At 37.1% G+C, this 72,089-nt stretch overlaps 1 pseudogene; it reads left to right on the forward strand.

Moving 5' to 3' along the window:
• Positions 1-11,904: 11,904 nt before the first annotated feature.
• LOC118934463 (DNA-directed RNA polymerase I subunit RPA49-like) lies at positions 11,905-51,520 on the forward strand (annotated as a pseudogene).
• Positions 51,521-72,089: the final 20,569 nt, after the last annotated feature.

A 72,089-nucleotide genomic window follows, 5' to 3' on the forward strand; every position in this document is an offset into this window, starting at 1 on the left:
TACAAAAGAACCACAAAGTAATTAAGAAAATGGCAGTAAAAACATATCTATCACTAAGTACTTTAAAGTAAATGGACTAAATCCACAATCAAAAGACAGAGGGTGACAGAATGGATAATGAAATAAGACATATTTCTGCACTGCCTACAAGAAACTCATTTCAGACCAAAATATATGCAAAGACTGAAAATGAAGGGATAAAGATATTACATACAAATAAGAGACAAAAAAGCAGGAGTAGCAGAATTTATACCAGACAAATTAGACTTGAAAACACAGATAGTAACAAAACATAAAGACATTATGTGATGATAAAGGAATAAGTCCATCAAGAGGATATAACAATTGTGAATAACTACGCACCCAACAAGGGGACACCAGAACATGTAAGACAAATACTAACTGACCTAAAGGGAAAATAGATAGCAATACAGTCATATTAAAGGACTTTAACATACCAGTAATAACAATGAACAGATCATTCAGACAGAAAATAAATAAGGAAAGATATGTGTTGAATGACATTAGACCAGATGGACTTAAAACATATACATAGAGAGTTCCACCCAAAAGCACCAGGATATACATTTTTCTCAACTGCACATGGAATGTTCTCCAAAACAGATTGCATATTAGGCCACGAAAAAAGCCTCAGTATGTTCAAAAAATGGAAATTGTATCAAGCAACATTTGAGATCACAGTGGCATGGAAATAGAAATCCACTATGAAGAAAAAAAACCCACAAACACATGGAAGATAAACATGTCTCAAAATAATCAATGGATTAATGAACAAATCAAAGAAGAAATCAAATAATACAGGGAGACAAATGAAAACAGAAGCACAGCAGTTCAAAATATGTGTGATGCAGTAAAAGCAGTTCTAAGAGGGATGTACACAGCAAAACAGGCCTACCTCAAGAAACAAAAACAATTCTAAATAAATTGTCTACACAGACAACTAAAGAAACTAAAGAAAAAAATGAAACCCAAAGTTAGTAGAAGAAACATAATAATCCAAGCAGAAATAAAGAAAATAGAGAGGAATATAACACTAGAAGAAAAAAATGAAACCAAGGATTGGTACTTTGGGAAGATAAACAATATAGACAAACACAAGCTAGACTTATCAAGAAAAGAAGACAGGACATGAATAAACACAATCAGAGAAAAATAAGTTATAACTGACACCACAGAAATAAAAATAACTTTTAAAGACATATGAAAATTATATGCCAATAAATTGGACAAACTAGGGGAATGGACAAAACCGAGAAACATACCATCTTCCAAGACTGAGGAAAAAAATAGAAAATCTCAACAGACCAATTACCAGTAACAAAATTGAATAGGTAATCAAAAACTCCCAACAAAATTCCATTACCAGATGGCATCACAGGAGAATTCTACCAAACATTTAAATACACCCATCCGTCTTGAAGTATTCCAAAAAACATAAGTATAGGATGCTTCCAAATTCATTCTATGAAGCTGGCATCATGCTAATAAAAAGAGAGGAAAAAAACAACTATAAATAAATGCATCCAAACTGGTAAAGAAGTAAAACTATTTATAATGGTTATATCCCCTTGGTGGATTGACCCCCTTATCATTATGTAATGTCCTTCTTTGTCTCTTGTGACTTACTTTGTTCTGAAGTCTGTTTTGTCTGATACAAGTACTACAACTCCTGCTTTTTCTCCCTATTAGTTGCATGAAATATCTTTTTCCATCCCTTCACTTTAGTCTGTGTATGTCTTTGGGTTTAAAATGGGTCTCTTGTAGGCAGCATATAGATTGGTATTGGTTTTTTTTAACAATTCAATGACTCCATGTCTTTTGATTGGTGCATTCAGACCATTTACATTTAGTGTATTTATCAATAGGTGTATACTTACTGCCATTGCAGGCTTTAGATTCATGGTTAGCAAAGGTTCAAGGTTAACTTCCTTACTATCTGAGAGTCTAACTTAATTCACTTTGTATGCTATTAGAAACACAATCTAAAAGTTCTTTTTTTTTCATCTCCTTTTTCATCCTCCTCCATTCTTTAAGTGTTAGGTATCATATTCTCTACTCTTTGTCTATCCCTTGACTGGCTTTGAGGATTGTTGATTTAATTTTGCATTTGCTTAGTAATTAACTGTTCTACTTTCTTTCCTGTGGTTTTGTAGCTTCTGGTGACAGCTATTAATCCTTAGGAACACTTCCATCTACAGCAGTCCCTCCAAAATACACTGATAGATGGTTTGGGGGAGATAAATTCTCTCAGCTTTTGCTTATCTGGAAATTGTTTAATCCCTCCTTCAAATCTAAATGATAATCTTGCCCAATAAAGTATTCTTGGTTCGAGGCCTTTCTGCTTCATTGTATTAAATATATCATGCCACTCCCTTTTGGCCTGTAAGTTTTCTGCTGAGAAGACTGATGACAGACTGATGGGCTTTCCTTTGTAGGTGATCTTATTTCTCTCTCTGGCTGCTTTTAATAGTCTGTCCTTATTCTTGATCTTTGCCATTATAATTATTATATGTGTTGATGTTGTCTTCCTTGGGTCACTTGTATTGGGAGATCTGTGCACCTCCATGGCCTGAGAGACTATCTCCTTCCCCAGATTGTGGAAGTTTTCACCAATTACCTCCTCAAAGCACTTTATATCACTTTTACTCTCTCTTCTCCTTCTTCTAGTACACCTATAATGGGAATATTGCTTAATTTGGATTGGTCACAGAGTTCTCTTAATATTCTTTCATTCCTAGAGATCCATTTTTCTCTCTGTACCTCAGCTTCTTTTATTCATCTTCTCTAATTTCTATTCCATTTACTGTCTCTTCTATTACACCTAATCTGCTTCTAATACCTCCATTGTATGTTTCATTTTATATATGGAATTTCTTAATATTTGAATCTCCATCCTAGTTTCATCCCTGAGCTCTTGAATATTTTTATGTACCTCCATGAGCATGTTTATGAGTTTTATTTTAAATTCTCTTTCAGGAATATAGTTTCATTTGGCCCTTTTTCTGGTGTTTGTGAGATGTTTGTTTGAGCCAGGTTCCTTTGACATTTCATATTTGTTGTGGTGCTCTCTAGTGCCCAGAGGCTCTAGTCTCTGGAGCTGCTCAGCCCCTGGAGTGATGATCAGGGTTACAGTTGAGCAGTGCTGCTGCCTGGGGAGAGGAAAGAACTGTTTCCTTCTTCCCGGCTGCAGTGCCTGTCTCCAGCATCAGAACCGGTGGGCTGAGCACATAGGTGTAAGCCTCTGTGTTTGCATCTGTAGATGCAGTAGGTGGACCTCCCTCTAACTGGCCTGACACCAGGACAGGGACTGCCAGTTTGTGAGCCATTGCTGGCAGGCCAGGAGGAAGTTGCAGCAGTCTACATATCACAGTGTGGGGCCTAAGAGCTCAGTAGCTATTCAGGGGGATGGAGCACCTGAAGCTCCTGAATATTCCCAACCTGCTGCACAATGCATACCCTGACAACCTTGTCCACCTATCCCTTCTCCTGTGCAGCAATCTCTGTGCAAACCCCACCCTTCAGCAGCCCTCTCACTGCTAGGAAGCCTCTCAGACTGCCCACATTTCCTTTGTCCCAGAGCAGCCATATGTGCATCCCTGTCCTCCACAAATGGCTGGAATGAGTCTCTCCAAGTCATCTGCCTGTCTTAGCTTTCCAACCCCATTAATCTCCAGAGCACCATGCAATATAGGTTTGTGTTCCCAAAGCAGATCTCCAGTACTGTGCGTTCAGCAGTCCTAGGTTTCCATCTCCTCCTGGCTCTGTTTCCCTTCCTCCCACCAGTGAGCTGGGGTAGGGGAAGGGCTTGGGTCCTGCTGGATCAATGCTTTGATATGTTACCCTGTTTCATGAGGTCTGCTTTGTTCTCCAGGTGTATGCAGTCTGGCACAGGCTTCTTTCCTGCTGCTCTTTTAGGATTAATTGTATTACCTATGTTTTCATATTATATGTGGTTTGGGGAGTTCTCTGTCTCACCTCTCACACCTCCATCTTGAATCTCCGATTTTTGTCAAATGAATTTATCTATTGATATGACGTATAATTTTTATCTTCCATTCTATTAATGTGGTGAATCACATTTATTGATTTGTGTATTTTAGGTCATCCTTGCACCCCAGGGATAAATCCCTCTTGTTTGTGGTATATAATATCTTTAATGTGCTATTTAATTTGATTTGCTAATATTCAATTAAGAATTTTTGTATGTATATTAAGCAGGATTATTGGCTTATAGTTTTCTTGTGTGCTACTTACCTGGCTTTGGTATCAGGATAATTCTGGACTCATAACATTTGGGAGTTTGAGAGCATTCCCTCCTCTTTAACTTTTTAGAATAGTTTTAGAAAGATTGGTGTTAATTCATCTTTAAGTGTTTGGTAGAATCTACCAGTGATACTATGTGGCTTTTTTGTTTTGGGAGATTTTTAATTATTGATTCAATCTTATTATTTGATCAGATATTCCATTCTTCATGATTCAGTCATGGTCAGTTGTATGTTTCTTTGAATTTATGCATTTCTTCTAGGTTGTCCAATTTATTAGTATAATTTTTATAGTAGTCTATTATGCTCTTATATATTTCTGTGGTATCAGTTCTAATGTCTCCTCTTTCATTTTTGTTTGTTTTATTCTTCAATACTTTTTTCTTAGTCTAGCTAAAGTTTTGTAAATTTTGCTTATGTACTAAAAAAGCCCTTATTCCTGTTGATATTTTCAATTATTTTTCTGACCTCTATTTAATTTATTTCCACTCTGATCTTTGTTATTTCCTTCCTTGTGTTAAGTGTGGTATGTTTAAAAATAAAAAACACATACAAAAATCCCAACCAGATACAGACTAAAGAACATGGAGATAAACCTCAGAAAAAAAGTCTTTGTTAATGGCCAGGAATTCAAAGTGCCTTTTCTATACTTTGATTTGTTCATTCATTATCCCAATAGGTATTTAGTGAAAGACTTCTATGATCCATGTAAAGTGCTATGTATTTGGGATGTACTTATTTCTACCTTCATGAAGTTTACAAACTACTGAAGAAAAAGGAGAAAGTAAATAACGACACCATCCATAAATAGAAAAGGTAAAATTGGGGATGGGGGGGTCTGAGAAGCAGAGTTTCAGCAGCTTATGCTTTTTTATAAACAGAGAAAAATAAGTTTGGCCCTGTTGTGGTATCTGAAGTACAAGCATTAGAGATTAATTTAGTGGGGGGGTCCATAAAATTTGCCAATGTTTATAATTTCTTAATTAAAATGAAAATACCCCTGGGGGAAGACATATTTCAAGTATGCAGGCTGATCCTTTAGTTCTCCTTCTATTACATATGGGTAAAGCTAGTCCTCTAGGCTCATAGAAACAGCTGCCCAAGTTGCTGTGTGCCCAAAAGAACTTCCCCAAATCACCCAATGAGCCTCGGTTAGTTCCCATTTTAAAATTCTTCAAAGCCAATAATATATAACCACATGATTTGCAAGCTATACTAATTTTTGCTAAGTTTAGTGAGAGAAACAACTGGTAATCAACATAAAAGCTCTGAAAATGTGGGTTCAATTTAACACTTTTGTATTAACCAAGTAATTTCTCTAATAACTTCATGTCTTATCTATGGCATAGTCTTCTCATATTTTTGACCAGACCTCCCCTCAAGATGAAGTTAGTTCAATTATATGTGAATCCATACCGAATTACTGTTGACTTCATTTGCATATGTTTTTCCATTTTACAACTATAATCATAAAGTGAGTATTATTATCATGGTACTCAGAAATGAATAGCTCTTTATCGGTTTAGTCTTTACTGAAATGTTCACTTATTTGAATCAACTCCTACTGTTTTATTGCTTTTCCTCACCATGCTGGTTGAAATATTACAAAACGTTCCAAAGTTTTTTGGCTTCTTCTTAATTATATTTTTCCATAAGGTCTCATTGATTGGCACACTCTTCTAACTTTGCGTGCTTAACTAAATTTATTTCTACAATCTAACTTTGATAACTTTCCCTCCTCTCACATGGTAGATTTATCTTTTGATTAATATGACCCATTCAACAGTGTCTTCTTCATTAAATGTTTCTTCCTAAAATGTAGGCTTATTTTAAGAGATTTTTATTGCTATCTCAGTATAACCAGTCACTGACATAAGCACACAATAGTTACCTACTAAATGTGACTGCCAAATTATAGTTTATCTTTAAATAATTATAGTGGGGTAGTTGATAGCTTTTTCAGAGAAAATATTTTTTAGGAACAGGCCTTAGAGCAGTAAAATATATGGGTAGGAGGGGTAAATTGGGAGGTGATGTTATTACAAGGACTAACTTTCTCAACTTCATGATTCTGCTTTGGATTGTTCCTTCCCTTCCAGGGAACATTTGGTGCCGGTTCCAAGAAAAAACAAATAAAGAATTTCTGCATTTGAATATAAACTGCCTGTTTATTAAAAATTTAAAATGGTCTGCCTTAATGTACATCCACTTTTCACTTAGTTGTTTGGAGGCTTAGAGCTAAATTAAAGTACATAAAGTGAGATAAAGTATATAACATAATGCTAACCATAAGAAATGCTCAATAAATATTAATTCCATTCAAAATCAGACTGAAATTCTAGTAACTCTCTCTCAGGGACCTAGGCAACATCTCTCCTGTTTCCTTGTGATGTCGTTCCTGGACCAGCAGCATCAAAATCACTGAATTAGATTATCTGTAGTAAAGGCCATTCTAAGGGAGAAATTCGTAGTGATAAATGGCAACCTCAATAAACAAGAAAAATTTCATATAAACAATCCAAATCTAAATCTCCAGAAGCTAGAAAAAGAAGAAGAAGCAAAGCCCAAATTTAGAAGAAGGAAAAAATAATAAAGGTTATTGCAGAAATAAATGAAATGGACACTAAAAGAAAAACAAAAAAGGAGATCTTGTTCTTTATAAAGATAAACAAAATTGACAAATATTTATCTGGACAAACATTTAGCAGATTTTTAAGAGAGGATTCAAATAACTAAAATCAGAAATTAAATGAGAGATTAGCAATGTTGGATTAAAAATGGTGATGTGAGAGGAGAGACAGAGGCTCCCTCCTAAAACTGGATACAATTAGAAAATTTGGAAAACTGTTTAACTATATACAAAAGAATGAATCTGGATCATTTTCTTATACCATACTTACAAATAAACTTGAAATGTATTAAATGCCTGAATGTAAGAACTGAAACCATAAAAGTCTTAAAAGAAAACATAGGCAGTAAATTCTTGAATATCAGTCTTAACAATATTTTTTTCTGGGCCTTAATTCTCAGGCAAGGGTAACAAAAACAAAAACAAAAAATTGGGACTATGTCGAACTAAAAACCATCAACAAAGCAAAAAGATGACATGAGAGAATATATTTGAAAACGATACATCTAATAAGGAGTTAATATACAAAATATGTAAAGACCTCACACAAATCAACACCAAAAATTAAACAATCTGATTAAAAAATGGGAAGAGGTCATAAATGGACATTTTTTCAAAAAAATACATGCAGGTGATCAAGAGATACACAAGATGCTCAACATACTGATCATCAAAGAAATGCAAATCAAAACCACAAGATATTAAATACTTAGGAACAAACCTAACCAAATAAATGAAAGACCTATACCCTGAAAACTAGAAGACACTCCTAAGAGAAGCTAAAGAGGACACTAACAAATAGAAACTCATCCCATGCTCCTGGCTAGGAAGAATTAATATAATCAAAATGGCCATCCTGCCCAAAGCAATATACAGATTTGATGCAATCCCTTTCAAATTACAAACAACATTCTTCAACGAACTGGAACAAATAGTTCAAAAATTCATATGGAAACACCAAAGACCCCGAATAGCCAAAGCAATCCTGAGACAGAAAAATAAAGTGGCGGGGATCTCACTCCCCAACTTCAAGCTCTACTACAAAACCATAGTAATGAAGACAATTTGGTACTGGCACAAGAACAGAGCCACAGACCAGTGGAACAGATTAGAGACTCCAGACATTAACCCAAACATATATGGTCAATTAATATTCAATAATGGAGCCATGGGCATACAATGGGGAAATGACAGTCTCTTCCAAAGATGGTGCTGGCAGAACTGGACAGCGACATGTACGAGAATGAAACTGGATCACTGTCTAACCCCATACACAAAAGTAAATTCAAAATGGATCAAAGACCCAAATGTAAGTCATGAAACCATAAAACTCTTAGGAAAAAACATAGGCAAAAATCTCTTGGATGTGAACATTAGTGACTTCTTCATGAACATATCTCCCCGGGCAAGGAAAACAAAAGCAAAAATGAACAAGTGGGACTATATCAAGCTGAGTACAGCAAAGGACACCATCAATAGAACAAAAAGGTACCCTACAGTTGGAAGAATATTTTCATAAATGACAGATCCTATAAAGGCTTGACATCCAAAATATATAAAGAGCTCACGCTCCTCAGCAAACAAAAAGCAAATAATCCAATTTAAAAATGGGCAGAGGAGCTGAAGAGACAGTTCTCCAAAGAAGAAATTCAGATGTCCAACAGACACATGAAAAGATGCCCCACATCGCTAGTTATCAGAGAAATGCAAATTAAAACCACAATGAGATATCACCTCACACCAGTAAGGATGGCCACCATCCAAAAGATAAACAACAACAAATGTTGGTGAGGTTGCGGAGAAAGGGGAACCCTCCTACACTGCTGGTGGGAATGTAAATTAGTTCAACCATTGTAGAAAGCAATATGGAAGTTCCTCAAAATGCTCAAAATAGACTTACCATTTGACCCAGGAATTCCACTTCTAGGAATTTACCCTAGGGATGCAGCACTCCAGTTTGAAAAAGACAGATGCACCCCTATGTTTATTGCAGCACTATTTATAATAGCCAATAATTGGAAGCAACCTAAGTGTCCATCAGGAGAGGAATGGATAAAGAAGAAGTGGTACATATACACAATGGAATATTATTCAGCCATAAGAAGAAAACAGATCCTACCATTTGCAAGAACATGGATGGAGCTACAGGGTATTATGCTCAGTGAAATAAGCCAGGTGGAGAAAGACAAATACCAAATGATTTCACTCATCTGTTGAGTATAAGAACAAAAGAAAAACTGAAGGAACAAAACAGCAGCAGAATCACAGAACCCAAGAATGGACTAACAGTTACCAAAGCAAAAGAGACTGGGGAGAATGGGAGGGTAGGGAGGGATAAGGGTGGGGAAGAAGAGAGGGGGTATTATGATTAGCATGTATAATGGGGGTGGGGGAAAGGGGAGGGCTTTGCAACACAGAGAAGACAAGTAGTGATTCTACAACATCTTAAAAAAAACTCAAGATATCTCCTCACACTTAGAATGGTTTTTATGAAAGAGATAATAAATAACAGTTGTTAGAATGTAAGAAAAGAAAATCCTTGTGCACTCTTGGTGGGAATGCTCATTTGCTGTCACCATGAAAAACTGTATGGAGGTTTCCAAAATACTAAAAGTAAAAATACTATTTTATCCAACAAGTTTACTTCTGGGCAAATGAAGTAATTTCTGAAGAAAATGAACACTAGTTTGAAAAGATATATGCACCCTTATGTTTATTGCAACATTATTTACAATAGCCAAGACATGGAAGCAACCTAAGTGCCCATCAATAAATGAGTGAATAAAGAAGATATAGTGTATATATACAATGGAATAATACTCAGTCATTAAAAAAATGAAATCTGGATATTTGTGACATGAATGGGCCTCCAGGTTATTACGCAAAGTTAAATAAGCCATAGAGGGAAACGTAAGTACTGTATGCTATTATTCACATGTGTAACCTAAAATCAAAACAAATGAAAACAAAAACTAAACAGAAACAGACTTATAAATACAAAGAATGAAATGGTGACTACCCTGGGGGGAAAAGATAAACTAGGTGAAACAGATAAAGAGATACAAACTTCTAGTTATAAAATAAATAAGTCATGGGGATTAAAAGTACATCATAGGAAATATAGTCAATAATATTGTAATAACTATGTATGGTGACATTGCAATGAGCCGTTGTGGTGATTGTTTTATAATTATATAAATGTTGAATCACTATGTTGTACACTTGAAAATAATATATTATATGTCAACTATATTTCAATAAAAAATAAAGTACACACACAATTGAATATTATTCAGCCATAACAAATTGAAATATTGACATTTGCAACAACATGGATAGATCTCAAGGGCATTATGCTAAATAGAATAAGTCAGAGGACAAATACTATAGAGTCTCACTCATACACAGAATTTAAATAACAAAAATGATCAAAAAACATACATACATAGATACACAATACAGACTGATGGTTGCCAAAGGTGAGGTGTGTGTTGTGGTAGAAATGGGTGAAGATTGTCAGAAGGTACAACCTTCCACTTATAAATTAAATAAGTCATGGTGTACTGTATAGCATGGTTACTATACTCAATAATTCTGAATTGCATATTTGAAAGTTAATGAGAGTAGGTCTTAAAAATTCTCATCACAAGAAAAAATTGTTCTTGTAACTGTGTAACATGATGGATGTTAACTAGATTTATTGCAGTGGTCATTTCAGAGTGTACATAAATTGAATCAAGACATTGTGCATCTGACACTAATATACTGTTTATGTCATCTATGACTCATTGAAAGAATAGAGAACTTGGAGAAAAGATTATTAAAAGGCTTGATAAAGTTCAAGTATATGTAATGTGAATTTTTATATTTTTTTAAATTTTGAAACATTTTTATGCACAATGTAAACTTTTACTTGAAGGGTACTTGTATTAAAGAGAGTGGGTATTATAAAAGAGAGAGAGATTTAGTGTATACCACCTCCAAAGTCCAGGATAGATTGCTGGTATCTGGGAAAAGTTCATAAAGATAAGGTAGATCAAACAAGAAAATTAATAACCTATCATTACTATACAACTAAAGCCAGAGGAAACCCACATAAAAATTAGTAAATAGGATGATTCACTGTATTCCCGCACTATCATTACCTGCTTCAGAAGCAGGTTTGTACCTATCAGTTAACCAGTCAACTGTAAATGTGTTGCATAAATGCTGCATACTGAGGCAGCCAGAGGGTAATTTTTCCTATTCCTTTTGTACAGACCATGCTAATACTTCTTTATAACAAGTCAAAAATTACAGCTCTCAGAAAATGAGAAGGTATTACCTGTTGGCCCTGTAGATCTCATTTAAAAAGTATGGTAGGAGGTGGAGCCAAGATGGCGGCATGAGTAGTTCAGTGGAAATCTCCTCCCCAAAAACATATATATTTATGAAAATATAATAAATACAACTCTCCTAAAAGAGACACCAGTGGATATAGTACAACAGCTAGGCTACATCTACATCTGCAAGAACTCAGCATCACACGAAGGGGGTAAGATACAAGCCACGGCCTGGAGGGACACGAATGCTCCCCCACCCAAGAACCCAGCAGGAAGAAAGGAGTTGGAATGGAGAGGGAGTGAAAGCCCAGGACTGCTAAACAACCAGCTCTAGAAATCCGCACCCAGAGGGCAGACACACTGTGCACAGGGAGCTGGATATTAGAGAAACAGAAAAGCAAAACCTGCGGGCAGGTCCTCACAACCAGTGCCCCTGAGACAAAGTGAGTGCTTTTTGCAAGTCTTAAAGAGACAGGGACCCAAGAGTTGGACGAAGTCATCCCAGCACACTTAGCCAGCAGCTGGGAATCCCGGGGAACTTTAGGCGCCCTAACCCCTTGGGTGGCAGTGCAGCTATGAAGCCCCTCATGGCACTAAGCAGCCTGCCAGTTGTTCCCCCAACTGATGCAAACCCCAACACACTGGCCCAGTAGTGGGAGAGTGGCAGAGCATGCCGGGGGCGGCAGTGCCAGAGGGGCCTGGGATCGGTCCACGCATGCCGGTGACTGCAGAGCCAGAGTGGCCCAGAAGAGGCCTGTGCAAGCCCACAGCAGTGGTGACCAAGCAGCCCAGTAGCGGTCCGCATACACTGGCGACCGGCGCACCAGCAGGACCCGGAGTGGCCTGTGCGTGCCAGCAGCAGCAGCACCAGAGGAGGACCGGAGAGGCCCACATGCACCTGCAGTGGCGCCAGAGGGGCCTGAGTGCAGCCCATGTGCATTGGTGAGGCAACGCCGGAGGGGTCTGGGGGCAGCCTGTGGGAGCTGTTGGCAGCAGCAGATGAGCAGCCCAGAAGCAACCACACTCCTGGAAGCCAACCAGAATCCCAGCCGGACACACAGCCACCCGAGACAGACCCAAAGGCAGTTGCCAGCACACAGCTGCCCAGCAGGGTTGTCACTATAATGAAGGAATGCACCTGGCATGCCTGCTACTCCCCACAGGGCTCTGCACTGCTCTGACAGAGACCCCGCACACAGCAGCTTAGGAGATTAACCCCGTGGCTGATCCAGGAGTACAGGCAGCAGAGAAGGGCAAGGCATCCAGCAAGCAGGAAAGGACTTTCTTCTCCCAGCTGACACACCCACAACCTGCCTGCAGCCACTGCTATCACCATGAAAAGGCAGAAAAATTTAGTTCAGTACAAAATAGTCCAGACAACCCCTGAGAGAGGATCTGCAGAGACAGACCTAACTGGTCTCCATGAAAAATAATTCAAAATAAAAATCATAAGCATGCTGACGGATCTCAGAGAAATATGCAAGAGCTAAAGGAGCAAGTACAGAGGGAGACTACAGAAATAAAACAATCTCTCAAAGGACTTAGAAGCAGAATGGATGGGATGCAAGAGACCATTAATGGAATAGAAACCAGAGAAAAGGAATGCATAGAAGCTGATGCAGAGAGAGATAAAAGGATGTCCAGAAACAAAACAGTATTAAGAGAACTATGTGACGAATTAAAGGAAAAATTATCTGCATTATAGGGGCATGAGAAGAAGAAGAGAGAGAAAAAGGAATAGAAAGTGTCTTTGAAGAAATAATTGCTGAAAACTTCCCCCAAATAGGGGAGGAAATAGTTGCTCAGACAATGGAAGCACCCAGAACTCCCAACAGAAGGGACCCAAAGAGGAGAATACCAAGATACATAAAATGGCAAAGATCAAGGAAAAGGACAGAGTATTAAAGGGAGCAAGAGAGAGAAAAAAGGTCACCTACAAAGGAAAACCCATCAGGCTATCATCAGACTTCTCAACACAAACTTTACAGGCCAGAAGAGAATGGCATGATATATTTAATGCAAAGAAAAAGAAGAGTTTTGAACCAAGGATACTGTATCCAGCACGATTATCATTTAAATATGAAGGAGGGATTAAACAATTCCCAGACAGGCAAAAGTTGAGAGAATTTGCCTCCCACAAAAAACCTCTACAGGTTATTTTAGAGGGACTGCTCAAGATGGGAGCACTCCTCAAAAGAGCACAGAACAAAACACTCAACATATGAAGAATGGAGGAGGAGGAATAAGAAAGGAGAGAAATAAAGAATCATCAGGCAGTGTTTATAATAGCTCAAAAAGCGAGTTAAGTTAGACAGTAAGATAGTAAAGAACCTAACCTTGAAACTTTGGTAAACACAAACTTAAAGCCTGCAATGGCAATAAGTACATATCTTTCAATAATCACCCTGAATGTAAATGTACTGAATGCAACAATCAAAAGACACAGAGAAATAGAATGGATGGAAAAGGAAGACCCATATATATGCTGCTTGCAAGAGACTCACCCCAAACCCAAAGACATTCACAGATTAATAGACAAGGGATGGAAAAAGATATTTCATGCAAACAAAAGGGAGAAAAAAGCAGGTGTTGCACTACAAGTATCAAACAAAATAGATTTCAAAACAAAGAAAGTAACAAGAGATAAAGAGGGACATTACATAATGATAAAGGGCTCAATCCAAAAAGAGGATATAACCGTTATAAATATGTATGCACCCAAAAGAGGATCACCAACATATGTGAAACAAATACTAACAGAATTAAAGGAGGAAATGTAATGCAAAGCATTCATTTTGGGAGACTTCAACACACCACTCTCTCCTAAGGACAGATCCACCAGACAGAAAATAAGTAAGGACACAGAGGCACTGAACAACACACTAGAACAGATGGACCTAATAGAAATGTATAGAAGTCTAAATCCAAAAGCAACAAGATACACATTCTTCTCAAGTGCACATGGAACATTCTTCAGAATAGGCTACATACAAGGCCACAAAAACAGCCTCAGTAAATTCCAAAAGACTGAAATCCTACCAACCAACATTTCAGACCACAAAGGTATACAACTAGAAATAAATTAAACAAAGAAATAAAAAAGGCTCAAAAACACATAGAGTCTTAACAACATGCTCCTAAATAATCAATGGATCAACGACCAAATTAAAATGGAGATCCAGGAATATATGGAAACAAATGACAACAACAACACAAAGCCCGAGCTTCTGTGGGACGCAGCGAAAGCAGTCTTAAGAGGAAAGTATGCAGCAATCAAGGCATACTGAAAGAAGAAGAACAGTCCAAAATGAATAGCCTAATGTCACAATTATCAAAATTGGAAAAAGAAGAACAAATGGGGCCTCAGGTCAGCAGAAGGAGGGACAAAGTAAAGATCAGAGAAGAAATAAATAAAATTGAGAAGAATAAAACAATAGAAAAAATCAATGAAACCAAGAGCTTGTCCTTTGAGAAAATAAACAAAATAGATTAGCCTTTAGCCAGACTTATTAACAGAAAAAGAGAATCATAACACATCAAAAGAATCAGAAACGAGAAAGGAAAAATCACGACGGACCCCAGAGAAATACAAAGAAATATCAGAGAATACTATGAAAATCTTTATGCTAAAAAGCTGGAAAAACTAGGAGAAATGGACAACTTCCTAGAAAATTACAATCTTCCAAGACTGACCCAGACAGAAACAGAAAATCTAAACAGACCAATTACCAGCATTGAAATTGAATCTGTAATCAAAAAACTACCCAAGAACAAAACCCCCGGGCCAGATGGATTTACCTCAGAATTTTATGAGACATACAGAGAAGACATAGCACCCATTCTCCTTAAAGTTTTCCAAAAAATAGAAGAGGAGGGAATACTCCCAAACTCATTCTATGAAGCCAGCATCACCCTAATACCAAAACCAGGCAAAAACCCCACCAAAAAAAGAAAACTACGGACTAATATCCCTGATGAATGTAGATGCAAAAATACTCAACAAAATATTAGCAAACCGAATTCAAAAATACATCAAGAGGATCATACACCATGACCAAGTGGGATTCATCCCAGGGATGCCAGGATGGTACAACATTCGAAAATCCATCAACATCATCCACCACATCAACAAAAAGAAGGACAAAATCCACATGATCATCTCCATAGATGCTGAAAAAGCATTCGACAAAATTCAACATCCATTCATGACAAACTCTCGACAAAATGGGCCTAGAGGGCAAGTACCTCAACATAATAAAGGCCATACATGATAAACCCACTGCTAACATCATACTGAACAGCGAGAGGCTGAAAGATTTCCCTCTGAGATCAGGAACAAGACAGGGATGCCCATTCTCCCCACTGTTATTCAACGTGGTACTGGAAGTCCTAGCCACAGCAATCAGACTAAACAAAGAAATACAAGGAATCCAGAATGGTGAAGAAGAAGTCAAACTGTCACTATTTGCAGATGACATGATATTATACATAAAAAAACTAAGGACTCCACTCAAAAACTAGTAAAACTAATATTGGAATTCAGCAAAGTTGCAGGATACAAAATCAACACACAGAAATCTGTAGCTTTCCTATACACTAACAATGAACTAATAGAAAGAGAAATCAGGAAACCTATTCCATTCACAAGAGCATCAAAAAGAATAAAATACCTCGGAATAAACCTAACCAAGGAAGTGAAAGAACTATACTCTGAAAACTACAAGACACTCTTAAGAGAAATTAAAGAGGACACTAAAAAATGGAAACTCATCCCATGCTCCTGGCTAGGAAGAATTAATATCATCAAAATGGCCATCCTGCCCAAAGCAATATGTAGATTCGATGCAATCCCTATCAAATTACCAACAGCATTCTTCAATGAACTGGAACAAATACTTCCAAAATTTATATGGAACCACCAAAGACACAGAATAGCCAAAGCAATTCTGAGAAGGAAGAATAAAGTGGGGGTTATCTCGCTCCCCAACTTCAAGCTCTACTACAAAGCCACAGTAATCAAGACAATTTGGTACTGGCACAAGAACAGAGCCACAGACCAGTGGAACAGAATAGAGACTCCAAACATTAACCCAAACATATATGGTCAATTAACATATGATAAAGGAGCTATGGACATTCAATGGGGAAATGACAATCTCTTCAGCAGTTGATGCTGGCAAAACTGGACAGCTACATGTAAGAAAATGAAACTGGATCACTGTCTAACCCCATACACAATAGTAAATTCAAAATGGATAAAAGACATGAATATAAGTCATGAAACCATAAAACTCTTAGAAAAAAAACATAGGGAAAAATCTCTTTGACATAAACATGAGTGACTTCTTCAGGAACATATCTCCCCAGGCAAGGGAAACAAAAGCAAAAATGAACAAAAATAATCCAATTAAAAAATGAGCAGTGGAGCTGAAAAGACAGTTCTCTAAAGAAGAAATTCAGATGGCCAACAGACACATGAAAAGATGCTCCACATCGCTTGTCATCAGAGAAATGCAAATTAAAACCACAATGAGATATCACCTCACACCAGTAAGGATCGTCATCATTGAAAAGACAAACAACAACAAATGTTGGCGAGGTTGTGGAGAATCAGGAACCCTTCTACACTGCTGGTGGGAATGTAAACTAGTTCAACCATTGTGGAAAGCAGTATGGAGGTTCCTTGAAACGTTTAAATAGAAATAACATTTGGCCCAGGAATTCCACTTCTAGAAATTTACCCTAAGAATGCAGCAGCCCAGTTTGAAAAAGACAAATGCACCCCTATGTTTATCACAGCAGTATTTACAATAGTCAAGAAATGGAAGCAACCTAAATGTGCATCAGTAGATGAATGGATGAAGAAGATGTGGTACATATACACAATGGAATATTATTCAGCCATAAGAAGAAAACAAATCCTACCATTTGCAACAACATGGATGGAGCTAGAGGGTATTATGCTCAGTGAAATAAGCCAGGCACAGAAAGAGAAGTACCAAATGATTTCACTCATATGTGGAGTATAAGAACCAAGATAAATTGAAGGAACAAAACTGCAGCAGAATCACAGAACCCACGAACGGACTTACAGTTACCAGAGGGAAAGGAACTGGGGAGGATGGGTGGCAAGGAGGGATAAGTGTGGGGAAAAAGAAAGGGAGCATTACAATTAGCATGTATAATATGGTGGGGGTTACAGGATGGGCTTTACAAAACAGAGAAGATAAGTAGTGATTTTACAGCATGTTACTATGCTGATGGAAAGTGACTGTGATAGGGTATGTGGTGGGGACTTGGTGAATGGGAGAGCCTAGTGAACATAATGTTCTTCATGTAACTGTAGATTAATAATACCAAAAAAAAGTATGGTGGTTGGGAATTGATGTAGAAAAATCCTGGTGGCTGTGCATACTGGAGATTGAATTATTTTATGTTATCCCTCTGTTATAAGTATCAAAATATCAGGAATTTGAAGTAGGAGAAGTCCTTTAAGTTCAGACAAACTGTAGTAGATGAAATGCTGATAAAATCGGGGAATTTTACTGAGTTACCTGCATTTCAACTTCATGTTCAGTTATGGATTTTAGAAGAGAATTTTGCCAACATCAGAATGGGCCAAGTTAAAAAAGGTCCATTCTGATCACTCTGTTGATAAACAAAGGAACAAAAAAAAAACAGAACAAAGTTAAGAGAACATGTTCCCAAAGGTTTAAATATAAAACAGAACTATGTTAATGATATATCACAGAAAATAGAAGAAAAATTGATGACTAGAACAAATAGATATCATTTGGTATCTGCAGCAGAATGTAGAATAACATCCAACTAAATATGTTTTAAAAGATGAAGACATTTTTTTCATATGAAATAAGATCTGAAATCTATGCAGAGTAAAAAGAATGAGATAAAATCAAAATAAGATGGAATGAAGAGAAGAATGGACTAGGGATAGAATACAAGAAACTAAAAATGCAGTAGAATTTTTAAAAATTTGAACTGAAGGCAATAAACAATTGCCATTGGTAAAAAGAAGATGAACATTCTCTCATTATTTAGAGGTATAGGATAAAGTTATAAAACAAAATGAAAGAATACAATATATATTAAAGACAATGAATGCAACAATAATCTAAACACTTTTTAAAAAGAGAATAATTTGATTATAAACAATAATCAAATAATTGAAAATTTACAGGTAATTTTAAAGCCTTGGTTTAGCTTTTTAAAAGGTTACCACATAACAAGAAAAATCAATGAAAAGGGACCTACAACTAGACAAATCAGCAAATTTTGGAAATAGGATAAAGAAAATACTATATATTCATAGATAAAATAGGATAGGTAAGAAGCATAAAACAAAAACCCAAAACCAGACTAGTGTGATGGTTCATTTTCTTTGCAAAACTTGACTGGGCCATAGGGTTCCCAGATATTTAGTTAAACATTATTTCTGAGTATGTCTGTGAGAGTGTTTCTGGAAGAGGTTAACATGTGAATGAGGGAACTGAGTAAAGCAGATTGTCTTCTGCAATGTGTGTAGGCATTTTTTAAATGCATTGAGAGTCTAAATAGAACAAAAAGGTGGAAATGAGAATTCTGTCCTGCTGCTTGATTACTGAGTTGGGACATTGGTCTTTTTTTAAAATCTCAGAATGGGACTTACACCATCAGTGCCTCTTGGTTCACAGGCCTTCAGACTTGTGCTAGAACTATACCATGGCTTTCTTGGGTCCCTAGCTTACAGATGGCAGATCATGAGACCTCAGCCTCCATAATCATATGAGCAAATTCCTTATAATAAATCTGTACAAATATACATACACACACACATATATGTATACACATATATCTTTGTATATAAAGAATATGTATACATATGTATTTTTCCATATACATAATATTTGTTTTGTTTCTCTGTAGAACTTTGATTAATACTAGTGTTCTTGAAATTATACTCATTAACAACAAATATTGGAAGATGAAACAAAATATAGTTTTGATGGTAAGAAGTTGAAACCATTGTCAGTTATACCTCAATAAAGATGTAAACTTAAGAAGAAAACCAATAATTTTATTCCCATTCCATATATAATGTGTATTGGAAACAGAAAAACATTTCCTGATATCCAGGAGCTGAGAAAAAAAAGATCATATATTCTTTAAAAATTGCTTGCACATGTATTCCAAGCATGTAAGCTAAAATTAAGAACTTATAAAAAGTGAAGTCCCAGTATGGAAGAATTTGACAGAGGTCATTGAAACCAGTTAATCATAGTTCTCTATTTTTTATTTTAATTAATTAATTAATTAAAATATATTATTTATCTGAAAAGAAACTACTTAATATTAAAACATTATAATAAAAATAATGAGGATATAACTCACCAAATTATATTAGTGAAAACTGAGAGATGGAATAACAAAGAAGAGTGAAGTTAAAGTACATAAAATTAATCACATTCATACAGGAATTATTTGCAAGTACCATTTCCTTCCTTACTTTGCTAAACAGAGAAGAGAATAAAGGATGTTTTTGAATACATTAAAGAAATTAAGAATTTAATAGAAATTTAATAAAGATTTGCAGTTTGCAAATTATGGGGGAGAGAAGGAGGTAAATAAACCTAGATAATACAGCAAGAACAAAAACAAAGAAAATTAAGGGAGCAAACATGCAGGCTTAAAAAAATCCATACAAATGTTGACAGAATTATGATCTTATATCTTATTTATGATAATAAATACAGTAAATAGAAGGAATCAATGAATGCAGGAGCTGGTTCTTTGAGAAAATAAACAAAATAGATAAACCCCTAGCCAGACTTATAAAGAAAAAAAGAGTCTACACACAAACAGAATCAGAAATGAGAAAGGAAAGATCACAATGGACACCACAGAAATACAAGGAATTATGAGAGATTACTATGAAAAATGTGGTAACAAACTGGATAACCTAGAAGAAATGGACAACTTTCTAGAAAAATACAAACTTCCAAGGCTGACCCAGGAAGAAACATAAAATCTAAACAGACAAATTAGGAGCAACAAAATTGAATTGGTAATGAACAAACTACCTAAGAACAAAATCCCTAGAACAGATGGTTTCATTGCTGAATTTTATCAAACATTTGGTGAAGACCTAATGCCCATCCTCATTAAGCTTTTCCAAAAAGTAGAAGAGGAGGCAATACTCCCAAACTCATTCTATGAGGCCAATATCACCTTAATAACAAAACCAGGCAAAAACACCACTAGAAAGAAAATTACAGACCAATATCCCTGATAACATACATACAAAAATACTCAACAAAATATTAACAAACTGAATTCAAAAATACATCAAAAAGTTCATCAATCATGATCAAGTACAATTTATTCAAGGGATGGAAGGATGCTACAACATTCGAAAATCCATCAACATCATCCACTGCACCAACAAAAGAAGGACAAACACCACATGATCACTTCCATAAATGCTGAAAAAGCATTCTACAAAATTCAACATCCATTCATGATAAAAATTCTCAACAAAATGTGTATAGAGGGCAGGTACCTCATCATAACAAAGGACATATATGACAAACCCACACGCAACATCATACTTAACAGCGAGATGCTGAAAGCTTTTCCTTTAAGATTGGGAACAAGACAAGGATTTCTGTTCTCCCCACTTTTATTCAACATAGTTCTGGAGGTCCTAGCCTCAAAAATCAGACTATACAAAGAAATAAAAGGCATCCATATTGGCAAGGAAGAAGTCAAACTGTCCCTGTTTTCAGATGACATGATATTGTACATAAAAAACCCTAAAGAATCTACTCCAAAACTACTAGATCTAACATCTGAATTCAGCAAAGTTGTGGGATACAAAATTAATACACAGAAATCTGTTGCACTCCTATACACTAATGATGAACTAGCAGAAAGAGAAATCAGGAAAATAGATTCACAATTGCATCAAAAATAATAAAATAACTAGGAATAAACCTAAACAAGGAAGTGAAAGACCTATACCCTGAAAACTACAAGACACTCTTAACAGACATTAAAGAGGACACTAATAAATGGAAATTCATCCCATGTCCCTGGCTAAGAAGAATCAATATAGTCAAAATGGATATCCAACCTAAAGCAGTCTACAGATTCAATGCAAAACCTTTCAAAATACCTACAGTTTTATTCAATGAACTAGAGCAAATGGTTCTAAAATTCATATGGAGCTATAAAAGACCCCAAAAAGCCAAAGCAATCCTGAGAAGGAAAAGTAAAGCAGGGGGAATTACACTCCCTGACTTCAAGCTGTACTACAAAGCTGCACTGAGCAAGACAATTTGGTACTGCCACAAGAACAGACCTATAGATTAGTGGAATAGACTAGAGAGCCCAGATACAAACCCAAGCATATATGGTCAATTAATATACAATAAAGGAGCCACGGATATACAATTCGGAAATGACAACCTCTTCAACAACTGGTGTTGGTAAAACTGGACAGCTACATGGAAGACAATGAAACTGGATTATTGTCTAACCCCATACACAAAAGTAAATTCAAAATGGATCAAAGACCTGAATGTAATTCATGAAACCATAAAACTCTCAGAAAAAAATATAGGCAAAAATTTCTTGGACATAAACATGAGCAACTTCTTCAAGAATATACCTCCCTGGGTAAGGGAAATAAAAGCAAAAATGAACAAGTGGACTATATCAAACTAAAAAGCTTCTATACAGCAAAGGACACTATCAGTAGAACAAAAAGATATCCTATGTTATGGGAGAATATATTCATAAATGATATGTGATAAGGGGTTAACATCCACATTATATAAAGAGCTCATTCACCTCAACAAACAAAAAGCAAATAAGCCAATTAGAAAATGGGCAGAGGAGCTGAAGACATTTCTGCAAAGAAGAAATTCAGATGGCCAACAGGCAAATGAAAAGATGCTCCACACCACTCATTATCAGAGAAATGCAAATTAAAACCACAATGAGATATCATGTCACACCAGTTAGGATGGCCAACATCCAAAAGACAAACAACAAATGTTGGTGAGGATGTTGAGAAAGGGGAAACCTCCTACACTACTGGTGGGAATGTAAATTAGTTCAACGATTGTGGAAAGCAGTATGGCGGTTCCTCAGAAAACTAAAAATAGAAATACCATTTGACCCAGGAATTCCACTCCTAGGAATTTACCCTAAGATTGCAGAAGTCCAGTTTGAAAAAGACATATGCACCCCTATGTCTATTGCAGCACCCTTTACAATAGCCAAAAAGTAGAAGCAACCTAAGTGTCCATCTGTAGATGAATGTATAAGAAAGATGTGATACATATGCACAATGGAATATTATTCAGCAATAAGAAGAATATAAATCCTACCACTTGCAACAACATGGATGGAGCTAGAGGGTATTATGCTCAGTGAAATAAGCCAGGTGGAAAAAGACAAGTGTCAAATGATTTCACTCATTTGTGGAGTATAAGAACAAAGGTAAAATGGAAGGAACAAAATAGCAGCAGCCTCACAGAACCAAAGAATGGACTAATAGTTACCAAAGAGAAAGGGACTGGGGAGGATGGGTGGGAAGGGAGGTACAAGGGATAGAATGGGGCATTATGATTAGCACACATAATGTAGCGGGGGGGGGACACAGGAAAGGCAGTATATACAGAGAAGACACGTAATGATAAAAATAAATATATAAACAAACATATAAGTACAGTATTATACTACTTATTAAAATGCACATACAAGGATCACAGGGAGATGACAGCATGAGTAGTTCAGAGGAAATCTCCACCCCAAAACAAATATATTTATGAAAATACAATAAATACAACTATTCCTAAAAGAGACACCAGTGGATGCAGTACAACAGCCACGATACATCTACATCAGTGAGAACTCAGCATCACACGAAGGGGGTAAGATACAAGCTGCGGCCAGGCGGGACCCGAACGCTCCCCCACCCCAAAACCTGGTGGGAAGAAAGGAGTCAGAATGGGGAGGGAGTGAAAGCACAGGACTGCTAAACAACCAGCTCTAGAAATCTGCACCCGGAATGCAGACACAAGGTGCACGGGATGCTGGATATTAGAGAAACGGAAAATCAAAACCTGTGGGCAGGTCCCCGCAACTGGCACCCCTGAGACAAAAGAAAAGCAAGTGCTTTCTGCAAGTCTTAAAGAAACAGGGACCCCATAGCTGGACGAAGTTGTCCAGCAGCTGGGAATACCGGGGAAACTTAGGCACCCTAAATGGAGGCAGTGCAACTCTGAAGCCCCTCATAGGACTAGGCAGCCTTCCAGTCATTCCTCCAACTGGCATGGACCCTAACACATGGGCCCAGAAGGAGGAGAGTGGGAGCACTCACCGGGGGCGGAAGCGCTAGAAGGAACTGAGAGCAGATCCATGCGCCGCAGGGCTAGCCGCAGTGGCGCCACTGAACAGCCCGGGCACAGCTCGCGTGCACCAGCAGCGTCAAGCCAGAGCCTGGTAGAAGCCTGCATGGAAAAGCCCCACCCACACCGGAAGCGGACACAGAAGGAGCAGGCGTGCTCCCAGGAACCGACCAGAATCCCAGCCCAATGCACAGCCACCTGGGCCAGACCCAAAGGCCACTGCTGCCACACAACGTCCCAGCAGGGTCACCAATAGCACGGAGGAGCGAGCCTGGCATGCCTGCAACTACCCACAGGGCTCTGTGCTGTTCTGATGGACACCCCGCCCACAGCAGCTTAGGAGATTAAACCGGTGGCTGCTCCAGGAGTGCAGGTAGCCATCACAGGCAGCAGAAAAGGGCAAGGCAATCCAGCAAGCAGGAAAGGACTTTCTTCACCCAGCTGACACACCCGCAACCTGCTTACAGCCACTGCAATCACCATGAAAAGGCAAAAATATCTGGTCCAGACCAAGATAGTTACCCCTGAGGAAGGATCTGTAGAGGTAAGGAAATCCAACAAGCAAGAAAGGACTTTCTGCTCCCAGCTGACACACCCGCAACCTGCCTACAGCCACTGCAATCACCATGAAAAGGCGAAAAATCTGGTCCAGACAAAGATACTTACCCCTGAGAAAGGATCTGTAGAGGCAGACCTAACCAGTCTCCCTGAAAAAGAATTCAAAATAAAAATCATAAACATGCTGACAGAGCTGCAGAGAAATATGCAAGAGCTAAGGGATGAAGTACAGAGGGAGATTACAGACGTCCGGAGGGAGATCACAGATGTCCGGAGGGATATTACAGAAATGAAACAAACTCTGGAAGTATTTATAAGCAGAATGGATGATATGCAAGAGGCCACAGATGGAATAGAAATCAGAGAACAGGAAGGCATAGAAGCTGACACAGAGAGAGATAAAAGGGTCTCCAGGAATGAAACAATATTAAGAGAACTGTGTGACCAATCTAAAAGGAACAATATCACCATTATAGGGGTACCAGAAGAAGAAGAGAGAGAAAAAGGGATAGAAAGTGTCTTTGAAGAAATAATTGCTGAAAACTTCCCCAAACTGGGGGAGGAAATAATTGATCAGACCACGGAAGTACACAGAACTCCGAACAGAAAGGACCCAAGGAGGAAAACACCAAGACACATAATAATTAAAATGGCAAAGATCAAGGAAAAAGACAGTTCTAAAGGCAGCTAGAGAGAAGATAAAGGTCACCTATAAAGGAAAACCCACCAGGCTATCATCAGAGTTCTCAACAGAAACCTTACAAGCCAGAAGAGAAAGGCATGATATATTTAATGCAATGAAACAGAAGGGCCTTGAACCAAGGATACTGTATCCAGCACGATTATCATTTAAATATGAAGGAGGGATTAAACAATTCCCAGACAAGCAAAAGTTGACGGAATTTGCCTTCCACAAACCATCTCTACAGGGTATCTTAGAGGAACTGCTCTACATGGGAGCACCCCTAAAAAGAGCACAGAACAAAACACCAAACATATGAAGAATGGAGGATGAGTAAAAAGAAGGGAAAGAAATAATCATCACACTGTGATTATAACAGCTCAATAAGCGAGTGAGGTCAGACAGTAAGGTAGTAAACAAGCTAACCTTGAAACTTGGTAACAACAAATCTACAGCCTGCAATGGCAATAAGTACATATCTTTCAATAATCACACTAAGTGTAAATGGACTGAATGCACCAATCAAAAGACACAGAGTAATAGAATGGATTAAAAAAAAGCAAGAACCATCTATATGCTGCTTACAAGAGACTCAGCTCAAACCCAAAGACATGCACAGATTAAAAGTCAAGGGTTGGAGAAAGATATTTCATGCAAACAACAGAGAGAAAAAAGCAGGTGTTGCAATACTAGTATCAGACAAAATAGACCTCAAAATAAAGAAAGTAAAAAGAGATAAAGAAGGACATTACATAATGATAAAGGGCTCAGTCCAACAAGAGGATATAACCATTTTAAACATATATGCACCCAATACAGGAACACCAATATATGTGAAACAAATACTAACAGAATTAAAGGAGGAAATAGAATGCAATGCATTCATTTTGGGAGACTTCAACACACCACTATCCCCAAAGGATAGATCCACCAGACAGAAAATAAGTAAAGACACAGAGGCACTGAACAACACGCTAGAACAGATGGACCTAATACACATCTACAGAACTCTACATCCAAAAGCAATAGGATACACATTCTTCTCAAGTGCACATGAAACATTCTCTAGAATAACCCACATACTAGGCCACAAAAAGAACTTCAGTAAATTCCAAAAGTTTGTAAACCTACCAACCACGTTTTCAGATCACAAAGGTATAAAACTAGAAATAAATTGTACAAAGAAAGCAAAAAGGCTCACAAACACATGGAGGCTTAACAACATGCTCCTAAATAATCAATGGATCAATGACCAAATTAAAATGGAGATCCAGCAATATATGGAAACAAATGACAACAATAACACAGAGCCCCAACTTCTGTGGGACGCAGCAATAGCAGTCTTAAGAGGAAAGTACATAGCAATCCAGGCATATTTAAAGAAGGAAGAAGAGTCCGAAATGAATAGTCTAATGTCACAATTATCTAAATTGGAAAAAGAAGAACAAATGAGGCCTAAGGTCAGCAGATGGAGGGACATAATAAAGACCAGAGAAGAAATAAATAAAATTGAGAAGAATAAAACAATAGAAAAATATCAATGAAACCAAGAGCTGGTTCTTTGAGAAGATAAACAAAATAGATAAGCCTCTAGACAGACTTAATAAGAGAAAAAGATATTCAACACACATCAACAGAATTAGAAATAAGAAAGGAAAATTCACGACGGACCCCACAGAAATACAAAGAATTATTAGAGAATAGAATGAAAACCTATATGCTAACAAGCTGGAAAACCTAGGAGAAATGGACAACTTCTTAGAAAAATACAACCTTCCAAGACTGACCCAGACAGAAACAGAAAATCTAAACAGACAAATTACCAGCATTGAAATTGAATCTGTAATCAAAAAACTTCCCAAGAACAAAACCCCCGGGCCAGATGGATTTGCCTTGGAATTTTATGAGACATACAGAGAAGACATAGCACCCATTCTCCTTAAAGTTTTCCAAAAAATAGAAGAGGAGGGAATACTCCCAAACTCATTCTATGAAGCCAGCATCACCCTAATACCAAAACCAGGCAAAAACCCCACCAAAAAAAGAAAACTACGGACTAATATCCCTGATGAATGTAGATGCAAAAATACTCAACAAAATATTAGCAAACCGAATTCAAAAATACATCAAGAGGATCATACACCATGACCAAGTGGGATTCATCCCAGGGATGCCAGGATGGTACAACATTCGAAAATCCATCAACATCATCCACCACATCAACAAAAAGGACAAAAACCATATGATCATCTCCATAGATGCTGAAAAAGCATTCGACAAAATTCAACATCCATTCATGACAAACTCTCGACAAAATGGGCCTAGAGGGCAAGTACCTCAACATAATAAAGGCCATACATGATAAACCCACTGCTAACATCATACTGAACAGCAAGAGGCTGAAAGCTTTCCCTCTGAGATCGGGAACAAGACAGGGATGCCCATTCTCCCCACTGAATTCAATATGGTACTGGCGGTCCTAGCCACAGCAATCAGACTAAACAAAGAAATACAAGGAATCCAGACTGGTAAAGAAGAAGTCATAATGTCACTATTTGCAGATGACATGATATTGTACATAAAAAGCCATAATGTCTCCACTGCAATACTACTAGAACTAATATTGGAATTCAGCAAAGTAGCTGAATACAAAATTAACACACAGAAATCTGTAGCTTTCCTATACACTAACAATGAACTAATAGAAAGAGAAATCAGGAAAACAATTCCAGTCACAATAGCATCATAAAGAATAAAATACTTAGGAATAAACCTAACCAAGGAAGTGAAAGACCTATACCCTGAAAACTACAAGACACTCTTAAGAGAAATTAAAGAGGTCACTAACAAATGGAAACTCATCCCATGCTCCTGGCTAGGAAGAATTAATATCGTCATAATGCACATCCTTCCCAAAGCAATATACAGATTCGATGCAATACATATCGAATTACCAACAGCATTCTTCAATGAACTGGAAAAAATAGTTCAAAAATTCATATGGAACCGTCAAAGGCCCCGAATAGCCAACGCAATCCTGAGAAGGAAGAACAAAGTGGGGAGGATCTTGCTCTCCAACTTCAAGCTCTACTACAAAGCCACAGTAATCAAGACAATTTGGTACTGGCACAAGAACAGAGCTACAGACCAGTGGAAGAGAATAGAGACTCCAGACATTAACCCAATCATATATAGCCAATTAATATTTTATAAAGGAGCCATGGACGTACAATGGGGAAATGACAGTCTCTTCAACAGATGGTGCTGGCAAAACTGTACAGCTACATGTAAGAGAATGAAACTGGTTCACTGTCTAACCCCATACACAAAAGGAAACTCCAAATGGATCAAAGACCTGAATGTAAGTCATAAAACCATAAAACTCTTAGAAAAAACATAGGCAATAATCTCATGGACATAAACATGAGTGACCTCATCTTGAACATATCTCCCTGGGAAAGGGAAACAAATGGAAAAATGAACAAATGGGACTATATCAAGCTGAAAAGCTTCTGTACAGCAAAGGACACCATCAATAGAACAAAAGGTATCTTACAGTATGGGAGAAAACATTCGTAAATGACAGATCCGATAAAGTGTTGACATCCAAAATATATAAAGAGCTAACACACCTCAACAAACAAAAAGCAAATAATCCAATTAAAAAATAGGCAGAAGAGCTGAATAGACAGTTCTCTAAAGAAGAAATTCAGATGGCCAACAGACACATGAAAAGATTGAAAAGATGCTCCACATCACTTGTCATCAGTTAAATGCAAATTAAAACCACAATGAGATATCATCTCACACCAGTAAGGATGGCTACCATCAGAAAGACAAACAACAACAAATGTTGGCGGGGTTGTGGAGAAAGGGGAACCCTCCTACACTGCTGGTGGGAATGTAAATTAGTTCAACTATTGTGGAAAGCAGTATGGAGGTTACTCAAAATGCTCAAAATAGAAATACCTTTTGACCCAGGAATTCCACTTCTAGGAATTTACCCCAAGAATCCAGCACTCCAGTTTTAGAAAGACAGATGCACTGCTATGTTTATCGGTGCACTATTTACAGTAGCCAAGATATGGAAGCAACCTAAATGTCCATCAGTATATGAATGGATAAAGAAGATGTGGTACATATACACAATGGAATATTACTCAGCCATAATCAAAAAATAAATCCTACCATTCGCAACAACATGGATGGAGCTAGAGGGTATTATGCTCAGTGAAATAAGCCAGGTGGAAAAAGAGAAGTACCAAATGATTTCACTCTTATGTGGAGTATAAGAACAAAAGAAAACTGAAGTCAAAAAACAGCAGCAGAAGCACATAACCCAAGAATGGACTAATAGTTACCAAAGGGAAAGGGACTGGGGAGGATGGGTGGGAAGGGAGCGATAAGGGCAGGAAAAAAAGAATAGGGGCATTAAGATTAGCATGTATAGTGTTGGTGGGGCACGGGGAGGGCTGTGCAACACAGAGAAGACAAGTAGTGATTTTACAGCATCTTACTATGTTGATGGACAGTGACTGTGAATGGGGATGTGGGGGGGACTTGGTGAAGGGGGAGCCTAGTAAACATAATGTCCTTCATGCAATTGTAGATTAATGATACCAAAATAAAATTTTAAAAAAATCTCTTAGAAAAAGCATAGGCAAAAATCTCATGGACATCAACATGAGTGACTTCTCCATGAATATATCTGCCCGGGCAAGGGAAACAAAGGCAAAAATGAACAAGTGGGACTATGTCAAGCTAAAAAGCTTCTGTACAGCAAAGGACACCATCAATAGAACAAAAAGGTATCCTACAGTATGGGAGTCCATATTCATAAATGAAAGATCCGTTAAAGGATTGACATCCAAAATATATAAAGAGCTCACATGCCTCAACAAACAAAAAGCAAATAATCCAATTAAAAAATGGGCAGAGGAGCTGAATAGACAGTTCTCTAAAGAAGAAATCCAGATGGCCAACAGGCACATGAAAAGATTGAAAAGATGCTCCACATCGCTTGTCATCAGAGAAATGCAAATTAAAACCACAATGAGATATCACCTCACACCAGTAAGGATCGTCATCATTGAAAAGACAAACAACAAATGTTGGCGAGGTTGTGGAGAATCAGGAACCCTCCTACACTGCTGGTGGGAATGTAAACTAGTTCAACCATTGTGGAAAGCAGTATGGATGTTCCTCAGAATGCTCAAAATAGAAATACCATTTGACCTAGGAATTCCACTTCTAGGAATTTACCCTAAAAATGCAGCACTCCAGTTTGAAAAAGACAGATGAACCCCTATGTTTATCGCTGCACTGTTTACAATAGCCAAGATATGGAAGCAACCTAAATGTCCATCAGTAGATGAATGAATAAAGAAGATGTGGTACATATACACAATGGAATATTACGCAGCCATAAGAAAAAAACAGGTCCTACCATTCTCAACAACATGGATGGAGCTAAAGGGTATTATCCTCAGTGAAATAAGCCAAGCAGAGAAGGATATGTACCAAATGATTTCACTCATATGTGGAGTATAAGAACAAAGGAAAACTGAAGGAACGAAACAGCAGCAGAATCACAGAACCCAAGAATGGACTAATAGTTACCAAATGGAAAGGGACTGGGGATGATGGGTGGGAAGGGAGGGATAAGGGTGGGGAAAAAGAAAGAGGGCATTATGATTAGCATGTATAGTGCGTGGGGGGCACGGGGAGGGCTGCGCAACACAGAGAAGACAAGTAGTGATTTTACAGTATCTTACTATGCAAATGGACAGTGACTGTGAAGGGGTATGTGGGGGGGACTTGGTGGAGGGGGAACCTAGTAAATATATTGTTCTTTCTGTAATTGTAGATTAATGATACCAAAATAAAAATAAAAATAAATAAATTAAATAAATAAATAAATAAATAAATAAAATGTACATACATTCCAATTAGGCTAAAAATCAAAATCCAATTCTAAAATACTCATGAGAAACATAAGTAAACAAATGACACAAAAAGGTTCATCTCTGAAGGATTCACAAAGATTTAGTGGGCATTGAAAATAAAAACAAAATTGAAATAGCAAAATTAACTTCATATAAACTACAATACAAGATAAAAAGCATCATATAAAGAAAATTTGTTTTTCTTTTTATTAAAAGTGTAATCCAATATGAAAGTTCAATAATTGTGACCCTTTCTGTCCTGAGAAGCAAAGCAACAACATATATATAGGAGAAAATTGTTAGAGAGGGAAGGAGATCTGGCAGCATCACAATTGGCATAATTCATCTACTCTGTCTTAGAGAGATCAAAATAACAAAAATATGGAGACAGAAAAGGTTTATTATGTAGTTGGAGATTTGCATTAACAGATATATGAATTGATTTTCCATTCTAGAAATAGGGAATGCTGGGTTTTTTTAGAAGTTCCATTAAACATTTATGCAATTGATCTTTTCTTAAGCACAACAAAAATTCACCTAGTACAAGAAAGGAGAAATTGTACAGGCTATGCTCTCTGGCAACAAAGTATTAAAAAGTTTAAATAGGAAAGAAAAAATCTCAACCTGTTTAAAATACAAAAGCATACATAAGTAATGCTTGGGGAAAAGTAATCAAAAATAGAACACAATGGAAAAGAGAGCAGAACACAACATAGCTGACAGCAATTCTCCATCCTAGCTGCACAAGATAATCACAGGGAAATATTTGTGTGTTTGTTTTGTTTTCATTACTAAAGATGCTGGAGCCTTTCTCATGGGAATTATTTTTTAACAGGCATGAGTTTAGTGTCCATTCCCTAGTTTCTTATAGAAAAACAAAACTTCATGTGTGTTCATGATAGATTGCTATGAAAGTAGTAATCTGAGGCAAATTCATAAATTCAATGTGTTTACTAAATTAGCTAACACTAAACTATGAAAGTTAGGAGAACAAAAACAAAAACCTAAGAAAATGAGAGGAACAAAAAAGATAAAAATGATTTAAAAATTAAAGTGTAGAATTAAAAAGCTAGATGTGAAAAACTATATCCAAAATATTGATACAAAATAGAGTATATGAAGTGAGTAAAAAAATTGTTAATGAGCAAAAAAATAAAACAGCAAACACAAATATAGTAAAACTAATGTCTTCAAATGCATGATTCATAAAATGATAGTAATAATCTTATTAATCAATAGTAATAAAGCTCCAGTGGAATTTTGGGGGACAAAATCCACTTGGAAAATGATTAGATGAGATAAATTAATTAAAAAATTGTGGATCAAATATATGGATTTATCCCCTTCTCTCTGCTCATACCCAGTAAAATAAAAACATAGAGATAAAAATATGATTCCACAAGGACAAAGAGAATAGGAGAGGTGAACAGAAGTCAAGAGATTTTAAATATATTTTTGGAAGATGGGAAGAAAATGAACATTGGTAACTGACTTAGCAGAACTGAGGAATTTAGAATTTAAGTGCTTTCAGAAAGAGTTAGCACTTAAAAGTGATCTATTCACCATGAAGTACCCCTGAGAACCCAGCACCTGAAAACACCAGACACCTCAGAATAAGGAGTAGTTAAGACTTTGGAAAGAGGAGGCCATTCTCTGGAGCCTGTGCTTTAGAAGGCCCCACTTCTCTTCCACCTTCCCCTCTTTCTCAAACACATGCACACAAATGTATTAATAACAATATGAATGTCTCAGTCATATGGGATCTGGCACTCATTACCACAGCATGGCTTGTAGATACAAACTTTCATTTTAGTGAAAAACACTACTTAGGCTCCAGGGAAACTCCTTATCTCTTGCCTCATATACTTACAATAAAATGGCTATTGTTTTTAAACATGAAAGTTTTGGGGTTGCACTTCTGCAGATATCTGAAGCAAACAGTGATTCAAAGTGAAGGAGAGATTTGAAGAGTGAAAGAATATTCATTATAAAATAAATTATTTTGCAATATCAAATAATTCATACTACACAAGTTTGTATAAATCTAGATGTAAAATGTGTGTGAAGTGTGATACTTGTTACACTGATCATAGATGGTCACAAACACTAAGATTTCAAATGCTTTTGTAAAAGTACGGCAGTAGGTTGCAAAAATAGAGGAAAAAATCATCCCCTCCTTTTTTCTACACCTCTTTGCCATGTAAAATTGAGACTCTTCTCACTCTGACTGTCAGACTCTGCACTCTCTTTGGTTAATTTAAAATCAACAAACTTGACAGACTTGAAACTGAGACAGATGTGGAAATGCTTATGCATTGGAATTTGTTCTCTTGCTGCTCTTGGAATCCTTTGAAGACAAAATGAACAAGCCCAAGCTAACTAGATGAAGATAACAGACCATGTGATGCAGTTATTCAGCTATCCCCAGATAAGGTAAACAAGTTATTCACAGCTAATCTTCCAGCTGACTCCATATACATGAGCACGTTAGGCTGATATCAGATGAGCCAGGTCCAGGCCAGGAGACCCACTTGGTAAAATTATGAGCTAAACTTTGGGGTTGTCTGCATATTTAATAAGATTCCAAGAAATTTAAAAATAAATGCTGGTGTAAATGCCCCCAAATTATGGCTTGCTGGCTCAGATAGCACCCAGTTCATGATTGACAGCTCAGACTGCATGGTAACTTGGTGGCCAAGGCAAAGCATTCATTCTTTACTAAGGCCCAGCAACTGTTTCTTAAAGGAGAGTATTTATCTGCAGATGAGAGCAAGGCTTTGCTGCAAAATCCTAAGGGTATACACTGTAATTCGATGAATCTATAGGGGTGTGCCAAAGGCTCCACACAGTATTCCTATCTTTCACCAATACAACAAAGAACCATTGGGTTTGCATGGTCATATGGCCCAAGTGGTAGAGCAGCTTGCATAGTAGCCTGGATCTATTGTACAGTCCTCTCTTGTTCTTCATCCCACTCAAAATTAGTAGCTTTTTGGATCACTCAGTAAATAGTCCAGTGTAACACACCCAAATGAAGACTGTATTTCCTCCCAAATCCAAAGAGGCCTACTGGGTATTGTGCCTCTTTTTTTGCAGATGCAAAAACTTATTCTTAAAGAATACCATGACATGCTGCTCACTGCTGGGCCCCTAGAAACTTTGCTGAGGTACAAGGTACATGAATTTTTGTTAGATTATTTCCTACATGCTTACATGTTAGTGTATCACCAGCATATAAGTTTAGAGTAGTAGTTCCTTCATGCTCACTCAGTCCAATCAGCATAATGTCATCAATAAAATGGACCAGTGTGATACCTTGTAGAAGGAAAAGGTGATCAAGATCCTTGAAAACTAAATTATGACATAGGGCTGGATAATTAATATACCCTAGAATATGACAGTGATGGTGTGTTGCTAGCCTGGCTCAAAAGCAAACTGCTTCTGGTGTTATTTTATTAACAGGCCTGGAGAAAAAATAATTTTGCAGATAAGTAGTTGCATACCAGGTGCCAGGGAGAAGTTAATTTGTTCAAGCAATGAAATAACATCTGGTATGGCAGCTGTAATAATTGGAGTCATCACCTAAGTTATTTATATTAATCTACTGTCATTCTCCAATATCCATATGTCTTCACAAGCAAAATAGGTGAGCTGAATGTAGTGTGGTGAGAATCACCACCCCTGAAAATGTTAAGCCCTTGATGTTTACACTAATCTGTAAAATCTCTCCAGAAACGTAGTATTGTTTTTGGTTTACTTTTTGTCCAGGTAGACACAGTTCTTGTGGCTTCAAATTTGCCTCTCCTACCATAATAACCCTCACTGCACAAGCCAGGGAACCAACGTGGTATTTTGTCAGTTGCTGAGAATATTGCAATTATGCAATTCAGAATATGGAAAATAACTGTACAATGCGTTTGGGGACCCACTGGGCCCACTATGAGACAGACCTAAGGTAAAACTCCATGGATCTCCTGCACCTGATTTCCATAAGCCTCTTCTCTGACTGGAAGAACACAGTGACATTTTGGGTTTCCTGGAACTGGTGTCAAGACAAAGACATTGTCCAATAGTACCCAAAAACCTGATTATTTCATTTTCTCAAATGCATAGTTACCCTGGTTAAAAGGCCATAGATCCCTTTGGGGAAGGTTGGGAGAAAATTTAACAGTAGAAATTTTTAACAGTGTATAGGAGGGAATCTTTCATCAGGCGGACCTGGGTTTCCCTTCATTTTAGGCATCATGGGTCTGTAAACTACCTCAAGTTTGGTAATTAGGATTTAGGGACATGACTGTGTTTTTATGGTTCAGGTTAGACTTATGCTTACTTGACCTATATCTTGCCTGCTTATACAAATCAGGTAAGAATTTAGTAGGGTTCCTTTCTATTTCACATATGATCAATAGCCAATACCATAGGTCTGCATAAATCAGACTATTCTGGTTGCTTCTTTGATGCTGTTGTCAATTATGGTAACCACATCCACCTTTCCATTGTTGGTACGGTACCATCCCTTGACCCCTGCCACCCTGAGATATAAAATTATTCTGATTATATTTAGGTTTTGCAAGTCAGTGACCATTGTTCCCACTGATCACAGAGTTCTTCAAGGAAGCTGATGCTTCCCTGCAAATTTATTCACAGTCATAGTAAAAGTTCTGTGTTCTAGGTTTAAATTATAAATTCACTGTAAAATTCTAATTTCTCCAAGTCTTTGAATCCCTTACTCTAAAGTAAACTAAGACATATTCAGCATTTTTAGCTTACTCATTGTGGGCCAACTACTTTTGTCCATGTTTCAGCCAACCAACCAACCAATTAGGGACTTTTTAATTCCTCAAGCTGCAACATAAAATATCTCCTTAGCTGGGCCCATATCAACATATTTGGCCTGATCCAACTTTGTTGTTTTCTGTATGCCTTCTCATTTACTCCCTTACTGCCTTCTTGGAGTTTAGTTGATTTTTAATAGTAACATGTTCAGTTTCCCTTCTCATTTCCTTTTTTGTATATTCTATAGATATTTTATTTGTGGTTGTCATGAAAATTGCATAAAACATCCTAAAGTTACAATGATCTACTTAAAACTGACAACTTAAATTATATACAAAAGCTACTTCTTAACAGCTATGTTGCCCCCCACTTCATGTTACTAATATCACAAATTACCACTTTATGTACTGTGTATCTAGTAACATTAATTTATAGGTATTTTATGCTTTTGTCTCTTAAATCCTATAAAAGAGTTAAAAGTAGTGTTATGAATGAAAAGTACAATAATGTAGGTTTTTATATTTGTTCATATATTTACCTTTACTGGAGAACCTTATATTTTCATATGGTATTCAGTTACTGTCTAGCATCCTTTTCTTTCAACTTGAAGGACTCCCTTTAGCATTTATTTAGAGTAGTTATAGTGGTAATGAACTCCCTCAGTGTTTGTTAATCTTCAGATGTCTATATTTCTCATCATTTTTGAAGTACAGTTTTGCTGCCTATAATATTCTTGTTTGAGAGGTTTGTTTTTCTTCCAGTACTTCAAATATATTATCCTGATACCTATAGTCTGCAAGGTTTCTGCTGATAGTCTTATATAGCCTTACTTGTACGCTATCAAGATTCTCTCTTTCACTTTCAAATGTATCATTATAAAGTATCTGAATGTGGATCTCTTTAGGTTTTCCTTATTTGGAGGTTTTTGAGCTTCTTGTATTTGTATAACAAATTTGAAATGTTAATGGCCATTATATTTTCAAATAAAGTCTTAGCCCCTTTCTTTCCATGTTCTCCTTCTAGAATTCCCATAGTGCATATGTTCATACACTTGTTGGAATCATATAAGTCCTTTGGGTTCCTTTCATTTTACTTCATTTTTTCCCTTTTGCTCCCGAAATTCAATCATTTCAAAACACTTGTCTTCAAGTTTGCAGATTCTTTCTTCTGCCTATTTGCATATGCTATTGATCCTCTCTAGCGAATTTTTCAATTCAGTTATTATAACTTTTATCTAAATAATTTATTTTTCCAGATTTATTAAGATACAATGGACATACAATATTGTGTAAGTCTAAGGTATACATGTTGATTTGATACATTTATATATTACAAAATGATTATCATGTAGCATTAACTAACACATCAACATGTGTAATTATCATATAGCTTTTGAGGTGAAAACACTTAAGGCATAGTCTCTTAACAACTTTCAAGTATCTAATACATTTTTGTTGACTATAATCACAATGCTGTGCTTTAGATCTTCAGAACATATTCATCTTCCAACTGGAAGTTTGTAGCCTTTGACCAATATCTCTCCATTTCTCTCACCCCCATGACCCAGGTAACCACCATGCTACTCTGTTTCTGAGTTCCACTTTTTCAGATTCCATGTACAAGTGAAATCATACACTATTTGTCTTTTTTCTGTCTGTCTTATTTCACTAAGCATATACCCTTGAGATCCATTCATACTGTTGCAAATAGGATTTGATTCTTTCTAGTGGCTGAATAATATATGAATTATATGAGTATATAATATATATTAAACATTTATCTATTGACTGATACTTAGGTTGTTTTCATATTTTGACCATTGATTATTGTGAATAAAGTTGAAATCAGGAAGGGTGATGGCCACAGTTTTGCTCTTCTATTGCAGGATCACTTTGGCTACTCAGGGCCTTTTGTGGTACCATATAAATTTTAGATTATATTTCTATTCCAATGAGAAATGCCATTGGAATTTTGATAGGGTTTGCGTTGAATTTATAATGTCTGGGCAGTATGGACATTTTAACAATATTAATTCTTCTGTTCCATGAACATGGAATAGCTTTCCATTGTGTCTTCTTCAATTTAGTTTGTCAAAGCCTTGTAGTTTTTAACATACTGATTTTTCACATCCTTGATTAAGTTTATTCCTAAATACTTTTGATGCTATTGTGAGTGGGATTTTCTTTGTTTTTCAAACACTTTGCTGTTAGTGTGTAGAAATACAACTGATTTCCATATGTTGATTTTTGTATCCTGCAAGTTTAGGGAATCCATTGATTAGTTCTAACATTCTTGTGGATTCTTTTGGATTTCCTACGTGTAAAATAGGCAAACAAAGACAAATTTACATGTTTTCAATCTGCATGCCTTTTATTTCCTTGCCTCATTTACTTACTCTGCTAAGACTTTTAGTGCCATGTTGAATAGACGTGTTGAGAGTGGACACCTTGATTGTCCCTGATCTTTGAGGAAAATCTTATAACCTTTCGCCATTGCATATGATATTAACTGTGGGTTTGTCATATATGGACTTTGTTATGTTAAGGCATTTTCCTACTTTACTCGATTTATTGAGTTTTTATCATGAAAGGATGTTTAATTTTGTCAAATACTTTTTATGCTTTCATTGAGATGGTCATATGACATTTACTCTTACTCTGTTAATGTGATGTATCACATTTATTGATCTGTACATATTAAACCATCCTTGCATCCTAGGGAAAAACCCAATTAATCCTGATGTGTGATCATTTAATGTGCTGTCATATTCAATTTGCTAATATTTTGTTGAAAATTTTTGCTTGTGTTCATCAGGGATATTGACCTGTAATTTTTTTTTTTTGTAGTGTCTTTTTCAGCCTTTGGCAATGGAGTAATGATGGCCTTGTTAAGTGAATTTGTGATTGTTCACTCATCTTCAGTTTTTGGAAGAGTTTAAGAAATATTGGTGTTAATTTTTGAAATATTTGGTAGAATTCACCACTGGAAATATCTGATCCCGGGATTTTCTTTGTTGGGAGGTTTATGACTACTGATTCAATCTACTTATTTTCATTCGTCTATACATCATCTGTTTTGTCATGATTCTGACTTCCTAAATTATGTTTCTAGGAATTTGTCCATTTAGTCAAGGTTATCCAATTTGTTGGAATGTAATTGTTCATATTAATCCCTTAATATTCTTTGTATTCTATGATATCTGTTGTAATGTCTCCCCTTTTCTGATTTTGCGTCCTCTTTTTCTCATACATAATCTAGCTAAGTGTTTGTTAATTTTGTTTGTATTTTCATAAAACCAGCTCTTAGTTTTGTTGGTATTTTCTATTATGTTTTCATTTCTATTTCATTTATTTCTGCTCTGAATTTTGTTACTTTTTTTCCTTCTGTTAACTTTGGGCTTAGTTTTTAATGTTTTTTCACTTCCTTGAGGCATAAAGTTAAGGTTGGTTATTTGAGATCTCTGTTTTTTCTTAATTAGACATTTATTGATATAAACTTCCCTCCTAGAACTGCTTTAGTAGCATCACATGTGTTTTCATATGTTGGTTTCCACTTTTCATATGTTTCTAGATTTTTAAAATTTCTTTTCTGATATAGTGATTGTTTATGACTATGTTTTTTGAATTTCCACATATCTAGCTTTCCTGCTGTTATTGATTTCTAGTTTCATGCCATTGGGGTCAGAAAAGACACTTGGTATGATTTCAGTCCTCATAAATTTGTTAAGACTTATTTTGTGGTCTACTATATAATCTAATTTGGAGAATGGTATATACATGTTTGAGAATGTGTATTCTACTGCTGTTGAATGGAATGTTCTATCATGTCTGTTAGTTCTATTTAGTCTAAAGTATGATTCAAGTCCAATGTTTCCATGTTGATTTTATGTCTGGATGATTTATATATTGTTGAGTATGGGGTTCCTTTGCAGGTTACAATTTTCTCTTTCTGCTTTTAGGATTTTCTCATTGTCTTGGATCTTTTTTTTTTTCCTTTGAATATTTCTTTTTTTTTTTTTTTTTTTAATAATTATTTTTTTATTGAAGGGTAGTTGACGCACAGTATTACATTACATTAGTTTCAAGTGTACAACACAGTGGTAGAACATTTATATACATAATTCGAGGTTCCAGCTATCACCCTACCAAGCTGTTACATTATCTTGACTATATTCCTTATGCTATATGACAGTTTATTATATGTATCTTAGAGGAGATAATTTTTATTGAAATTATGAGGTGACATTAGCTTCATGAACTTGGATGTAGAAATCTCACCCAAGGTTTGGGAAGTTCTCAGCCATTATTTAAATATAATTTCTACCTACTCCTCATCTCTTTTACTTCTTGACTTCCAATATTTCACACATTGGTTCTTTTGATGATGTGTCATAGATCATGCAGCCTGTCTTCACTCTTTTTTATTCTCTTCTTCTTTGTCCTCTAACTGGGTAATTTAAAAATTCCTATCTTCTACATCACAGATTTATTCTTCTGTTTGACCTATTCTGCCCTTGATGCTCTCTGTTGCGTTTTGTTTTTTAATTTCATTCATTGAATTATTCAACTACAGTATTTTTGTTTGGTTATGGTTATTTATTATTTGTAACCCTTTGTTAAACATCCAAAATTTTCATGTACTGTTTTCTTGATTTCTTTTAGCTTTTTTAATTTTCTTAGAAGAGCCATTTTGAATTTGTTATCACATAGATTATAGATCTCCATGACTGGTTAGATTATTGAAGATTATTGTAACATTTTGATGATGACACGTTTACTTAATTTTTCCTAATCCTTCAAGATTTGCATTTACGTCTTTGCATTTGAAGAAGCAGTCACATTCTCCTATTTTTACTAGCTGCCTTTGTGGAGTAACACCTTCTGTTAGTCCTGCTACAGATTCTGATGCTTTCTCAGACCTTGTATGGATACAACTACTCCTTGATTCTTGCTCCTTTTTGTGGAAAAATTAAGCTTGTATATCTTCTCTCAAACCTACAATACAACAGGCCAATCAGTATTCTCTATTTCTAGAATGGAAAATCAATTCATATATCTGTTAATGCAGCTTTTCGAAGTACATAATAAAACTTTTCTGTCTCCATTTTTTTGTTATTTTGATCTAAGACTGAGTAGATGAATTATGCCAATTGTGATGCTGCCAGATTTCCTTCCTTCTCTAACAATTTTCTCCTATATATATGTTGCTGCTTTGCTACTCAAGACAGAAAGAGTCACAACTATTATAATTTCATTTTAGATCACACTTTTAATAAAAAGAAAAATTAATTATCTTTATGTAATACTTTTGTTTTCTCAAAGGTGGTGCTACAGCTCAAGTTTGTGTTTTCTACATGACCTGCAGATCCTGGCCTGCTTTCTGTGTGAAACTTGCTCTTTCCATTGCCCTCAGTTGTGTACTCAAAAAGCCAATTCAGAGTTAGCATGTGTGAGTGAAGCACATGGGGAATTGGGGTTTCCCAAGGCCAGGTTTGGAAGGATCTGTAGATTAGGCTTTCCCACTGTTTCATGAACAGTCTTCCTGATGGAGTCCACTATGCAGTGAGCAGGAACTGTGTCTCCTTAATGACTTCTGGGAATCTTATCCACCAACCTCCTTTCTCTTCCTGGTCATGAAGATTCTAATTTGGTATTGCAGATGCTGAAAGAAATAAACGAGTTCTTTGGTAGTGCTCTGAACAGGTGTTGAAGCCAAATACTCAATTACTTGTTCTCCCTTTCTCTTGTGGAAAAATTATGAACCAAGAAGGTTTTACTTATGCTAAGCTATGTCACCTAAGGGGAGGAGTGAGTTGGTCAAAGTCAAATTCTTTCTCTTATTCACTCCAGTTAGTCCAAACTCATATTTTTTGATTCACCAGCATAGTAGAACTTCTCATCTTGAAGCCTGCACTTCCACAAATGCTCTTTTGTCCATGGGTGACTGCCCAAATCTGTGTTCTCCAGGTGCATCCAGAACATGGGTTCTTACAAAACTACTCTGCTCCAAATATTGTTGTATAGTTGGTGTTTTCCAGGGAGAACAAAGTATTGGGGTTTCTTAGTCAATCATCTTGCTGACATCACTCCTGTCATTTCATTTTTTAGGGACCTTCCTTTAGTCATTCTTTAAAGTTTAAACAATAAATTGTCTTAGTATTCCTTAGTTTGAGATTGTCTTTATTTCCCCTTTATCCTGAGAATATTTTCACTTAACAGTTCTTTACTTTGTGATTGAAAAATATTTTGCCACATCCTTTTGGTCTCCATTTTAAGATAAGAAATTCACTCTCATCTGAATTGTTTCTCCACTATACATTATGTGTTGTTTCTCTGTGGCTACTTTCAGAAATTTTTCCTCATTTTTAGCTTTCAGAAGCTTGATTATGATGTAAATTGGTATGGATTTACTTTTATTTGTCCTTTTTAGTGTTATTTAGCTTCTTGAATTTGTGTGTTACATATTTCACCATATTTGGGAAGTTTTCAGCCATTATTTATTTGTATATCTTCCAGTACCCCCCCCACTGCCGTCTCCTCTCCATCTGGAACACTGATGACACAAATGTATCATCAACCCTTTTACTATAGTCCTATGGGTACTATTCTGTTCACTTTTTAAATATATTTCTCTGTTTCTCAGATTTAATAAATTTGTATACAATCAAGTAAGGTTTTTTTAAAACAGTGACCTTAAAGGAAAATTAACCAAATTTGTTAAATCTCCATTCTATTATTTATACAATCCAGCGAGGTTTTTCTAAAATATCAGTTAATATATTATATTGTTCAGTTCTATGATTTCCATTGGGTTCCTATTTTTGAATTGAAATTATTTGCTGAAATTTTCTATATTTAATATATTTCAAGAAAATTTGCTTCCTGAAATATTTTTTAATGATGGCTGCTTTAAAGTTCTTGTCAGATGATTCAACATCTAATTAATCTCCTTTTCGGAATCTGTTGAATGTCTTTTCTCATTCAAGTTATAGTTTTCTGGATGTGGTTTCACCAGTCTTTTTTTATTATATCCTAGACATTTCAAATGTTCTATCATAAAACCTTGGATCCTATTTAATCTTCTTTTTCATCAGCCTGTCCCCTTGTTGATATGTAGCATGTTGGAGAAATGGAGATGTACATACAGTCTCTTTTGTCACCACCCTGGCAAAAGTCTAGCACTAGTTCATACTACCTCGTTTCAGATGAGTGGAGTGTAAGCTCAGCTTCCTATTGGCTCTGCTAATGCCTCCCTAGTGAAAGTGTGGCACTGACTTGCACCATCTTGTTGACTCTAGGTGGCATTGTAGGGTCAGATTCCCACTGGGCTCCACTGCCACCAGAGGAGGGAAAGAATCAGTTGCCAATTAGCCTGCCTCCCGTCTCATTCGATCCTTAATGATACCAAACAGGGGTGGAGTATTCTCTTCTCACTGGGTTTCATTGACATCTAGGTGGGGTAATGGTGACTAAATTCACCTCAAATTACCTCTTTAAGACTCCTTGATCCTGTTTGTAGATAGAGATTCAGTTTACCACTGGACCTAACTGACACTACTCTGGAAGGAAGATCAGCACCTGCCAGGGAATGGAAGATCAGATTTCTACTTAGTCCTGTTGAAACTGCCAGGTGAGGGTAAAAATTTTCCACTAGTGTTTGACTGGAGTTGTGTGGAAACTGTCAAAAGTATTTTATGTACACTAAACCACCCTTTTCTGAGTTCTTAGATTATAGGCAGTAAGCTTTCCTTGGATCCCATTTAATCTGTGTTTGTTGATGTTTCTGGGTTGCAAATTTCTCCAATGCTTCATTTAGGATATATGGGGTACAAAAATAAAGCTACTGTGTCTCACCTTTATGCTTTTCATCAAATTCCAAGGTCCTTAGTCAGTACACCTTCATAGTTGCACTTTTCAGAGTCATCATGTGCTTTTTCATTGTGTTATAATAAGTATTTTTTTCTGGTTTTCAAAGCAGGAACTGGAAGGAATGGAGTTTCTTCATCTTAGCTGGAGGTGTAAGGCCTTACTTTATTCTTAATAGGATTAAAATCGTACTAAAAATTTTAGAGAAAATGATTTTTATAATTCAAAGAAACTGAATACCAAATATGCAACAAAATACCATTCAATATAACATAAAGAAATTAGAAGTGAGTTTAAAATGATTTTATGACTATGAGAGAAAAGTCAGGTGCAAGTAATTTGAGAATAATTTAAATAGAGGCTTTTTTTCACCACTATAAATCAAAGTATTTTTCAACTGGAAAGTGACTTTAGTAAACTAAGTAATACAGTGCTTTTTAAAGTTTCTTTATAATGCACTGGCATTGAAATTTGTGAAGGAAGACTAACTTAAAAACTATATGGATGTTGTTTTTTGAGGTGATGAAATTATGATATGTGGTATACATATATACATACACATGCAATCTCCATTTGTTAGAATAACATAAAAATAAAAATTCATTTCTGAGTTTTAGCATACTTTGAGAATTTTATTGACAGTTCCAATTTTTGTACTATAATGACTCAAGAAAACTTCCTGATTTAGCATTATCAGTAAACACAAATTATGTAAATATCTTGAGTAAAATAACATACTTACTGATTTGCTGAAATGAAGACAAAATATTTTAAAGAAATGTAATCATTTTTAAATTATATATATTTTTTATTCCTCTAAATATCATCGTCTAGTAGTAGGACACCCAGAAATGCTCAAAATAATCCTTTCCTATACATGGAAAACATAACTATATGTATAATTTTGAACTTTATTATTATTATGGCATATTTGTGATGGGGAGATAAACAATTTTTTGAGAGTTAGCTTGATATGTAGTATTGAAAAATTGAGATTATGGGTCTTGATTTGTACTCTTCTTCCTATCCATGCAAATATTAAGGGCATACCTGAGTTGGAGAAGGTATGCAACTGAAAGCAAGAGGGCTGTTTGCAAGTGGCTATATATGGATTTTCTTGCTTTCCCTACAAAACTATTCCCATTACCATCACTACCATCACTAACATGCATACCTACACACCCAAGGGGATTGGAGATATATAGTCTGCAGAATATGATAAACAATTGCAGGCTCAGAGATCACAGACACAGATCAAGAATAAGACCTAGTGCTAAAAATAGGGAAATTAAGTGAAACCATGCATACTGAATTTATTTTCTGTTACCTTGTCCTGTACTGAAAATACCAACAGCTAGGAATATATCTCATCAGTTAGACTAGAAAATTATTGTCTAAATATACTGAATTAGTCCATAGAAAGGCTATCAAACACTGACTTTGAGAGTTCCCCAACAAAAAGACTTACTTTTTCTTTTGCCTGATGGTCCTGCAGTTAAGCACGTTACAACACAAGGGCTGCTCCCACATTTATGGAAGTTCTAGGTAGCATATTAGTAACTATCTTTTAAATATGAATAAAGAGGAAATGTTCACATGCTATTTAGAGAAAGCATTAATTCCAATTAAAGTCCAAACTAACAATGATATAAACACACAATGCAGGTTGGAAAACGTAACTAAAAATATACCTCCAGAAAAGTTAATTAATATCCTCAAAGAAGATCTACTTTATCCCATAAAGCAAGAGAGTTCTATGAAAAAGAAACAATCATAACAAGAAAAAGCTCATGTAAATTAACATATACTTAAATGAAATATTCAAAAGTTTTGGAATATAAATCTGAGGCTATGTCCCAGCATTTCAATCTAAAGGAGAGATTAATGAAAATAGGAGAGGAAATATAAGGAAATGAAAAAACAAGAGATTCTAATATATGACTAATATGAATTTCAGAAAGAAAGAACAGAAAAAATTGAGGCAAATGAATTATCAATCTATAAGATAATATTTCCATGAACTCAAGGAAATGTCTGCAAATATGAAAGGGCCTACTGAGTGCCCAACAGAGTGTGTGTAAAAGAACCCATACAGATGCATATCTTCATCAAACTTTAGTGTACTTGAGATAAAGAAAAGATTACAAAACTTGCAGATAGGAAAGATAGACTAAATACAAATAAACAGACATCAAACCTGCCTTGGATTTCTCAACAGCAACATGGAGATCTTAAATATGCAGAAAAACCTTAAAAAATCTGAGTAAGTTCCTTTTTCATCTTAAAGGTCTAAACCCAGAAAAAGTGTTAATAAATGTGAAGGTAGACCAAAAACATTTTCAGACATGCAAAGTTTGAAAATTTTGCCATTTTTGCACACTTTCTTCAGAAATTATTGAAGGATATGTTTAAGCATAAGAATATAAAATGTTGAAACAAAATGTGTTCAAATAAGTAAGAGGAATATAAAATCAAGAAGGCCTGATTACAAAGGGCAATTACAATCTGATCTCAAATCAGTGGAGAAAAGATGGACAATTAAATAAATGCATCAAGATAATTGGATAACTGGAAAACCATATGCAAGAAAGATAACATTGGAACCATCTTTTTGACTATGCAACAAGATAATTTCCAAATGAATCTGAAATTAAAATTTTTTTAAACATTTAAATAATGAAAGGAAAAATAATTCTTCTATAACCATACCATATAAACCATTCCTAGTCATTATTCATAGTAAAGAAATATGAGAAGAAAATATTGATATATTCATTCAGTTACATAAAAGTTTAAAATAAATTTATCCATCATAAATAATTTATGCAACATAAAAAAATTAATTAAAAACTGGGGAAAGTATTTAAAATTAATATCACATTCAAATAAGTGAATATTCCTGGGGGGGTCAATAATACACAATGGGGAAAGGATAATTTCTTTAGTAAGTGGTGATGGAAAAACTGAGTATCCACATGCAAAAGTCTGAAATTGGATTCTTTTCTTACACCACACAGAAAAGTTAATTCAAAATGGATTTAAAGACTTAAAGGTAGACCTGAAACTATAAAACTCCTTGAAGAAAACATGGAGAAAAGTTTCTAGATATTGGTCTTGGTAATGTGCCAATAATTCCACTTCTAGGAATTTACCCAAAGGAAACAAAATCCCTGATTCAAAAAGATATATGCACCCCTGTGTTTATCGACACATTATTTACAATGGCCATGTTTTGGAAGCAACCTAAGTGCCCATCATAAATGAATGGCTAAAGATATGGTACATATGTACAATGGAATATTATTCAGCCATAAAAATAGGAAATCTTACTATTTGTGACCACATGGATGGACCTGGAAAACATTAGGCTAAGGGAAATAACTCAGTCATAGGAAAAATTCTGCATGATTCCTCTTATTTGAGGGATCTCAAAGAGTCAAACATATAGAAGTAGGCAAAAGAATTGTGGTTACCAGAAGATGGTGAAAGTGGGATAAGGTATTTGTTCAATGAGCATAAAGTAGCAATTTTTCAAGATGAGTACTTTCCAGAGATTTGCTCTACAACATAATGCCTATAGTTAATAATAAAACATTGTGCACTTAAACATTTCTTAAGAGGGTAGATAGATCTCATGTGTTCTCACCAAAACATGAACAAAGTTTTGAAGGAAACTTTTGGAGGTGATGGATATGTTTATTACCTTGATTGTGGTAATGGTACCATGAATATATACATATGTCCAAAGTCACCAAATTATATAAGTTAATTACACACAGTTTTTTGTGTACCAGTTGTATCTCAATAAAGCAACAGAAAAAAACCTATACCTGTTAGGTTTCTATATGTCACACTCATATAAGCTTACTTGACCCAGTGTGATCCATCAGGGTTTTGCAACAGCTCTTTCCAATTAAACATTGCATTTCAATAGTTACATTGCTTTGCATTCAGCAATCAGTGGAGAGAAGCAGACCCTGACCCATCAGGATATTCTCAGTTATCCATGAGTTCACAGTGTTAAACCTTTGAATCAAGCTGGACTGTAGCAGACAAATTCACCCTTTGACCTCCACTAACCTCATAACCTACATTATCAATTATTATTATTTTAAAGAAAAGACATGGCAGACTTGTGAGAGACCTATTGGGAAAATCTTTTATTTATTTTGAAATATAGTTGATATACAGTATTATATTGGTTTCAAGTACACAACATATTGATTCAAAAGTTATATACATTTTTGAATCCTCACCTCAACTAATGTAGCTTCTGTCAACATAGAAAAATGTTACAGAACTATTGACTATATTCTCGATGTTGTACTTTCATCCTTGTGACTAATTTATGATTGATATTTTGTGCCTTTTTATCTCCTTCACTTATTTCATGTACCTACCCCAACCCCTCCCACATGGTAACCACCAGTCACTTCTCAGTGTCTATGAGTCTACTGCTGCTTTGTTCATTTTCTTTTGTTTCGTTTTTAGATTCCACATATAGTGAAATCATATGGTGTTTATCTTTCTCCACCTGCTATGGGTGGAATTATGTCTCCTCCAAAAATTCATGTTGAAATTCTAACTTCTTGTCTCTTGAATGTGAAAAAACTTGGAAATAGGGCCTTTAGGAGGTAATCAAGTTAAAATGAGATCATTAGGGTAGGCCCTAATCCAATATGATTGGTATCCTTATAAGAAGAAAAAATTTGGATACAGACATATATAGAGGGAAGTCAATATGGAGGCACGAGCAGAAGACTCCATATATAAGACAAGGAGAGAGGCTGGGAACAGGTCCTTCCATCATAGCCCTTAGAAAAAACCAATCAATCAGACAATCTTAGACATCTAGGCTCCAGAATTGTGATATAAAAAATTACTATTGTTTAAGCCAAAAATAATCCATAATTAATAAAAGTTTCTGAAAATATAGAAGAAAAAGACCAACAAACTTGTTGAAATGGGATAGAGATATGATCAGACATCAAAGAAGAAATTTAGGTGAGAAGATCAGAGGGACATGTCAGAGTAGGAGGGTCTTGAGATCACCTCCTCCCACAAACACACTGAGGCTGCAATTACATGTAATGCAACTCACTCTGAAAATGACTTAAAGACTGGCAAAACAGATCTTACACAGATAATGACATAAATAGAAAGCCACATTGAGAAAGGTAAAAGGGACAGAGATGCAGTTCAAACCCACCCCTCTGTGCAGCAACCCACAAATGGTAGGGATTGAGGCTCAGGGGAGCAAGGGTCCTAGAGTCCTGAACCTGGAAAACAAGCCTCCATAATACAGGCCTTGAAAATACATGAGGCTTATCTGCAGGAGAGCTGAAGGGCTATATAGGAAATGAAGAATTTGCTTTTAAAGAGCCAGTGTGCTATATCAATTTTTCTAAGACACAACACAGAAACAGCAGTTTGTAAAGTACACCTCGGTTATATGTGAAGGAGATTCCTTGACTTTTAGGGTCTATTGATTTATTGACTTAATTTAGGATGAGAGCAGCAGGGATCTCCAGAAGCTTTCTCCAGGAGCAGAAGTGCTGGCAGGCGTCATTTTTCTTAACTTTCTTCAGTCTAGTTGGCAGAATGCTTGGAGGAACCGGTTCTGACACTCTCCATCTACCATTCTCACACAATTTGCCCTGCCTAGGTATTCCCCTGCAGACTCACCCTACCGATCCCACCACAACAGGTGCTGCTCCAAAGTAACTCTGACCCTGCCCCACCCAATGAGAAGCCTCAGTTGGGACTGGCATTCCCTCAGGGTGACTACTGCTGCATCATATCCAGAAGGCAGCCCTAGCCAGGACTAGCACCCTGCAGCATGACTTCTGCCCCAGAGAGTGCAGGAGCTAGCCCCACCCATCATCACACCTACAGTAGAAACACCCAGGCCACTCAGGTAGCCACACCAGGAGCCTTCCCTCTCTTCCAGTGCACCCAAAGGAGTCATAGCCAATCATTGCAGAGAGCCAGGCTGAGGGACAGACCTTCCCAACAGCACACCTGCAGTGACTACAGCTGAACCTTTTAGCCAACCACAACAGGAGCAGGCCCTTAATATCAGTATGATCACAGCAGTCATGGCCCAGCCACAACAGGAGGGTGCAAGGGAACAATGCTGGAGTGCCTGGTTCTGGTTACCAGGGAGATTTCACTACGTGGTATCACAGGATGCAGATGACATAAGGCCACTACTTTCAAGACCAGGAGACAAAGCTAACCTATCTCATATAGAAAGAAAAAGAGAGTCAGAAAAAATTAAGAGGAAGAGGAATATGTACCAAATGGAAACAATACAAAAAAACAGAAAAAAACCCTAACTGAAATGGAGATAAGCAATCTATCTGATAAAGAGTTCAAAATAATGGTCTTAAAGATAATCACTGACTATAGAAAAGAGTAGGTAACCTCAGCGACAACAAAGACATAGAAAATATAAAAAAGAATGAAGACCAAAGAATACAATAACTTTAATGAAAAATACATTAGGGGGAATCAAAAGTAGCAGAGAGGATGCAAAAGATTGGATCAGTGCTCTTCAAGATGGGATAGTAGAAAACAAGCAAGCTAAACAGCAAAAGGAAAAAAGAATTTTAAAAGTGAGGAGAGTGATTTAAGTTAAAGGCCTGGCAGCCCAATGGGCCAGATGACAGGCTGGTGTTGTTGAGTGAAAGGTGGCAGTACTGTGGGAAGCCAGATGAGAGCCAGAGAGCTGTGCTGGTCCAGTTCTTCAGTGGGAAGCTGCAAAACCAGGGAACATGTGTTTTATTCTGTACAAGAGCAATGACTGCAAACCCAAGGAAGAGGAGTCAGTGGATCCTGGCAGCTGAAACAGACTTTCCTATGTAAGAAGCAATTTTGGAACTGGAGCCTTCAAATGCAACACTATGTGCAGGCTCTTTGTGGGAATTTTGAATAAGACCTCTGGACAAATGGAAGATGCTGAATTGTTCAATATGCAGCTACTGTTTTCAAATGAATCATTTGAGAGTGAATCAGCACTAGAGTCAGACCAAAATTTTAGAAAAAAGATGGATTCTTTCACTGAACCAACAAGTGGGCTCTGAACTCTAGAAGAATGAACAGAATTGGCAGTGAATCTTTGAATTGTGCAGTACCTAAGCTACAAAGAATATTACTGATGCAAAGGGTGTAGCTACTCTGATCAATGATGCCATCCTCGATGACTTGCAGAATGATCCCCTTTACCTTCCTCCCTCCCATGCTGATGCAGCCAAGCTTGAAAATGTGTATAAGTTTGAAGACATTTTTTCCCTACAGTATATGGAGCTCTTCAGAGCCCATCTGAACCTTTGAGAAATGTCTAATCAGAAGAAATACTAAAGACTAGTGAGGATAACAGTCAGTGCTCCTTTGTCATCGATGTGTTGAAGTCTTTGTCTTCAAATGAGGAGAGCCAAGACCACCAGGCCCAGTGCATGTGGTTTCTGGATACCTTCATCAAATTTTGAGCACAGAAAGTGATTAAGTGGAAAAGTGCTGTGGGGCCTGGGGTTCCACAAATTATCAACATGAAACTGCTAAAGCATTTTACTTGCTTGCCCTACAACAATGGCAGTCTATGGAACTTAATTTTGAATTCTATGAAGGCAAAGATCACTGTGTATGTGATCTAATTTGCCTTGCACATAAACAACTTCCAGACTGACCTGACAATGTTGCAGAGGGACTTGAAACTCAGTGAGAAAAGGATGACTAAGATAGCAAAAGCCATGAGGCTGAAGATCTCTAAAAGAGGGTGTCTCTAGCAGCCAGCAGGGAGGAGGATCACAAATTGAGCCCTCTGTCTATCCTGTTGCCTTCAGTCCAGACCTCAGACTTCCAATCAAAGCAGAAGAGAATCATCCAGCAGTGTGCTTTCCAGACAGGTCATTCTGACCACACCCTAGCCACTACTTTTAATTTCCATTTTTACTTTTTAAATGAGAGAAAGACTTGTTTTGGCATGGGTACAAAGCCAGAAGCAAGGATCTCAGTCATGCTTGTTGTAAGCAGAAACATGAAGTGACAGCCATATTGGACTTTGTCTCTCTCCTTCGGTGTTGCTGTGATTTTAAATGGCAGATTGTTTACATGTGTGGATGTGGGATGGTGGGGCCTGGGAAAGTTGGAGTCAAAAGATCTTGCAGGCTTAGCACTGGCTCGAATCTAATGGACAAAGGTTAATAGGAGAAATGTGAAGTGCCACACTCAGGTCTGGAAGGACCAGTGGAGTACATGGTAAGAGGAAGGTACAGCTCAGCAGAGCTGAAGGGGAGGGTTCAGTCTTTATCAGGAGCTAACTATGGATCACCAGTGTAATGTAGTCACCAAACAAGGCCAGGTTAACTTGAGGCTGCTGTAACAGAGTGGAACCAAATCAGAGGAAGTGATTAAATGAACCATTTGCTCTGTCTGACCAAGTCTCATAGAGGGCAGGGGTCAGCTCTGAAAGCCACGTTTTTGAGAGTGATGAATCAGTCAGAGTTCAGCAAAGAAATAAATTGTTCTAAATATCTTAAGAAAGGAATTTAAGACATGGAAAAATGCTATAAAATTATTGAAGGGCTGAAAGAGTGAGAATCAGGAGGTTGCCACTGGAACTGCTGTTTAAGAACATTCTGGGGTTTCCTGCCAGGCATCAAGAATTCCCTTATGCCCCTTAACTGCTTCTTGAATTCATGAAACTGGTGACTCTGGAATGATGAATTCAGGGACCCATGCTGTCAATACCCAGTTTCTATTTTCTTTCTTGTCAGCACAAACAACCAAAAGATCAAGAAGCTAGCTTCTGTCTTCTTTCCTTCTGTGAGTACATATATAGGAAACTAATTTGCTTCTAGAATCCTAGCAGCAAGGGAATCTTGGAAATAGGTTTCAGCTCTCCAGCCTCTAGTTACTGGAAGGTGTTCCAGAGGAGATGGGAGTGCATGCTGTTACCAGCCAATATTTTATGCTGCTGGGGAGATGGAGTCAGTGTCCAGAGGTGTCCTAGGAGGAATGGGGATGTGCCATTGAGACACTTAAGGTACATGACTTGTGCTTGGACTCAAATCTTCAAGGCTCTTTTGAGGCACTGGGAGCATCTGAGATCTGTGGTGCTAAGTTCTGGGGAGCCAGAACCAGTGAGAGAAGAAAGATAGAGTACAGCTCTCTCTGAAAGTGAGACAGGAAGTTTAAACAGCAACTGGGCCATCATTTATGGAGGACATGGTGGAAATGAATCTTGGATGATTTCTTTGGGACAAGTGGTCCTTATATTTCTTCGAACTCTTGGATGCTGTTATGAAAGCTATTCTCTGGCAAGGCCATGGCTAAAGTGCATATTTCCATGCTTTTCTCTGGTTCATCTCACTTGTCACTGACTCTGGGTAGGCAGGCATTTGTAACACACTTTATCTCCCACCAGAGAGGTGTGAGAAGGAAATCTAAATACCTCTTGTTTTTTTTAAGCTGTTGTAAAATTGAATGTGACTCTGCATTGGAAAAAAAATAATACCATGATCTTTCTCTGGGAAAAGAACTAATATGCTTATATGGTAGAATATGCTTTCATGCACACTTCTTAGATTCTGATGGGTTTGACATTTTAAGGCTTAATTTCCAGGGTTGATTAGATCACAGCATGTGAGCTGGCCTCTGAGAAACCTCTGTCCTTGTGGGAGGCAGCCTGTCTTTACTCACACAAAAGGGAGTAGTATTGAAAAGGAAAACTCTAGGATGGCAAAGAAATACCTATCCTGTGTGACAACAGGTATACCTGAATGTAGGTGATGCATTCCCAGGAACTGACTGAAAAGCAAGTTTCTGTACAGAAGGGTTTTCTGGATCAAAATAGGGCCTTTGTTCAAACTTGAACAAGTCTCAAGCACCTAGCACCATGCCTGACATAAAGGCAGTCAGTGTGGTAACTGACTCACAGTGCATGAACTGTACCTTCTTACCTTGGCAGGGCTATTGGCAGTAAATGTTTATAGGATATGGGGGTAACATGAGGATTTTCTAGCTCTAAAAACCATTTATTTACTAACATATTTACAGAGGACAACTTATGCCCACAATTTTTTTGCTGTATTGGCTCCTGGGGTTCTCTTTAATGAGAGGAAGACTATGGGCTAGATGCTCATACCATTGGTAAATTTTGCACTTTGTGGAATAATTTAAACTTATGGGTATGGATTAAGAGAATGAAATCTGTTCCCTAGAGTGCAGTCTCTGCCTGTGACCCTGACCTATGACCACTGATAACAGTAATGAGTCACAGAAGGTATATTTGACATTTAACATACTTGCAGAGGACCCCATCCTGGAAGTAGCCAATTAGATAAAGTTCTTCATTGTGTCTTCTTTTAAAAAGTTTAGTTGATATAATGTCATTCTTAGAAAACAGTTGCAAGAATAGTACAAAGAACTGTATAATGCTTTGCTAAGATTCTCCAACTATTAATGTATTGCCCCAATGTTTGATTTATGCATTTATGTATTTCTTTGTGAACTATTTGAGAAAAGTATCCTACCTTTTGATGGGTAAGTACTTCAGTGTTTGGCCTTATGAGTAACAGCTTTCTATTACATTACCACAGTACATTTATCAAAAGTAGGAAACAAAGCAATGATACAATACTATCATCTAGCCAACAGTTCATACTTAAATTATGCCAATTACACCTGTAGTCTTGTTTAATATAAAATGATTGACATTCTTGACCTTGACTTTCTGGAGAGTAAGGTCAATTACTTTGTAGGGTGTCCCTCAGTTTAGATTTGTCTGATGTTTCCTTATGATTAGATTCAGGATATACATTTTTGGCAGGAATATCACAGATTTATGCTGTGTCAAAGATATATCACAGTAGAGGTACATGATATTGTTTTGTTCTATAATTTCTGATGGTAACTTTTATTACCTGGTTAAGGTTGTGTTCTCTCCATTTGAAGTTACTATTTTTCCTTTTAAAATTAATAAGTAGTTTGTTCAGGGATACTTAGGGACTAAATATTCTGTTCCACATCAAACTTCCACCCATGAATTTTAGCTACAATTGATGATTCTTTTTTTTTAATTTTAGGATCATTAATCTACAATAACAGAAAGAACATTATGTTTACTAGGTTCCCCCCTTCACCAAGTCCTCCACACATACCCCTTCACAGTCACTGTCCATCTGCGTAGTAAGATGCTGTAAAATCACTACTTGTCTCCTCTGTGTTGCGCAGCCCTCCCCATGCCCCCCACGCACTATACATGCTAACCATAATGCACCCTTTCTTATTCCCCACCCTTATCCCTCTCTTCCCACCCATCATTCCCAGGCCCTTTCCCTTTGGTAACTATTAGTCCATTCTTGGGTTCTGTGATTCTGCTGCGGTTTTGTTCTTTCAGTTTTCCTTTGTTCTTATACTCCACATATGAGTGAAATCATTTGGTACTTGTACTTCTCTGCTTGGCTTATTTCACTGAGCATAATACCCTCTAGCTCCATCCATGTTGTAGCGAATGGTAGGATCTGTTTTTTTCTTATAGCTGTGTAATATTCCTTTCTGTATATGTAACACATCTTCTTTATCCATTCATCTACTGATGGACATTTAGGTTGCTTCCATATCTTGGCTATTGTAAATAGTGCAGCGATAAACATAGGGGTGCATCTGTCTTTTTCAAACTGGAGTGCTGCATTCTTAGGGTAAATTCCTAGAAGTGGAATTCCTGGGTCAAATGGTATTTCTATTTTGAGCATTCTGAGGAACCTCCATACTGCTTTCCACAATGGTTGAACTAGTTTACATTCCCACCAGCAGTGAAGGAAGGGTTCCCCTTTCTCCACAACCTTGCCAACATTTGTTGTTGTTTGTCTTTTCGATGATGGCAATCCTTACTGGGGTGAGGTGATATCTCATTGTGGTTTTAATTTGCATTTCTCTGATGATTAGCGATGTGGAGTGTCTTTTCATGTGCCTGTTGGCCATCTGGATTTCTTCTTTAGACAACTGTCTATACAGCCCCTCTGCCCATTTTTTAATTGGATTATTTGCTTTTTGTTTGTTGAGGCATGTGAGCTCTTTATATATTTTGGATGTCAATCCTTTATCGGATCTGTCATTTATGAATATGTTCTCCCATACTGTAGGATAAATTTTGTTCTATTGATGGTGTCCTTTGCTGTACAGAAGCTTTTTAGCTTGACATAGTCCCACTTGTTCATTTTTGCCTTTGTTTCCCTTGCCCAGGGAAATATGTTCATGAAGAAGTCACTCATATTTATGTCCATGAGATTTTTGCCTATGTTTTTTTCTAAGAGTTTTATGGTTTCATGACTTACATTCAGGGCTTTGATCCATTTGGAGTTTACTTTTGTGTATGGGGTTAGACAGTGAACCAGTGTCATTCTCTTACATGTAGCTGTACAGTTTTGCCAGCACCATCTGTTGAAGAGACTGTCATTTCCCCCTTGTATGTCCATGGCTCCTTTATAAAATATTAATTGGCCATATATGTTTGGGTTAATGTCTGGAGTCTCTATTCTCTTCCACTGGTCTGTGGAACTGTTCTTGTGCCAGTACCAAATTGTCTTGATTACTGTGGCTTTGTAGTAGAGCTTGAAGTTAGGGAGCGAGATCCTCCCCACTTTATTCTTCCTTCCTAGGATTGCGTTGGCTATTCGAGGTCTTTGACGGTTCCATATGAATTTTGGAAGTATTTGTTCCAGTTCATTGAAGAATGCTGTTGGTAATTTGATAGGGATTGCATCGAATCTGTATATTGCTTTGGGCAGGATGGCCATTTTGACGATATTAATTCTTCCCAGCCAGGAGCATGGGATGAGTTTCCATTTGTTAGTGACCTCTTTAATGTCTCTTAAGAGTGTCTTGTAGTTTTCAGGGTATGGGTCTTTCACTTCCTTGGTTAGGTTTATTCTTGGTATTTTATTCTTTTTGATGCTATTGTGAATGGAATTGTTTTCTGATTTCTCTTTCTATTAGTTCATTGTTAGTGTATAGGAAAGCCACAGATTTCTGTGTGTTAATTTTGTATCCTGCAACTTTGCTGAATTCCGATATTAGTTCTAGTAGTTTTGCAGTGGAGTCTTCAGGATTTTTTATGTACAATATCATGTCATCTCCAAATAGTGACAGTTTGACTTCTTCTTTACCAATCTGGATTCCTTGCATTTCTTTGTTTAGTCTGATTGCCGTGGCTAGGACCGCCCGTACCACGTTGAATAACAGTGGGGAGAATGGGCATACCTGTCTTGTTTCCGATCTCAGAGGAAAAGCTTTCAGCCTCTCACTGTTCAGTATGATGTTAGCTGTGGGTTTATCATATATGGCCTTTATTATGTTAAGGTACTTGCCCTGTATGCCCATTTTGTTGAGAGTTTTTATCATGAATGGATGTTGAATTTTGTTGAATGCTTTTTCAGCATCTATGGAGATGATCATGTGGCTTTTGTCCTTCTTTTTGTTGATGTGGTGGATGATGTTGATAGATTTTTGAATGGTGTACCATCCTTGCATCCTTGGGATGAATCCCACTTGGTCATGGTGTGTGATCCTCTTGATGTATTTTTGAATTCGTTTTGCTAATATTTTGTTGAGTACTTTTTGCATCTACGTTCATCAGGGATATTGGTCTGCAGTTTTCTTTTTTGGTGGGGTCTATGCCTGGTTTTGGTATTAGGGTGATGTTGGCTTCATAGAATGAGTTTGGCAGTATTCCCTCCTCTTCTATTTTTTAGAAAACTTTAAGGCGAGTGGGTGTTATGTCTTCTCTGTATGTTTTATAAAATTCCGAGGTAAATCCATCTTGCCCGGGGGTTTTGTTCTTGGGTAGTTTTCTGATTACTGATTCAATTTCGTTGCTGGTAATTGGTCTGTTTAGATTTTCTGTTTCGTTCTGGGTCAGTCTTGGAAGGTTGTATTTTTCTAGGAAGTTGTCCATTTCTCCTAGATTTTCCAGCTTGTTAGCATAAAGGTTTTCATAGTATTCTGTAATACTTCTTTGTATTTCTGTGGGGTCCGTCGTGATATTTCCTTTCTCGTTTCTAATTCTGTTGATGTGTGTTGACTCTCTTTTTCTCTTAATAAGTTTGTCTAGAGGCTTATCTATTTTGTTTATTTTCTCGAAGAACCAGCTCTTGTTTTCATTGATTTTTTCCATTGTTTTATTCTTCTCAATTTTATTTATTTCTTCTCTGATCTTTATTATGTCCCTTCTTCTGCTGACCTTAGGCCTCATTTGTTCTTCTTTTTCCAATTTCGATAATTGTGACATTAGACTATTCAGTTGGGATTGTTCTTCCTTCTTTAAATATGCCTGGATTGCTATGTACTTTCCTCTAAGACCACTTTTACTTCATTCCACAGAAGTTGGGGCTTTGTGTTATTGTTGTCATTTGTTTCTATATATTGCTGGATCCCTATTTTAATTTGTTCATTGATCCATTGATTATTTAGGAGCATGTTGTTAAGCCTCCGTGTGTTTGTGAGCCTTTTTGCTTTCTTTGTACAATTTATTTCTAGTTTTATTCCTTTGTGGTCTGAAAAGTTTGTTGTTAGGATTTCAATCTTTTGGAATTTACTGATGTTCTTTTTGTGGCCTAGTATGCGGGCTATTATGGAGAATGCTCCATGTACACTTGAGAAGAATGTGTATCCTGTTGCTTTTGGATGTAGAGTTCTATAGATGTTTATTAGGTCCATCTGTTCTAGCGTGCTGTTCAGTGCCTCTGTGTCCTTACTTTATTTCTGTCTGGTGAATCTGTCCTTTGGGGTGAGTGGTGTGCTAAATTCTACCAAAATGAATGCATTGCATTCTATTTCCTCCTTTAATTCTGTTAGTATTTGTTTCACATATATTGGTGCTCCTGTATTGGGTGCATATATGTTTATAATGGTTATATGCTCTTGCTGGACTGAGCACTTTATCATTATGTAATGTTCTTCTTTATCTCTTGTCACTTTCTTTATTTTGAGGGCTATTTTATCTGATACTAGCATTGCAACACCTGCTTTTTTCTCTCTGTTGTTTGCATGAAATATCTTTCTCCAACCCTTGACTTTTAATCTGTGCACGTCTTTCGGTTTGAGGTGAGTCTCTTGTAAGCAGCATATAGATGGTTCTTGCTTTTTTATCCATTCTATTACTCTATGTCTTTTGATTGGTGCATTCAGTCCATTTACATTTAGGGTGATTATTGAAAGATATGTACTTATTGCCATTGCAGGCTTTAGATTCGTTGTTACCAAAGGTTCAAAGTTAGCTTGTTTACTACCTTACTGTCTGACCTCACTCACTTATTGAGCTATTATAAACACAGTCTGATGAATATTTCTCTCCCTTCTTATTCCTCCTCCTCCATTCTTCATATGTTGGGTGTTTTTTTCTGTGCTCTTTTTAGGAGTGCTCCCATCTAGAGCATTCCCTCTAAGATACCCTGTAGAGGTGGTTTTTGAGAGGCAAATTCCCTCATCTTTTGCTTGTCTGGGTATTCTTTAATCCCTCGTTCATATTTAAATGATATTCGTGCTGGATGCAGTATCGTTGGTTCAAGGCCCTTCTGTGTCATTGCATTAAGTAGATCATGTCATTCTCTTCTGGCCTGTAAGGTTTCTGTTGTGAAGTCTGATGATAGCCTGATGGGTTTTCCTTTTTAGGTGACCTTTTCACTCTCTCTGGCTGCCTTTAATACTCTGTCCCTGTCCTTGATATTTGCCATTTTAATTATTATGTGTCTTGGTGTTGACCTCTTTGGATGCCATCTCTCAGGAGTTCTGTGTGCCTCAGTAGTCTGAGCACCTAATCCGCCCCCCCCCCAGTTTGGGGAAGTTCTCAGCAATTATTTCTTCAAAGACACTTTCTATCCCTTTTTCTCTCTCTTCTTCCTCTGGTACCCCTATAAGGCGGATATTGTTCCTTTTGGATTGGTCACACAGTTCTCTTAATATTGTTTCAATCCTGGAGATCCTTTTATCTCTCTCTGTGTCAGCTTCTATGCCTTCCTGTTCTCTGGTTTCTATTCCATCAATGGCCTCTTGCATCTTATCCATTCTGTTTATAAATCCTTCCAGAGTTTGTTTCACTTCTATAATCTCTCTCCGGATATCTGTCATCTCCTTCCAGACATCTGTAATCTCCCTCCGGACTTTATCCCTTAGCTCTTGCATATTTCTCTGCAGCTCTGTCAGCATGTTTATGATTTTTATTTTGAATTCTTTTTCAGGGAGACTGGTTAGGTCTGCCTCTACAGATCCTTTCTCAGGGGTAAGTATCTTTGTCTGGACCAGATTTTTCACCTTTTCATGGTGATTGCAGTGGCTGTAGGCAGGTTGCGGGTGTGTCAGCTGGGAGAAGAAAGTCCTTTCCTGCTTGCTGGATGCCTTGCCCTTCTCTGCTGCCTGTGACGGTTACCTGCACTCTGGGAGCAGCCACAGGGTTAATCTTCTAAGCTGCTGTGGGTGGGGTGTCCGTCAGAGCAGCACGGAGCCCTGCAGGGAGTGGCAGCCATGCCAGGTGTGCTCCTCCATGCTAGCGGCGACCCTGCTGGGCATCTGTGTGGCAGCAGCAGCCTATGGGTCTGGCCCGGGTGGCTGTGCATTGGGCTGGGATTCCGGTCAGCTCCTGAGACCGCACTTGCTCCCTCTAGCTCCGCTGCCAGTGTGCACGGGGCTTTTCCTCGCAGGCTTCTATCGGGTTCTGGCTTCACTGCCGCCGGTGCATGCAAGCCGCGTCTGGGCTGTTCGGTCATGCTGCTGCGGGCTAGCCCTGCGGTGCACGGATCTGCTCTTGGTCCCTTCTAGCACTTCTGCCCCCGGCACGCAATCCCACTCTCCTGCTACTGGGCCCGTGTGTCGGGGTCCACGCCGGTTGGAGGAATGACTGGCAGGCTGCCTAGTCCTGCGAGGGGCTTCAGAGCTTCATTGCCTCCATTTAGGATGCCTAAGTTTTCCCTGTATTCCCAGCTTCCGGGAAAACTTCGTCCAGCTATGGGGTCCCTGTCTCTTTAAGACTTGCAGAAAGCACTCGCTTTTCTTTTGTCTCAGGTTCGCCGGTTGTGGGGACCTGCCCTTAGGTTTTGCTTTTCCGTTTCTCTAATATCCAGCACCCTGTGCACCTTGTGTCTGCGTTCCGGGTGCAGATTTCTAGAGCAGGTTGTTTAGCAGTACTGGGCTTACACTCCCTCCCCGTTCTGACTCCTTTCTTTCCACCGGGTTTTGGGATGGGGGAGCGTTCGGGTCCTGCCTGGCCATGGTTTGTATCTTACCCCCTTCGTGTGATGCTGAGTTCTCGCAGATGTAGATGTATCCTCGCTGTTGTACTGCATCCACTGGTGTCTCTTTTAGGAATAGTTGTATTTCTTGTATTTTCATAAATATATATGTTTTGGGGAGGAGATTTCCTCTGAACTACTCATGCCGCCATCTTCCCGTGATCCTTCCAATTGATGATTCTTGATGGATCATTTACCAAGATGATTGCAGAGTGGTGATTTTTCTGTCAGTTTTTGTACATTTATTGGCATTTTAATAAAAGGCAGAGTCTTCTTTTCTCCCCCATTAACACTTTTTGTTAATTTAGGTGTCATTATGGACTCATAGTTTTTCTGAAATATAGTTGATATAAAAGTTATATTCATGCATATAGTTTCAAGCATACAACAAGGTGATTTGACATTTATATGCATTACTAAATGTTCATGATAAGTTTAGTTACCATCTGTCAACAAAGTTATTATAGTATTATTGACTATATTCCTATGTTGTATATTTCATATCAACTTATTTATTTTATAATTGGAAGTCTATACCTCTTTATCCCCTTCACATATTTCACTCATCCTCCCACCCTTCTATGGCAACCACCAGTTTTCTGTCTATTTATAAGTCCATTTCTGTTTTGATTTTTTGTTCAGTTGTTTTTCCATATTCCGTAAGTGAAATCATAAGGTATTTGTCTCTGACTTATTTTATTCACGATAATACCATCTACATCCACCTATGTTGTTACAAATGGCAAGATTTCATTTTCTGTGAGTGAGTAATAGTCCATTTTATATATGTAGCGCATCTTCACCCATTCATCTATCAATAGACACTATTTTGGCTCTTGTAAATAATGTGGCAATAGACACAGGAGCACATAAAAAATGTGAGGAAATATTAAGGAATCTTTACAACTTTGACTATAATATTATTCACATTATAGGGGTGCCAGAAGGAGGAGAGATTAAAGGGCAGAAAACTCATTTGAATAAATAATAACTGAAAATTTCTCTAACCTGGGGAAGGAAACAAACATATATATCTAAGAAGCACAGACATCCACAAACATGATTAACCAAAGGAGATCCACACCAAAGCATATAATAATGAAAATAACAAAATTAATGGTAAAGAGAGAATCTTAAAGCAGCAAGAGAAAAATAGTTATTTACAAGGGAAACCCATGAGGTTCTCAGCTAATTTTTCAACAGAATTTCTACAGGTCAGAAGGGAATAGTGTGATGTATTCAAAGTGCTGAAATGGAAAAAAATTGCAACTAAGAATACTTTACCTGGCAAGCCTATCATTCAGAATTGAAGGAGTGATAAAGAGTTTACTGAACAAACAAAGGTTACAGGTTCATAACCACTTTACTGGGCATAAAATAAGTGTTAAAGGGATTCCCTTAACTGGGAAAGAAAATACCATAACTAGAAGTAAATTATGAAAGGAAAAAACTTCACTGGTAAAATCAAATATTCGGAAAACATAGATCAATCACTTATAAAGCCAGTATGAAGTTCAAAATACAAAAGTAGTAAAAACAATTATATACAAAAAACTAGTCAAGGTATACACAAAATAAAAGATGTAGTATATGACAACACATACATAAAATGTGGAGAGAGAAATAGAAAAATTGTGCTTTTAGAATGTGTTCAAACTTAAGTAACCATAAACCTAATACATACTGCTATATACATAGAATATTATATATGAACCTCATGGTAACTACAAAATAAAAACCTATAATACACACACACACACACAAAAAAAGAAAATACTCCAGCATGACATTAAATAACCCTCATTGTTTCACAAGAAAAGACATCTTCACAAGGTGAAGGAGAAAGGAACAGAAGAACAAGAGAACAACCAGAATATGTTTTTAAAAATGGCAATAAGTACAACATACCTACCAATAATTACTTTAAATGTAAATGGATGAAATAATCAAACCAAAAGACATAGAGTGAATGAATGGATAAAAAGCAAAACACATCTATATGATGACTACAGGGGTATTCACTTCAGGCCTAAAGAAACAGAGACTAAGTGAAGTAATGGAAAAAGATATTCCATTGAAGTGGAAGCAAAAAATCTAGGGTAGTAATACTTATACTGATGTAAGTATATATAATATATATATAATACAGACTTCAAAACAAAGACTATAACAGGAGATAAAGAACAGCATTACATATTGATAAAAGAATGAGTATGTCAAGAGGATATAACAGTTGTAAATATATATGCACTCAAAATAGTAGCATCTAAATATATAAAACAAATAGTAACAGACATAAGAGGATAAATTGACAATGATACAATAATAGTAAGGTGATTTTAACACCCCACTTACATCAATGAATACACCTACCCACACAGAAAAACAATAATGAAGCAGTGACTTTGAAAAACACATTGGACTAGACAGCCATAATTTATATATATAAAGAATATTCCACCCCAAAAAAGCCAAACACTCATTTTTTTTCAATTGTGCATATGACATTCTTCAGACTAGATCACATGTTAGGACACAAAACAAGTCTCAGTAAATTAAAGAAGATTGAAATCATACAAATAAATTTTTCTAACCACAATGGTATGAAATTGGAAATCAATAACAAGAAAAAAACTGGAAAAAAACAAAAAAACACACAGGGACTAAACAGCTTACTACTAAACAACCAATGTGTAAATGAAGAAATCAAAGTGGTAATAAAAAATACATGGAGAAAAATTAAAATTGAAACACAATGGCTCAAAATCTTTTGATGCAGCCAAAGTACTCAAAAGAGGGGAAATTTAGAGTGATACAGGTTTACTTTAAGAAAAAAGAAAAATCACAAATAAACAATGTAACTTTAAAAAAAAGACACTAAAAATGAAGAATAAAGCCGAAAGTTAGGATAAAGAAAGAAATAATAATCAAGGCAAAAATAAATGAAATGAAGACTAAGGAACAAGCATAAGATCTATCGAAATAAAAGCTGAATCTCTGAAAATATAAACACAATTGAAAAACCTTTAGCCAGACTCAACAAGAAAAAAAGAGAGGTGACTCTAATAGATAAAATCAGAAAAGGGAAGTTACAACCACTGAAATACAAAGGATTATAAAGTATGATGAAAAAATTATATGCCAAAAATTGGACATTCTAGGAGAAATTGATAAAATATTAAGAATATACAATTTTCTAAGACTGAATCAGGAAAAGACGATCAGAACATACAAATTACTAGTAATAAATTTGAACTGATGATAAAAAAGTCCCCAACAAAGAGAATACCAGGACGAGATGATTTTGCAGGTAAATTCTACAAACCATTTGAGAAGAGTGAATACTTGTCCTTCTAAATCCATTCAAAAAATTGAATATGAAATACTGTTTCTAATTCATTTTAAGAGGCCAGCATTTCCCTGATTCCAAAACCAGACAAAGACACTTCAAAATAAGAAAATTACAGAGCAATAACTCTGAAAAGCAAAGAAAAATCCTCAACAAAATATTAGTAAAAAAATTTTTTAAATACACTAAAAGGATCATTCACTATAATCAAGTGTGATTTATTCCAAGGATGCTTTAATATCCACAAATTAATCAATGTGATATACCACATTATCAAAAGGAAGGATAAAAACCATATGACCATTTCGATTGATGCTGAAAAAGGACCAGATGTCTTCACATCTGAATTCTATCAAACATTTAATGAAGAGTTAATACCAATCCTCCTTAAAGTATTCCAAAAAGTACAAGAGGAGGGGACACTTCCAAACACATTCTATGACACCCACATCCCTCTAATACCAGAACCAGAAAAAGACACTACAAAAAAAGTGATAGACCAGTATCCCTGATGAATAGATGCAAAAATACTCAACAAAGTATTAGCAAATCAAATTCAAGAATACATCAAAAGAATCATCCATCATGACTAAATGGAATTTAGTCCAGGGATGCAAAGATGGTAAAATATTTGTAAATCAGTCAATGTCACACACCACATTAACAACATCACATTAACAAAAAGGATAAAAACCACCTGATCATCTCAATAGATGCTGAAAAGCACTTGAGAATTTTCATCAATTCATGATAAAAACTCTCAACAAAATGGGTATAGAGGGAAAGTACCTCAATGTAATAAAGGCCATATATGACAAACTCACAGCCAACATCATAGTCAATGGAGAAAAGCTGAAAGTTTTCCTCTAAGATCAGGAACAAGACAGGGATGCCCCTCTCACCATTTTTATTCAACATAGAACTGGAAGTCCAAGCCATATCAATCAGACAAGATAAAGGGCATCCAAATTGTTAAGGAAAAGTAAAACTGTTGCTATTTGCAGATGACATGATATTATATATAGAAAACAAAGACTCCACCAAAAAAATATTAGAACTAATTAGTGGATTCAGCAAAGTTGCAAGATACAAAATTAATACACAGAAATATATTGCATTCCTACATGCTAAAAACAAACTGGCAGAAGAAGAAATCAGGAAAAAACTCTATTTGTAATTGCATCAAAAATAAGAAAATAACTAAAAATAAATCTAACCAAGGAGGTGAAAAACCTGTACTCTGAAAACTACAAGACACTCTTGAGAGAAATTAAAGACACCAGTAAATGGAAATCTACCCCATGCCCATTAATAGGAAGAATTAATATTGTCAAAATGGCCATCCTGCTTAAGGCAATTTACAAATTCAATGAGATCCCTAACGAAATACCAACAGCATTCTTCAATGAACTAGAACAAATAGTACTAAAATTTGTATGGAACCACAAAAGACACCAAATAGCCAAAACAATCCTGAGAAGGAAGCATAAAGCATGGGGGATTATGCTTCCCGACTTCAAGCTATACTACAAAGCCAGAGTAATCAAGACAATTTGGTACTGTCACAAGAACAGACCCATAGATTAGTGGAACAGAGGAGAGAGCCCAGATAAAAACCCAAACATATATGGTCAATTAATACAAGAGAAAGTAACCATGAATATACAATAAGGAAATGACAGCCTCTTCAACAACTGCTGCTGGGGTAACTGGACAATTACATGTAAGAGAATGAAACTGGATTATTGTCTAACTCCATACCCAGAAGTAAACTTGAAATGGATCAAAGACCTGAATGTAAGTCATGAAACCATAAAACTTTTAGAAGAAAACAGGCAAAAATCTCCTGAATATAAACATGAGCAGTATTTTCCTGAACACATCTCTTCAGGCAAAGGAAACAAAATAAAAAATGAACGAGTTTGACTACATCAAACTAAAAAGTTTCTATACAACAAAGACACCACCAGTAAAACAAAAAGGCATCCTACAGTGTAGCAGAATATATTCATAAATTATTTATCCAACAAGTGATTAACATCCAAAATATATAAAGAACTCACATGCCTCAACACCTAAAAAACAAATAACCCAATTAAAAAATGGAGGTTCTTAACAGACATTTCTCCAAAGAAGAAATATAGATGGCCAAAAGGTACATGAAAAGATGTTACTAGAGGCTAATCATCAGGGAAATACAAATTAAAACCACAATGAGATATCCCCTCACACCAGTTAGGATGGCCAACATCCAAAAGACAAGAAACAGCAAATGTTGGCAAGGATGTCAAGAAAGGGAAACCCTCCCACTCTATTGGTAGGAATGTAAATTGGTCCAAGCATTGTGGAAAGAAATATGGTGTTTCCTCAAACAACTAAAAATAGAAATATAATTTGATCCAGGAATTCCACTCGAGGAATTTCCCCAAAGAAAACAAGATCCCTGATTTGAAAAGACATATGCACCCCTATGTTTATTGCTGCACTATTTACAATAGCCAAGATATGGAAGCAACATAAGTGTCCATCAATAGATGAATGGATAAAGAAGATGTGCTACATATACACAATGGAATATTATTCAGCCATAAAAAGAAAAGAAATCCTGCTGTTTGCAACAACATGGATAGATCTAGAGGGTATTGTGCTCAGTGAAATAAGCCAGGTGGAGAAAGACAAATACCATATGATTTCACTTATTTGTGGAATACAAAAACAAAGTAAAACAGGAGGGAAAAAATAGCAGCAGATTCACAGACACTGAGAATAGTCTAGTGTTTACCAAAGGGGAGAGGTTGGCTGGGTGCATGGGGAGGGAGAAGGGGATCGAGGGGCACTTTTTCTCACAATCACAATATAAGTAGGTCATAGGGAAGGCAGTATAGGACAGAGAAGGCAAGTAATGACTCTATAGCATCTTACTATGCTGATACACATTGATGCAACAGAGGGGGTGAGGACTTGATAATATGGGTGACTGTTGAAACCAATGTGGTTTATGTGAAACCATCATAAGACTGTATATCAATGATACTTTAATTAAAAAGCATGAAATAAGAAGCCTTGGTTAGGATGTGGAGAAAAGGGAAACCCCATACAAAAGGTATGCCCACCAAAGAAAATAAGATGGTGATTCCTCAAAAAATTAAAGTTAGAGTTACCATATGATCCAATTACTCCACTTTGTGGTATTTACCCAAAGGGAACAAAAACACTAATATGAAAAAGATATATTATTTCCTATGTTTATTACAACATTATTTACAATAGGGAATATATGGATGGAACCTCAGTGTCCATCCATAGATGAATGGCAAAAGACATGGTATATATATGCAGTGGACTACTACTCAGTCATTAAAAATAATGAAATCTTGCTACCCACAACAACATCGATTGATGAAGAGGGCATTACACTAAGGGAAGTAAGTCAGAGAGAGAATGTAACAAACAATACCATGATTTTTCACTTACATGTGGAATCAAACAACAAAACAAATGAACAAACAAGGAGCCAAAAACAAGAAACAGACTCATAAATATAAAGAAAAATGTGTTGGTTTTCAGTGGGTGGGACCTGGTGGAATAGAAGAAATAGGTGAAAGGGAGTAAGAAGTGCAAACTTACATTTATAAAATAAGTAAATTACAAGGATGAAAAGTAATTATAGGGACTAGTCAATAATATTTTAATAAATTTATATGGTAACAGAAGGTAACTACACTTATTATGGTGAGCATTTCATAAAGTACATCAATGTCCAATCACTATGTTGCACACCTGAAACTGTTATATATCACCTATATTTCAATAATAAATAAAAATGAAATGTAAATGGCCTTTAGCCATATGAAAAAATGCTCAACCTTGTTCATAATAAGAAGAGTACTAAGAAACCATGGATACTATTTCTTACTGTTTAAATTCTCAATTTTTAAAAAATGTGAGACAGTCTGTTGAGGCTATGTTGATAAAGCATTCTCATGGTTTAATGCTGGCAACACAAAATGTACATCCTCTATGAAGAGAAATATGGCATTATCAAACAAAATCACATATGCATTTATCACTTCACCCAGCAATCATGTCTAGTACTCTATATCAAAAACACTAGCACAAATATGAAAGAATGCATGCAGAAGGCTATTCTTCTCAGCACTATTGGAAATAGCAAAAAAACTAGAAACAACCAAAATCTCAATCAGAAAAATTTAAGAAAACATAATAATATATAAGATAGAGTACTATGCAGCTGAAAAATGAGTGAATGTATATATGCAATGGACCATCCATCCACCAATATACATACATACATACATATATATATATATATATATATATATATATATATAGTGCGTAAAATTAAAATTGCAATATTTCCAGAATCTCTCACCTAGCCTGAGTGCACTAAGCTACAGCTCCATATCAATAGGTGTTTCCAAGAGGTGGAGAGAAGTAGTCCATCTCCATATCAATAGGTGATTACAAAGGAGGTGGGAGCAAGTGCCCACAAGGACTGGAGAGGATTGGTGGTGTCCCTTTGCAGTCAGGTTGTAAGAGACATGGGCAAGCAGCAGTAGATGACTGCTTGTAAGCAATAAATGGGGTTCTCCCACTTTGTTTATCCCTTTGATTGATTTCAGCTTCCAAGGTTATTTGCCCTGGCAGGGTACATATTTTCCCCCCAGAATCACACCTGTTGGTAGTCGGCAGGACCTCTGAACCCAAAACCTTTCTTCATGGGTACAATGCTGGTGCAGGCTGCCCCTAGAGATGGTTGGGAGATACCCAGAAACCCTCCTGTGGATGGTGGGGAGGCCCCAGTGCCTGCTGCTGTGTTGGGTGATGACTCACACCACCGGCAGTGATGGATGGTGCAGCTTCACCCCAATCTATGGGACTTCCACTCAGGGTGCCCCTAGAGGGGAATTGGTCTAGGTTACAGCACCTCCTAGATGGGTGAGCTCTTCCCCAGAGGGCCCAATGGAATATACCAGAAGCTGTAGAATTAGCCCTCTGTGAAATAAAAGACTTCTTAGAGGCCCTGAGTGGCCATGTGGCAGGTGGGATTGCAGGATGTTTGTTTCTTGACATATTGGAAAGGATTATCGAGGAGAGAGACACACTTCAGTGACACTTGGAGGAGCAGGGCAATGACCTAAGGGATGCCCTTAAGAAAGAGAGACAGTTACTGAGAAGACAGGTCATGCTCCTGGAATATACATTAATGGCAAGAGAGGAGGCAGCAGGAAAACCCACATTGCAGGAGGCCGTGGTGGAGAGGGAGGAAGGAGTGGTGCCCTCAGCCCCTGAGATGGTAGAGGAGATGTCAGGGGAGGATGAGGGGTTGGGGCCAAGGGCTGAACTGTTGCTGAAGCCACCACATGAGCTACCAGCCCCTCCCATATTAGAGGCCTGCCCAGTTTAATTAAGAAAATGAAAACACAAGAACCCTAAAATCCTCAGGGGGAGGAGCAGCCCCCTGCCCAGGTTGTGGAGCATGTGATGGTCCACCCCTATACACCCAGGATGAGCTGGTGGACATGAGCATTCAGTTTTGGCAGAAGCTATTGGAACCTCTGCCTACATGGCTTTGGTGTATTTGTCACATGGGGGTGGAAAACATTATCTTTGCTTCTGAAATGGGTAGACTACCTTCCCTGATGACTCACCCTTCCCTCCAGCAGCAGTTTGCAAAGTGCCTGTCACACCTCAGGAAATCAGGTGCTTCTGGATTGGCTGACAGCAGCCATCAGGGAAGTTTGACCTAATCAGGGTGATTTACCATACTTACCCACTAGCTGGGAAACGTATGCAGAGCTCCAGCAGATGTTATGGGAGCTGGGCATGAAAAATATCATCTATAATATGGACCCCCTAGGACCCCAATGAGGAGTTGTTTACCATAGGAATGATAAATCTGGTGCTCCATACAGCTCCCCCATCTCTTTGTGTTCCTAGTGATTATTCTTGCCCCCCACATTGGGAAACCAATAAGTGAGGCTACTCCTACTTTTAAAGATCTGAGAGAGGTTGAAACAATAAGAGCACAGAGGAAGTACTGGCTATGACTGAAAGGAGAGGTGCAAAGAACCCCGTGAATGTCTCAAGTACCCAGATGTGGGTTGATTTGATAAAGGTGGGATTAGTGAAAGAAAAATTTGGTGGACAACCCAACAGAATCTTGCTACAGCTGTGGCATCAGTTAAATCTGTAACAGTGGTTCTAGCTGCTGAGGTCCAAGACATATAAGCTGGAGGCAAAATCCCATGTCTGGTCTGTGTGTCTTCCTGGGTGAGAGTTCTCAGACCCTGCCTGGGCACCCACCCCCACAAGAAAGTGATTGAGCATTGTGGTTTGACTGAGGAGGGGTTCAGGCCACAACCTTGAGGGACATGGTGGGGACAAGATGACACATGTAGAATTATCAATTTATTGGTCCCCAGTGAATGTATATATCCTTCCACTGGTGGACACAGGAGCTGAATGTTCTCTAATTTATGGCATCTCTGAGTGGTTTTCTGGGACCCCCACTGTGGTAGATGGCTAAGGGGTTATGCAATTAGAGTGAAGAAAGCCCAAATCCCATTGGGAATATGGTGATTTCCCCCAAAAGAAGTGTACTTTGTATATTTATCCCATTCCTGAATATATTTTGAATATAGATATCCTGCAGGGCCTGTGGTTACAGACCACTGCAGGTGAGTTCAGACCGAGGATACATGTGGTAAAGGCAGTTATGAGGGGACATGCTAAGCACCTGCCTTTAGCTCTGCCTATACCTTGCTGGGTGACAAACACTAAGCAGTATAAATTGCCTGGGGGGGGGGAATAAATTGGAGAAACTCTACAGGAGCTGCCATCATGAAGCCCACTCATAGTGCTTTTAATTCTCCAGTTTGGCCAGTGAAAAAGCCCAACAACTCATGGTGTATGACCATGGATTACAGATAATTGAATAAAGTCACACCACTGCATGCTGCTGTCCCCTCTATAGCAGCCCTTATGGACACCCTCAGTCATAAACTAGGGACATATCATTATGTTGAGGACCTTGCTAATGCTTTCTTCTCTATTGACATAGAACATGAAAGTCAGGAGCAGTTTGCCTTCTTGTGGGAAGGATGGAAGTGGACGTTCACTGTCCTTCCACAAGGATACCTCCACAGTCCCACCATCTGTCATGGATTTGTAGCTCAGGACTTTGCCACATGGAAGAAACCACAAATGGTGCCACTGTAACACTACATTGATATTGTGCTCATGTCTGATTCTCTTGCAGATTTACAAGGGGGCAGTTCCTAGACTGCTCCAACATCTCAGGAGAAAGGATTGGCTGTGAACAGCACCAAGGTTTAGGGACCTGGTTTGTCAGTAATGTTCCTGGGTGTTTTCTGGTTGGATGAGACTAAAGTAATCCTGGAAGCAGTCATAGATAAGGTCCAGGCTTTCCCTACCCCTATGTACAACTGTGGCAGTATTACAAGTGTTTTTGGGTCTATTGGGCTACTGTAGAGTGTTTATACTGAACTTGGCACAAATTCACAGGCTGTTCTACTGGTTGGTATGGAAGGGAATCAGGTTGGACTGGAATGAAACATGTGCATCTGCCTTTGCTGTTAAAGAGTGAGCAGTCAAGGACATGCAGGCTAAGAGTGTAATGGATCCATAAAGGTCCTATGAGCTGGATGTTCATGTAACTGGAAATGGTAATAAATAGGGCGTCCGGCAGTGGCTTGAACAGTCGCACCAACCTATTGGATTCTGGTCACAACTATGGAAAAGAGCAGAGGTCTGATATACCTTGAAAGATAAGCAACTGGCTACTGTGTTCCACACCTTGCTGGCTACAGAGCCCATCACTGGAACAGCCCCAACCAAAATAATAACCACCTATCCCAGCATGAGGTGGATGTGAGCCTGCACCCAAAGGCTACAGAGTGGTATGGAACAGAGGCCTACGCTGGCCAAATAGGGTGACT

The sequence above is a fragment of the Manis pentadactyla genome, chromosome X (assembly GCF_030020395.1).
Source record: "Manis pentadactyla isolate mManPen7 chromosome X, mManPen7.hap1, whole genome shotgun sequence".
NCBI lineage: Eukaryota > Metazoa > Chordata > Mammalia > Pholidota > Manidae > Manis > Manis pentadactyla.